Raw genomic sequence first — 72,089 nt, 5'->3', positions numbered from 1 at the left:
GCAGACGCTAAGGTTTCTTAAAGAATTTACAAAAAAGAATTGAAATTTTAATTATATATTCCCACAGACATGTCAAAATTCATTTTAATAACGATAACTTCTATACCACATTTATATATTTATAACTAATTGCCAACATTAAAACAATGTTTAACAACAAATTAAATAAAACTATTTGCTCGTTTGTTCATTAAACAAAAATAGGAACAAAAAAGCAAAACACTTTCCTACGAATAAATCTTGAAATTCAAATATTCAAGTTATTTGTTTATGATTTAACACAACAAACAAAACACAAATGTGTGTAGTTGAGACAGATACGTCAACTTGACTTAATAGTAATAACAATAATAACAAGATGAATGTGAAAAAACTTGTGCAATGTCATCAAAAAAAAAATACAAGTTTCGAGATCTTTAGCCGTCAAGCTAAATCCAGTACTAAAAAAATGGGATTTTTTGTCATCAGAGCGAATTATTTGAAAAGTGTTTGGAAAGACCATTTCTTAGATTTATTCAAGATGAACAGAATTTTATTTATGTTGTATATTGTGCTATTACTTTAGGTCTACCCTGGTTGCCATGACGGTTTTGGCAAAATATAAAGAGCTGTATTACTTTTATGCAAATTCAACATCAATAAAAATAGAAATCAATTTTAATTATTATAATGCAAAGCAAGTCGGCTCTGTTTTTGCATGAAAGTCCTAAGTTTTATTGCTAAAAGTCATTTATTCAAATGTTGATTTATAGAATCTTTTTAAAATTTATTTTCCCATTAATACTAATTTTGCAAAGTCATATGGGCATTTCCACAGAATGGTCCACCGTTACCGAAAATAACAATGGCCCTAAACAAATGATTTTTTCGATATTCCGAACTTAACAAAAAAAGAAAAAAAAATAGGATAATAAGAGAAAAACTAAAATTTATTATTTTGCATATTTATGAGGAATATTGAATTATTTCTTCTACAAATTATACTAGAAATTTATTTTGAGGTATTGAAAATGGACAACAATATAAGGGTTCAATATGACTTGTTTATTCGAATAGGAAGATCAAATATATTTTATACTTAACGCTATAAATTGGAAGATATAAAAGTGACCTTGATTCAGATACCTCTTGTTCGTTCTTATCATGATATTTATTACGGCTCAAATATATTATTACAAACATTGAATTGGCGATATTTCGATTGCTTGTTTGCTGAATTGTTTTAGTCATTAATTTTATCACTTCAATGACCTAATAATGTCGCTTTCGGGATCGTGGAAATACCCATACACACTTTCAAGAATATTGCGTGCCTTTTTGAAAACTAAACCCTGACATTCCCAGCTAGACATGGTAATGCCATGATATTACATACATATTTACCAATGAAAACTATATAGGTGTTATGTATTTCATATCATCATATCTGGAACTTTTTGAACTTTACAAGCCTAACATTAGTTTTAGTTTGGTGCATGTATGGTTAAGAACTTTGTAAATAGAATCCCACTTTCCGGCCAAAAATTTTGGGTTGAACCATCAACAACTTCTACACCTTTCATCCCCTGTTTTATTCGTTCCAGGTTTTATTCTCAATCGTTAGGTACTAATGGAATTTTGTCACCGCTTTGGAAACATGGATACATGTATATGGCGCCATGCCCACATGTGAATATGGATTTTAAAGTCTTCATACTTTAGCAGAAGAAGATCTCTCGAGATAATACTAACTTAATAGAGAATCAAACAAAATGCTGCCAGAGTAAAGCAAAACGTAGCTAGAGTTAAGAAACATGTAGCTAGAGTTTTGCAATATGTTGCAGGAGTTACATGTTGCTAGAGTTAAGCAACATGTTGCTATAGTCAAGCAACATGTTGCTATAGTCAAGCAACATGTTGCTATAGTCAAGCAACATGTTGCTAGAGTTAAACAACATGTTGATAGAGTCAAGCAACATGTTGCTAGAGTTAAACAACATGTAGCTAGAGTTAAGCAACATGTAGATAGAGTTGAGCAACATGTTGCTAGAGTTAAGCAACATGTTGCTAGAGTTAAACAACATGTTGCTAGAGTTAAGCAACATGTTGCTAGAGTTAAGCAACATGTTGCTATAGTTAAGCAACATGTTGCTATAGTTAAGCAACATGTTTCTAGAGTTAAGCAACATGTTGCTAGAGTTAAGCAACATGTTGCTAGAGTTAAACAACATGTAGCTAGAGTTAAGCAACATGTTGATAGAGTTAAGCAACATGTTGATAGAGTTAAGCAACATGTTGATAGAGTTAAGCAACATGTTGATAGAGTTAAACAACATGTAGTTAGTGTTAAGCAACATGTAGATAGAGTTGAGCAACATATAGATAGAGTTAAGCAACATGCTTCAGGAGTTAAGCAACATGTTTCAGAAGTTAACATGTTGCTAGAGTTAAGCAACATGTTGCTAGAGTTAAGCAACATGTTGCTAGAGTTAAGCAACATGTTGCTAGAGTTAAGCAACAAGTTGCTAGAGTTAAGCAACATGTTGCTAGAGTTAAGCAACATCTTGCTGGAGTTAAGCAACATGTTGCTAGAATGAAGCAACATCTTGCTGGAGTTAAGCAACATGTTGCTATAGTCAAGCAACATGTTGCTAGAGTTAAATAACATGTAACTAGAGTTAAGCAACATGTAGCTAGAGTCAAGCAACATGTTGCTAGAGTTAAGTAACATGTTGCTAAAGTTAAGCAACATGTTGCTGGAGTTAAGCAACATGTTGCTAGAGTTAAGCAACATGTAGCTAGAGTTGAGCAACATGTTGCTAGAGTTAAGCAACATGTTGCTAGAGTTAAGCAACATGTTGCTAGAGTTAAGCAACATGTAGCAAGTGTTGAGCAATATGTTGCTAGAGTTAAGCAACATGTTGCTAGAGTTAAGCAACATGTTGCTAGAGTTAAGCAACATGTTGCTAGAGTTAATCAACATGTTGCTAGAGTATATCATCACGTTGATTGAGCAAAGCAGCATGTTGCTAGAGTTGCTAGAGTTCAACTTATTGCTGGAGATAACCAACATGTTGATAGAATTTAGAAAGATGTTGCCAAATATAAGCAACATGCTGGTAGAGTTAGGCAACATGTTGCTAGATTAAAAAGATTGTGTATAGAATTAAAATACCTCTCGAATTCTGTTCTGTAAATGGAATCCACATGATTTACTCGTTTTACTCTCGAGTAAATCGTGCGATTTGCAAAACATAAAATTCTCAATCGTTTTTTAAAATCCGTCGTTATTGAAATTACTCAATTTACAGAACGGGGGGATAATTTAAAAGTATGAAAACCGTTACTAGAGAATTGTGTTATATTTTGAAATATAGAACAATTATATATACTAATATATAAACTAAACTAATTTAAAAACTCGAAGAGTATTAAATCTGCCCTATTTCTCAATCCAAATCGAAACGGTTAAAACACAGATTTTAATTTTTTTTATTTCGGTAACGGTTGTTAACGTTATTTGTTGTAACAGTATTTTAACGATAAGTCTAATTTCGAACTGAGTTAATTTATGAAAAAAATTAAGAAAAGTAGTTGACAAAGATTTTATTATATTACATTTTAATGTTCTGTAGATTTCAATAAACTCAATTTCGGAAAACAAAAATGTGTGTTTTTACAGTTTAGTATCTTATATCCCAACTTTAGTTTGACCAAGAAAAATTGTGTGCTACCATTTTTATGAACGTCAGATCTAATAACTAGTCCCAAAGTAAATATGCTTTATGGACCAATATTTCAATATCTTACAAATGTAATAATGAAAATAATATGCTACACAAACATTTAATGGCTTTACAAATATAGCTAAATATTATATAAAATAAGTATTGCCCCATTTTAAAAGACAACAAAAAGGACGGCAACTAAAATAGACCTCACAGCTAACATTAAAAGCGTTTTTAGTATTTTTTTTTAGAAATTCGATGTATTTTTTTGTATTTTATTATTTTAACTTTTATACAAAAAAGAAAAAAAATTATAAAAAAAGCCAAAGAACAACAAATAACGACATTATTTATTAATTTGTTTTAAAGTGCACTTGTTTGACCACATCATCTGATGATATACGATTAATGGTGACAAACAGCATCATCAGACAACAACTCCGAATACATCAGACGAAACTACACATGCAAAAACGATAATAATAAAATACAAATTCAAACAGGCAGTCGAACAGAAAGACTAAACGACCGACAAAACTGAACGATCGCTATAAACGACATACTATACTGCTTAAGATCAAAAATAATATTTAACAACAAAAAATATCTGCAATACGAGTAAAGAAGAAGAAGAAGAATAAACAACGATCGCATGTACAATATAAACAGACTGTTTCTAATTTAACAAGATTTCTGACATTTGCTAGTAAATTAAATGTTTTAAGTTTCAGACAAAACGCAAATAGACAATCACACTACAGCCATTTGCACTCCTTGGTTAATGAAAATGACCGAGCTCTAGCATTTATTCGGATGATAAATTTGGAAAAACGCATAGGAATCAGCTTGTGGCATCTGCCTCAGTGAGAGATAGCAAGGAGAATTTAACGGAGTGAGAGAGAGAGAATCATACATAGTTTGGTAGTAAAATATTTATAAAAAAAGTTTAAAATAAAAAGACAAAAAACGTGGTTTTGATGTGCTACTGACGGTCACAATGACTCTTGAACTTTACAAAATGATTACAATGGCCGCGACTTGTGTACCAGTTTGAATCTTGACCACATTTATAAACAAATTATAGCTGGTGGTGATGCTCGATGTGGTTGCTGTTTTTTTATTTATTTTATTTTACTATTTTTTTTTATTTGTATAATTTGTAACTGAAATTTAAAACAAGTTTCTTTATTTAAATTTATGGTGAATTTTAAAATTTCAAAAATTTTAATTTACAATTTTATATCTGTTGCAAATGAAGAAGAAACATTTAAAAAAGATAATATTCATTTGTTGTTTAAAATTTTTTAGGAACAAAAGTGTTTAAAGTTAATTTAAGTTATAATTATAAAATAATATTTAATTGATGAGTCAAATTTTGAAAATTGCTGCCTTTATTAATTGCAAAAAGTTAACGACTTTTTTTTATTTTTAAGCGGTGTATGTCTGTTGTCAAAACTTTGTTGTTTGGAAACATTCTCAAATGACTGCCAGATCATTTAACTATTTTGTAAACAATTGCCAAAAAAAAAACAAACTCCATGAATAATTTTGTTTATTACATACATATGTATATGTATTTTTTTGTTTTGTAATTAACACCTCTTTTAATATTTTTTTTTATTATTATTATTTTTGCTAAATTAATGATTGATTATACAATGACGAAATGTTTAATGCATTCAATTTTGCGGGGATGGATGACGTTAATGCAGGTTTACAACATTCTTAAATACAAGTATTGCAAATTTACTATTGCATATTTACATATATATACATTTATTATTATTTATGTAATTAATTTATATTTAAATATTAATTTAAACATTTACAATAAAATTTATTTATTTTGATAAATTTTTTATTCATTGTAATGTAAATTTCTTTTTTTTATGTTTAACAAAATTAATTTCCGCTGAATTCATTCTTTTAATAGCTGATTTTTGTTAAATTAAATATATACATAATATAAAGATTTAAAACGGTAACTATTGGTTACAAATGCGTGTTTTTTTTCAAAATTTTAGCTTTTATTTTGAAAAATTTGTACAATATAAATTTATTCAAAGTATTGGCCATTGTTAGCAATTACCTTTTAACATTTTTCTGGCAACATATCGCACTGGTTCCTCTAAAGAGCGACAACTCAATATTGTTCAATTTTCACTGTAATGTATTAAAAACAAGTAAAAGAGGTATATTCGGCTGTGCCGAATCTTATATACCCTTCACCAAATTATACTTCAAAATACAAATCTTAAATATTTTTTGGTAAACAAAATTAATTTTTAATTAATTTTATTCAAAAGCAGTTTTTTAATTTTTTGGAAACATAATTTTTTCAAATTTAAATTTTAATTTTTTTTTAAATTTAAAAAAAAATCGGGTTAAAAAATCATTTTTCCGATTTTGACCCATTGTAGGTACAACTTACTATGGGCTTAAATACGTCGTTGCAAAGGTCTTTGAAATATCTATCATTAGTTATCCATATTGTCTATATTAATGACTTAATAATCCAGATATAGGTTAAAAATCGAGGTTGTCCTGGTTTTTCCTCATATCTCAGCCATTTGTGGGTCGATTTTGCTGATTTTAAATAGGAAACTTCTCGAAAGCATGTCTGGATCCCGAAGATATCCGAGGTCTTCAGAAAATTGATTTCAACAGACAGATAGACCGACAGACAGACGGACATGGCTTAATCGACTCCGCTATCTATAAGGATCCAGAATATGTATACAGTGGGACCTCGATTATCCGTATTGGTCGGGACCGGAAGCATTCTGGATAATAAATTTTCCCGGTACCAATTTTGAGTAGTTCTTTAAAGAATTGTATATACATGTTTAAATAATATAAGGATTTTATTAAATTTCGAACATATGCCCACAGCATTTCATTTTCTGGGCAGAGTAAGTTATTCTACGCATTTTTCAAAACTGCAGAAGTAACAGCGTTCCAAGCATCATTAATTGACAACAATGCTTTCTTGATGTTAAACGCTTTCTTAAATTCGTATCTAGATTGACGTGAATAGTTTTTGCACTATAGTTTTTCGATAATGACATTTAAATTTCCATATTGCATCCTGATCCATCGGTTGGATCAAAGACGTCACATTTGGTTTGGAAAATTGTATAAATCGTTCATTGCTGAGTTTTTCTATTCTATTGATATGAATTGTGGTAGCTATATAATCAGCTGAAGATTTTTGTTCTAAGTTTGTGAATTCCATGTCGCTTTTTTGTTTAATTTTGAGTGGAATATTTTAGCCTTTTCATTCACTATTAATCCAGAACTTTTGGTTCTTCAGCAGTCTTTAAATATTTTCAGTTTCGAATGGGGAATTCCTCTTTTTCGTTTTATTCACATTGTGTGTGTTTTGTTGTTCAAAAATAATCGAAAAAAATGTTGCTTATAATCCCCGATAATTACGGTTAATCGATGCAAAAAAGTTGCAATCAATCCAAAATTTGTTTCTTTTTCTTGCGCGGATAATTGATGTTGCCGGATAATCGAGGCCTCACTATACTTTATAGGACGGAAAATTATATTGTGGAAATTACAAACGGAATGACAAACTTATATATACCATTCTCATGAAGGTGAAGGGTATAAAAACAGTTTTTTGCTTCTACTGAACATTTTTAAATTTTGAGTTGACTCTCTTCAGAAGGACCAGTGCGATAAGGATTCCGAGCCAAAAGAACTGCTCATCTTTTGAGGCCAAGGTCGAATCAAACCAATATCGGATACTAAGATGAAGCGTATCTAAAAGAGAGCGTTCTGCATCGATCGAAAGTAATAGTATTCGGTCGTGGCACGGTCTGGACTAAAAAGCGGGTGAGGCAAAACTTCCTAACCACTTCATTCTAAAAAAATGTCTGGCCGCATATTCTGGGCGTTTTTCGGCCAATGCTGGGTTCAAACGAATCAGTTGCGTTTGGTACAGGTTCCCTGCGATGGTTTGGCAAGATTTCAGCAGCTCATAATAGATAGGACCCCTTTGGTCACACCAAATACAGAGAATTACCTTAGCCCCATGGCTTTGGTGTAGATTCGACAATAAGCTTTGGTGAGCAATCGGTGTACTTCAGCGGCACTTTTTTCAAATTAAAGAAGTAAAGCAAAACTTCCCGGATATGACGCTTTGATGGCTCAAAATTCTAAATTTACCAAGCAAAAAAAACTTTGATGGTTACAGTAATTGAGAATAAATGACAGTACATCCTTCAAAATAACATATAAGTTATTAAAAACCGAAACCGCGTTCAAAAAATACGCCATCCATTGTAAATTCCGCATTTTTAAGTCATTCGCCCAATGCAAAAATAGTTTTAAATATCGAGATAGTCGTGGTTTTTTGCTTATATCTCCAGCACTTGTGGCCCGATTTTCCCGAATATAAATATCAACCGAACAAGGACTTTATCTGATACATTGGTTTATCAATCATGTTTGTAAGTTATTTGGAGGCTTCGTAAAGTTGAATTCAACATAAATATCCAGAATATATATTTAAATGGGGTCGCAAATGGAAAATGTGGAAATTATTAACGAAATGACACTCATGGTGAAGGGTTTAAAAATCGGGTTATAGTCACACTCTTTAATTATATTCTGTTTCACAAAATTCATGCAATGATATTTTTTTTATTGGATTCTTAACCAAAGATTAATCACTTCAAAACTTTTTTCCTAAACACTTAAATTAATAACAGGTACAGAAAGAAATTAAATAGAACAAAAAGCAGTTAATTTTAAAAAATTTTGTGACAAGCTTGCAAATCACTTTCAAAAAGTAAGCAGCCGTTAAGTGATAATAAATCGTTATATTTTAAAAAATTTTAAAGACTTTTTCTTTCAGTTATCAGACTTATAATAAACTTTTTAATATACAAAAAACCAGAATTATGAAATTGTTTTGAAAATCGAAATTTAATAAAAACAAAAGTAATTTTATGTTTAAAATGTGCATGGAATTTTTTAACATTTTAATAGAACTTTATTTTGTTGGGGTTTTTGTTTTATAATTTTATAGTTGAAATATATACAATATTTTTTGGTTTAAACTAAAATGTTTAGAGATGCCTTTGTTTCTTTTTGTGTTTCAACGTATAACCTATTACTAGAAACATGTCTTGCATTATAATATAATAACTATGCTTAATAATGATGATGATGATGATGTTGATGATGACGTACGTCTTTGGGTCTGACATCTTTATATTGCATAAAAAAACGAAATACAAAAAAAAAAAAAAAAAAAAAAAAAATAGCATGTGAATTGTATGCAAATATGTATGTAAATGCGATGTGTGTTTATTATTTCCCATACAAAATATAAAATTAACATGACTTACAAGAAGAAGAGTTAGTTCATTTTATTTTGTAGTATTTATTATAAAAATAAGGTAACGAAAATGTAAAAAAATATAAATAAATAAAACAAGAAATAAAAATAAAAAATGACACAAGAATCATTAACAAACATTTTATAGACACTTAAAGGGTTTCGAATGCAACACTATGTATTTATTGTTGTAAAATAATATAAACATACTTACATACATACATATGTACACCCAGTACATAGAGTAGTATTTACTACCGACTGCACTTAGTAATAATAAAATGTTTGTTGCTTCAGGTCTTGACAAATAAAGTAAAAAAAAAATAGCAACAGAAACTAAAATTTACACCCATCACTCTCATAACTGCTATAATTAGGTTATTCTATTTTTAGACATAAAACGTTTTTATTATTGTATCTTGTAATTTCAAAACTGTTTTAAAATTTCTTTTACATTTGCAGTTAAATCCCTATAATACTCAGAACTATTTAGAGTGTGCTGGTGACCCACAGAACTAGTTCCATATTATTTCTCAATTTACTTTTTGTTTAACAACTTGAGAAAAATTAAAACATTTTATATGATTTTTCCAACTACACCATTTCCAATTGTTTTTCAGAATTTGTAACGTGGATAAGTATCTACCTACTTCCCCGTACATAATATAAAATAATAAATTTAATAATAAAACCATTTAAATCATAATATTTAAATTACCACCTAGTAATTCTCATTTAGTTTATAATAATTTGTATACAAGTAACGAAAGTTTACACACTGAAGGCGCGGTTTATCAAAGTAGACTGGCATAAATCGGTCAACCCATTTTTTCCTTTTCGGGACACGAACATAGTTCGAGTACCGATAATACATTTTACCAGCGACTTCTGTCGACTGTTCAATACAGGGGCTTCGGCCCACTGTTCAATACAGTGACTTCGGTCAACTGTTCAATACAGGGGCTTCGGCCGACTGTTCAAAACAGAGGCTTCGGCCAACTGTTCAATACAGAGACTTCGGTCGACTGTTCCATACAGAGGCTTCAGCCAACTGTTCAATACAGGGGCTTCGGTCGACTGTTCAATACAGAGACTTCGGTCGACTGTTCCATACAGAGGCTTCGGTCAACTGTTCAATAAAGAGACTTCGGTCGACTGTTCCATACAGAGGCTTCGGTCAACTGTTCCATACAGAGGCTTCAGCCAATTGTTCAATACAGAGACTTCGGTCGACTGTTCATACAGGGGCTTCGGTCGACTGTTCAAAACAGAGGCTTCGGCCAACTGTTCAATACAGAGACTTCGGTCGACTGTTCCATACAGAGGCTTCAGCCAACTGTTCAATACAGAGACTTCGGTCGACTGTTCAATACAGGGGCTTCGGTTGACTGTTCAAATCAGAGGCTTCGGCCAACTGTTCAATACAGAGACTTCGGTCGACTGTTCCATACAGAGGCTTCGGCCGACTGTTCAATACAGAGACTTCGGTCGACTGTTCAATACAGGGGCTTCAGCCTACTGTTCAAAACAGAGCCTTCGGCCAACTGTTCAATACAGAGACTTTGGTCGACTGTTCAATACTGGAGCTTTGGCTAACTGTCCCCCCTAGTTAAGTGCATTTACGTGTATTATAGACTAAGTATCTAAAATATTATAGTTTCAGTTATCACCCGATCCTGTACCAACGAAATCATCACCAGAACCGTCTACATCCGAACGTAGAATCATCACCAGAAACCCGTAGTTACCGCTTGTGACAAATTGCCCAGTTAGTGAGTCGTATCAATACATCGTACCGCCGATGATTATTGAAATCCCGAAGAATCCGAAATACACATCACCAGAACCGTCTACATCCGAACGTAGAATCTTCACCAGAAATCCGACAACAACCGAATGTATCATCGAAGCTGTTCATAATTCATTATATATAAACATTTATTATATATTAACTGTATTAAATATTAAACAATAAAGAAAGATATCGACCCCAGAAAAGGTAAATCAATTGTGTTATCACTTAATGTTTGTGGATCCGTAAGTCTACCCTGGACTCGACTGAAATTTTCCAAATGTATTTCAGAATTGTCTAATTGTATTTCAGAATTTTCTAATTAAATTTCAGAATATTGCAATTAAATTTCAGAATTTTCCAATTGTATTTTAGAAATTTTCATTTGTATTTCAAAAAATCTGAAATACAATTGGAAAATTAAAAAAAAATGTATTTTTTAAACAGTCATCATGACTTGGAGATTATTTTAACGGCTTTAAAAAATGTTCGAACATAATTTCGAATTTTCGATCTTAAATTCAAATGTTCGAACATTAGAGATTAAACTGTTTTTAAAAATTTTCGAACATAACTTCGAATTTGATTTAGAATTTTCGAACATAATATTATGTTCGAACATTTTTAAAAACTGTTAAAATTTCCAAATGTATTTCAGATTTTTTGAAATACAAATGAAAATTTCTAAAATACAATTGGAAAATTCTGAAATTTAATTGCAATATTCTGAAATTTAATTAGAAAATTCTGAAATACAATTAGACAATTCTGAAATACATTTGGAAAATTCTAAAAAAAACAATTGGAAATGGTTAGAAAATTCTAAATCAAATTCGAAGTTATGTTCGAACATTTTTAAAAACTGTTAAAATAATCTCTAATGTTCGAAAATTTGAATTTAAAATCGAAAATTCAAATTTAAAATCGAAAATTCGAAATTATATTCAAACATTTTTTAAAGCCGTTAAAATAATCTCCAAGTCATGATGACTGTTTAAAAAATACTTTCAGTTCTTTTTGAGGCCAATTTCTTAAATTTTTACATTTCGAACTTAAAAACTTTTAAAAAAATGTTCATGAATTTTAAAGCATTTTCAATATAGAATATTAGAATATAAGCTTTTAAATGTGATAGAAGAAAATAAAATAATAATAAAAAAATTATTTAAAAAAGCTTTTATTTTTAAGTCCTTAAAAAAGAGGAGAATAAATTTTCATTTAAATGAAACTATTTATAAATAAATAAATAGAATTGTCTATAACTTTCGTTAGTTCCTTAAATTAAAAGTTTTATTTTTAAAGGAAAATAAATCTTAAAAGGCCTTTTTAAATTTGTAATAAAAACAAGTGAGAGAGATATATTAGGATGTGCCACATTTTATATACCCTTCACCAAATTTAATTTAAAATAAATTTGTTTAAATATTTTTAGGTAAACAAAATTAATTTTTTTATTTCAAAATAGTTTTTCAAAATTTTTTTTTAATTTTTTTAAAAAATGTGTTTTCCAAACTTTTTTTCTTTTTCTTTTTATTTTTTTTTTGAAAAAGAATTTATTTATGACAAAAAAATTTTTGGATTAGGATTAGGGAAAATTTTCATTTTAAAAAAAACAAGCAAAATGATCATAAGTTGACACCACATAACTACGTGCCAATTAAGCTTTAACTTAAGTTAAGAATGACAAACGACTTTTCCATCAAAATGATGTTATTTGACATCCTTATCTGTAGATGTAATTAAAACATTAGCTACGAGTTGTCAACTTAGCATTAACGATCTATAGTCTCTCTAAAAGCATTTGGAAAGATAGTAAAAATATTAGCATTTAATGAATTTATTTGTGATAAACATAACTAAAGTTAGAATGCTTAATTGATTAAAGAAAATTATGTGGAGGGGTGTTTTGTATTCTTCTGATGATATTTGTATATAAAATTATAATGTATAATGTATAATATACATATATATTTTATTAGTATGATTTGAAAAAAAAAAATGTTTAAATAAATTATTGTATATTATAGAAAATTGAATATTCATTTTATGACAATTTAATGTTAAAAATTAACAAAATTAAAATACAACTAATAAATATTAATATATGCAGTTTTAATATTGATAGTTTGTTTGTTGTTGCTACTGCTTCTTTAAATTATGGTTATTTTAATTATTGTATTTTTGGTTTTGTGTGTTTTCAAATAATACTTGAGAATATTCTATGAAATTAAAAAACAAAAAGATATTAAAAAACTATTTTTATTAACGAAATAATTATTTGTTTAGTTTTAATACAATGTTTTAAAAAAGTTTCAAATGTTTTTCATAAATTTCATACTTGAATATTAAGAATTTAAAGAAATAAGAAATATTGATCTTAAACTAAGATCATGCTAATGATATAAACAATTATATTGTAAAACCTATACAAACACAACAATTTTTAAAACTCACCAACACTTTTAAATTGTGTGAATGTATGAAGGTATGTGTCTGTGTATTTATTCATACATTTAATACAAATAAACAAAAACAATATTAAACTAAAGAAGATGATATTATAGTGGGTTTTTTTTTGTTCAACAACCATCTTCAATAAAAAATAAAAAAAAACAAACTGAAATGTATTAACGAAAAAATAAAATACAAAAACAGAAACAGAAAAACACTAACAACAACATTATCAGCAACATCATGTGCATGCTCTTAACTTGTTTTAGACATGTTTAGACATGTATGTGTGTTAAGTTTTTCTGCTTAAGTATGGGTAACAATATAAGTGGCTATAAAATACTTTGCGCCTCGCAATTGATTTTTGTTTTCGTTCGCCAGTTTCAGCGTTTGGTTGTTACTACCAAACCCGGTCATTTACAAATAAATAGCAAAAAATCCGACTAATTTTAACCAGAGTGTGTTTAAGTGTAATAAAGCCCAAGGTAAGAAGCTAAAGGAGCTAATAACCCCCTTCACAAAACGATAAAGGATAACAACCAGTTGTATTTTTGCTAAACAAAAATATATATTAAAAAAAAAGAGTGGATATCAAAATCAAAACAACTTTAATGGATTATTATGGATTACCTTGATTTTAACAAAACAAAAAAAAACTGAAAACAGCAATAAAAACAATTTATTTACAAAGAAAAACATTTTTTTTTAAAGAACTGTTGTATTAAACCAGAAACAAAAAGTGTTGTAATTTCCCCACCAAAAAAAAGTGTTTCAAAAAAACTTTTATTTATTAACACAAAAACAACAAACTAAAAAAAAGAAAAAAATCTCACAGAATGAAATGAAAATTTATTTTTTATTAATGTGACAAACTAGTTTGTTGCTCAACTCTTTTGTTTTTTCCTTGCATTTTACTTGTGTGTGGTTGTGTGTCTGTGTGTTTATTTCTTTGGTTTCATATTTTTCATCATAATTTACAATTTCTGTTTAGAAAATGACAAATAAAATACGATTCTTACAAAAATATGTGTCAATCATGCAGCAATAACGTCAACCAACCAACTATTTATTGTGCAACATTAATAATTTTATGCTAAATAACAGATGAATGATGACATAATAATGAATGATGACAAACATAAATTGAAAATTCACATTAAAATATTTTATTTAGTGAGCTTCGATGATGGATGTTTCATTAACGTAATAATTATTTTGTGTGCCAAAAAACAATAGAGCATGAAAACTAAGATTTTTTTTTTATGGAATTTAAAGAAAAACCAAAAGCTACAAACAAATTTGATCACATTTTATAAAAGAAGAAATACCGTTCAATATGTTTGGAATTTTTTCAAAAATTCTTTACACAGAAAATATAAATTTATAATTGGAATGGATTTTTTAATAAATTGAACTTGACTTTTTTTTCCAAAAATTTTTTTAGAACATGTTCATAAATATTAAAAAATTGTACATGAAAGAAATTTTGGCATTTAAATTTGAACTCTTCACCATTCTATTAAAGTATATAATTAGTACTGAATTTATATAATTTTCTTAATTATTTAAATTTAAATCTACTACAAAATAGCTTAATAGAATTGATCGAATTTTTCAATACATTTTTAAAATGAGTAAAAACTAAACCAAAAAAAAGTTGCATTCAAATGAAATTCTTTCATTCAATTTGGATTAGATTTGAATTTTAACATTAAAAGGTTTGAATGACTGAATTCTATTGAAATAAGCTTTTCTTTTGGAATAAATTTATGGATTGAATTGCATAAATTTCTTAATTCTGTACTAAGATTTTAGTGAATTAAGCTTAAATGGAATTAATTAATTCGAAGTTCTGACCAAATGTCATCAAATTTATTTAAAATTTAAAAGTTTCCATTTAATCCAACCATTTTAGGATTATTAGCTTGTTTCGCAATATCGAAAGAAAGATTTCGTTCGCATTCTAAGCGAAAGAAAACTGATTTTGGTTTCCCTAACTACATATGAACGAACGAAATCATTCATTCGATATTGTGAAACAGGCAAAATTTTTATTTGGCTCAAGAGTTCATAAAAATTTAGAATTTTTAGTAATATTGAAACTTATCAGATGTATTAAAAACTAATTGTCAGTAAGTTGAAAGTTCAAAAGAAATAATTCTTAATTCCATTTTCGAAATCAAAATAAATTTTATCTTTTTACCGTTAATTAATTTTAAATTAATGAATTAATTCATAGACTTAATTCCTTTGTACTTGAAATGTATTTAATTCATATAATACAACTATTGATTGACTATAATTCAAGATTTAAATTACACTGCTTTCACTTGAATTCCAGTAAAAATGCTTATTTGAATTCGAAGAATTGGAACAAGGGTTTTGAAATTTTATAGTTCATAAAAAATAACATTTTTATTTCTTTCAAAAATTCTTTTTTGAATTACTATTATTTAGTACTAAAAATAATTAAATAGTAAATGCTAAAATGTATTTTTGTTAAAAACATTTTTTTGGACAAAAATATGTTTTAGTACTGAACTGATTTTAGTACCAATATTTTTTTAATTACAAAAACAAATGTTTAGTATTGAACAAAATATATTTTAAAGCTTTTTTGGACAAAAAATTACTTTTAGTATAAAATATTTGTTTAGGCTAAAAAAATATAATACTAAAAATTACTTTTGGTACAAAAACAAGCTTTTAGTACTAAAATATACTTTTGGTCCAAAAAAACAAACTTTTAGTACTAAAAAATAATTTTGTAATTAAAAAAACACGTATAGTAAAAAACACTTTTAGTATTAAACAACAAATTTAGTGCTAAACAACAATTTTAGTACTAAAAAATTATTTTTGTACTAGAAAATACTAAAACCACTTTTTGTACTAAAAAAATGTTAGTATTAAAAAACTTTTAGTACAAAAAATTTAGTACTAAAACAATTTTAATATTAAATACAATTTTAGTACTAAAATCAATTTAAGTACTAAAAACATGTTTAGTACTTAATAATATTTTAGTACTAAAAACCCTTTTGGTACTAAAAAACCCTTTTGGTACTGAAAACTAGTTTTGTACTTAAAACAAATTTAGTACTAAATAAAAGCTCAGTAAGCTGTTCAATATTTTTATATATTTAAGTACTAAACTAAATTTTTGTACTAAAACTATGTTTAATATAACAAAATATATTATGTACTAAAAATTATTTTAGTTCTAAATACGTTTTTAGTACTAAAAAGTTTATTTAGTGCCAAACATATTGTCAGTACAATTAATATTTTGTAATTTTCAATCCTAAGTTTTTAAAATTTTCGAAAAATTCTTAAAGACTCATTAGAATTGTCTATGAATTATCTTCTAGTAATTCTATTAAATTAGCTTTTAAAATATTTTTCAAATTGCTAAAAGTTTACATAGAAATCGAAAGTGCTAAGGAATTTCAAAAATTGTATATTCAAAAAACGTCCACTGGTCTGACAATATGTATATCACATTATAAAATGTTAAAAATTTGGTAATTAATAATCAATTTAGTTTTATATTATAATACAACATTTATGGAAATTCATTTCACGTTTTGAATTTAAATTTAAAAAGACTTTTTTCCAAAGTTTTAAAGCTAATTTGGCATATTTTTTCAACAAGTAATAAACTGACTGGCTCCTCTATGTCGAATGAAAATTGAGTCGAAATTTTCATGGAAAAAAATCACTCAAAACTTTGTTTACAACTGATCAATAACAAAATTTCCAACCTGGAATAAATATTTTCTTTAAATTTCAAAATCGAAACTTCTTATAAGGATTTTAGTTAACTTCAACGACTTTCAATCTAATGTTATTAGACATCTCAAGTTGTAATCAAAAGGTTCTAACCTCTTAAAAATACTCCATGTCAAAACCTCTTACTTACACTTTTCTAAACAAGAATTTATCCAACAAATACATATTTTTTTGGTTCCTTTAGAAAAGAAAAATCACTTAATAAGCTTAATACATAATATTTAGACTGTATTTTCATTCAAAACAAATAATGGGCCAAACGCCCGAATTTAAAATTTAAACAAAATAATGCTTTATGTCAAAAAATCTAGAACATTTCAAAACCTTGACCATTTCAAATTTGACCATATTCATTCATACCTTAAATTAAATGCTATAAATTATTGAAATCCCCATCAAACATCATGCCAATGAACACATCACAATGTCACTGTCAATTCGCATAAACGTTGAATAATAATTGAAAAACATATAAATATAAATACATACATATAAATAAATAAATGAATTTTGAGATATACATATGTTTTTTTTTATAGTGACCATTCAAAAGTGATTAACACAATTAAACCCCAACCAACACAAGCACATAAGTACAAAAAAGCCTACACCACAAACAAATATTTAAACAAACAAAGCCAAAATTAAAAAAAAATATATATTGAAAACAATTTACAATAATGAAATAATAAAAGTAATTAATGAAGCTAAAAAATTTATGGAATTTAGACACAAAAAATGTGTTAAAAACTTATAGAGGGACATAAAGACCGATTGACTGAGTGATAGACAGACAGGTTTCTCCCCTAATTTGTCAATTGTTTTGTTTGCATTTAAAAACATAAATTTTTTCAAATTTAATAATGAAATAGCAGTAGAGTAGTAGTAGTTTGCAGTAAATTTATGCTTTATTAGTAAACATTCAAATTTTGTCAGTCGGTTGTTATAAACTACATTTTGTGAATTTATAATTTGTTATAATTTATTATGATGATTGTTTCAACATGTGTATTAAATTATAATGATGCTGATAATAAATTAGGAGATTTGTTTTCTTGTGTCTCGTTTTTATATTGTATTTTCTTGTTTTTTGTTAAATAAATTAGTAGACATTTTTCATTAACGATTTATTAAATTACGTTTTTCTTCTCGTGTATGTAAAGATGCTAATTTTAGTAACCTTTAAGAGTCGTATTTATATATTGGTTAAATATTTAAACAGAAATAATGTTGTTTTCGAAAACAATATTAATAAAATAATTTCGATTTGGTTTTCAAAATAATCTTTAGCAACGTTGTTATTAGTATTGCAAACGAGTTCAACAACCTTTAGTTGCATTTTGATTTGAACTTGAATTTGTGTAATTAGAAAGAAAGAAATTAGATTTTTTAGTACTAAAATTTGTTTTTTGTACTAAAATTTAGCCTAAATAATTTATTAATATAATTGGTTTAGTAGTAAAAAAGTTTTTCACACCAAAACCACATATTTGAAGTAAAAATTCTTGTACTAAAAACTTTTTTTGTACTAAAAGTGGTTTTAGTACTAAATAGTTTTTAGTAGGTTTTTGTACCAAAATTTGTTTTTAGTACGAAGAATTGGTTTTAGTACTAAAATGTTTTTTTTAATGTTTAGCTATAAAAATAAATTTTTTTGTATTTTTTGTACTAAAAAAAATTGTACTACAAAATTTGTTTATTTTTGCTAAAAATTGATTTTTGTACGAAAATCGTTTTTTCTACCAAAATGTTTTTGTACTAAATTTGGTTTGTACTAAAAATTGTAGTTTTTTTGTACTAAAAATAGTTTTTCATACCAAAAATAGCTTTTTGTAATGAAAATTGTTTTTAGTAATAAAAATAGGTTTTTGTACTAAAATACGTTTTTTATACCAAAAAGTTTTTAGTAGAAACCAAATTTTGTTTGTACTAAATTTTTTTTTTGTTCCAAAAATGGTTTTTCATACCAAAAATTGCAGAACCAAAAATTTTGTTTGTATAAAAATATTTTTTAGAACCAAAAAAAGATTTTTGTACTAAAAATATATTTTTTTCTTCTAATAATAGTTGTTTGTACTAAAAATAGTTTTTAGAACCAAAAATATATATTTGCATTAAAAAATTATTTTTTTTACTGATAATTATGTTGCTTAAAATGTTTTGTTAAAAAAATCTTGACCTAATTTTTAGAATTTGGTCACCTTTCAAAAGGACCCACAATGTTATAACAAAACTACTCAGAAAACATTAAGTTTTTGCAATATTAATTTGATTAATGGGTGGATGAATGAATGAATGGTGGTTCAAACAAAAGATTTAAACAATAAACTTTTATTTGAAAACATTTTGCTGTTTATTTCTTTAAACTATTTGTTGCTATTTTTTTATTGTATTATTTAAAACAGGCATGATTTTTTAAGAAATTTACATTTAAATTGAAGCCAACAAAACAACCTTATAAAATGCAAATTAAGTTATTTTTTTATGACAGCTGAAGATTTACAAGCCCACTTAATGAAACTGTTTTGCTGGCTGGAATTATGCGTCCGGTCGTTCGGTTGATCGGCCGGTCATCTGTCACTCAAGCGACTCTTTTTTTAAAAATGTTATAATGAATTGTTTATACACAAAAGGGTGTTAATAAAAAGGCAACAACTTCAGCAGCATGAGTATTTAAACAATGATTAACAACTTATTGTTGCTGTTTTTAAGTCATAAAGGTTGTTGCCAGTTTAAATATGACGATAATGACGTCTATAAATGATAATTATAATGCTGCTGATGAAGATGGGAATCTGATAAGCAGCTCTTTTACACACTTGACTAGCAAACAATCAAAAGTAAAATAATAAAATAAAATATCATGCATACTTATTAAAAATGCAATATGCGTGATAATGGCGTGGATACGCATTGGAATCGCTTTTAAAAACATACATTTGTATGGATGGTTTGGCATGCTATGGTTTGGCATGTAGTATATTTCCATTTACAAAATACAACAAACAAAAAAAGAAGAAAAAAATCAACAAACTCAAAATAGCTTTTGTAGTGGTTTTTATGTCAAGGATGCTTTTTTTTCAATATAAAAACGTACAACCAACCAAACATATAACCGGTTAAATTGTATTTACAATAATATATTGCTAATACAGCCACACAAACTAAAACTATGTATTACAGCTACTACACGCTTAGGGTGCTAATAATACATGAGAAGAAGAAGCTCCGGCGCTTGTTTGATTATTGTAGCATTTTACACGCTTACAGAGGTTTCTATATTCTGATACAAACCATTAAATTTAAACATTAAAAGACGTAATCATTTGTTAAAGTAATGGTGGTAGTAATGAAATTTACATGCTCCTCTTTATATATACATACATATAGATATGTATTGTAATTATCTATGTATATAATTATGTGTGTGTATGTGTGCTGATCACCTTTTGCTATAAATTAAACACATAAATTCATACATATGTGTGTTTGTATGTTAACTGAGAAGAATTTTAATTTTACATGGCAGACAAATTGATAGACAATGACACCTCAATGACCTTTAAAACAATTTTAAACTTAAATATTGAAATTGAAGACTGTGTTTGTTGTTGTGGTTTTTCCAATAATTGGAGGGCATTGATGTGAATTTAATTGAAATTTTAAGGGGTACATACTTTTACTTTTTTTTGTTTTTAGTACGTACAAAATATTGTAATATGAAAAATGTACTGATGAAATTTAATTAAAGAGCAGTATATGCAATTAATGAAGGAATTTTATACTAGGAGGATATACATACAATTGGACATAATATTACCTTTTAAATATATCTTTAGTACCAAAATTTTACTCACAAAATAGAGTAATAAAAATATTTTTAGTACTTGAAATATTTTTAGAACTCAAAAATATTTTTGTGTTAAATAGTCTAAACATATTTTTGATATTAATATTTTTAGTACCAAAAATTATCAAAAATTATTTGTTGTATATTTTTAGTACCAAGCTAAATTTTTAATAGTGAAGAATATTTTTACTAATAAAAAATGCATTTATACGAAAAAACGTTTTTAGTACTAAAAACATATTTTTGGCACTAAAAACTGTTTTTGGTACTAAATAATAGTTTTAGTACTAAAAAATATTTTTTGGTTCTAAATAACATTTTTGGTACAAAATAAAAAATTATGAGTTTGTTTAGTACTAAATATAGTTTTTAGTATATTTTTATTTTAAAAAATTTTTAGTACTAAAAACAATTTTTGGTACTAAAAACTAATTTTGGTACTAACAAAGATATTTGGTATTAAAAATCATTTTTGGTATTTAAAAAAATTATGGGTTTGTTCAGTACTAAAAACATTTTTATGTAGTACTAAAATCTATTTTTGGTACTAAAAAATATTTTTGGTATTAAATAAAATTGTTGGTCCAAAAAAAATTATGGGTTTGTTTTTTACTAATAAGGTATTTAGTATATTTTTAGTAGTAAAAATGCTTCTATACTAAAATCTGTTTTTGGTACTAAAAAATTTGTTTGGTATTAAATAAAATTCTTAGTAATAAACACATATTTTGGGGATTTGAAGATTAAATGCCAAATAATAATCAGATTAGTTAATCGAAAAGTAAATATTAGGGTATTCGAATTATTCGATTTTTCTATTGTTCGAATAAAACGAATAATTCGAATAAGAGATTTTAACTTGTTCGAATAATTCGATCACACGTTTAAAATTAATCGAATTATTCGAATAATTTAAATTTTTTTTAAAAAGTAACGAATGAAGTTTTGATGTAGGTTTTTAGGCCCTAATTTTGTAAATCACGTCACAAAGTGATATTTATATGGAAAGCAAAAACAAAATTTCAAAAATTTTAAAAATTTGTTTTTGTTTTATATACAAATTCTTAACAGAACAAACGCACCAAAATTCAAGCGTTGAAAATTTGAATAATTTGAAAATTTTTTATATAAATGAAAAACAAATTTTTAAAATTTCTGAAATTTTGTTTTTGCTTTCCATATAAATATCACTTTGGTGAAGTGATTTACAAAATTAGGGCCTTAATATTTTATTGTTAAAGAAAAACAAAAATAACGTTAAGTTAACAATTCAAGTACTGATAATGTTAAAAAACATTCGAAAACAAAGTCCATTATTAAATTTTCAACAGAAATATTCTGATCAGATTAACTCCCGAACCATCTACAAAACAATTGACTAGCAAACCCTTTAGTTTACGTTTTAGAGCAATGCTTTAAAAATTTTTAGCTAGTTGGACATGATCCTGAATTCAAACACAATATAAACGTATTAAGAACTTTTTTATGTCGTTCATTAATTCGGGTTTTAAATTGAGTAACCAATTCTTTAGTAAATTAAATATTCACTATTTCTAAATTATTTATAACAAATTGTATTATACATCAAGTTCTATCTATCAACGTGTCCGAATCGTTGCTTAATAAAGTGGTCTTGGAGAATTACACAATAAAGGGAATCTATCCAAAGTTTGATATTATTGTCAGTGAACGTGGCTAATTTGAAGTCAGACAGTGAATGATTGACGCATTTACAAATACGCAAAAAGTTTATTACCATGTTAGACAAAGATCTTCAACGATGTTCAAAATCATTTATAAGACGAACTCCACAAAACGTTAGTTTGCAATATTTGTGTTTATCATTCGATTTATTAAATATTTTGCAACACTTACGTACGCGGTTAATAACATCACTTATATACATATATTTTAAGATCATGGCCTTCATCTATTTCAATGTAATCATTATAAATGTCATCCTCAATATCACTTTCGACGACCGTTTCAAAATCACATTCTCCATCACATTCAACTCCACTTTAATCTAACTTAAAATTTTGATTATTAATTGCGATTCATCTAATATTTCGCCAGCTAAATAACAAATATTTTATTCCGTACCTTTTATTTTCATTGGTTCAAGTCCTAAGTTAAAAATTTTGAAAGATTTGTTTTTAGAATTGTAACTTCTTTCTAAAAGGAGCTATCGGAACACTTATCTACAATGATCGAAAGTCCCTTTGTCTTTAGTTATTTGTTAAATTTCAGAAACAATACAATTTTTGTGAGTCATTATTACTTATTTAAATTTGAAATTATGAAAAATTTTAAGCAATTTAATAAATTTAAATATATATGAACATTTATTCGTTTTATTCGATTATTCTACATAAAATTGTTCGAATTATTCGTTATTCGAAAATGGCCATTTTTAAATTGTTCGAATAATTATTCGATTAATCGAACGATCATTAGTCGAATGAATACCCTAGTAAATATCTTACGTTATGTTTTTAGATTCTAGTTTAAACTTAGGTCAATATTGACCGCTTAAACAAGCAAATAAAACGAAATAATTGAGAACTCAAAAACCACATTCTAAGATTAATTTAAACTTAATCGCTGATCTTCAAATAAAAAAACCGCAATAAGCGAAATTTTGTAACTGAAGAATGATTTCTATATGAAAATTTAATCAGACAAATTTAAACGAAAAACTATAGAAAAAAAAGAGAAAGGTTAGGTAAAATTGAGTATAAGGCCTATAATCTTAAAATCTTTATATAAAAATGTTCACTGTGAAATGATATTGGAAGCTAGATATTCCAATATCATTTCACAGTGAACATTTTTATGGACAAATTAGCCCAAACAACAATATTCAAATTTCTTACACACTTTTTGCTCAGATTATTTCTTCCAAACAAATCAAATACCTATAAAATCTACAAAAAAAATGTATACCAAATAAAACATTTGCATCAATTCGAAAGATTTAATTCTTAATCATATTTAATTTTATATCTAAACGATTCTATTAAAGGTATTATTAATTCATAGGCTTAATTCCTTAGTGATTCAAGTTGTCTTTAATTCAAATCCAGAATAAATTTTTGTCAAATAAAAGCTTTTGAATGTAGTTTAATAATTGGTTATATTAAGAATGGTTTTATGAAATGAATTTCTGAATTTTTTAATATTGAATTTATTTTTCAGCTTTAATTTAATTAACTAACTCAAAGTTCTGCCATTTTGGCACTGAAAAATATTGTTATTAATAAAATTACGAATCGTAATCCATATTAATCCATTTAAACACAAACTTAATTAAAAATATTTTATTTAACTCCCACTTTTACTAATTTAACTATAACTTAAATACAAAATGTACTAATTCTTAATTTATTTTTATTTTTAATTCCAGATGAAAGTCACCTTGGTTTTAGCTGCATTCTGTGTGGCAGTAACATATGCTGAACCTGCCATTAGTCAAGCCAGAACTACTACCACCACCTCCACTAAACCTGGCAGATTTTTGTCACTGCCCGTACCCGCCAAATGTGCCAGCCGTAAGTATTTTTTTTTTAATTTAATTTATTTCTTTTCATGCTTTCCAGCAGTCAAAGAATAAATACGTGTAATTATTTCAATTTTCCTTAAATGGAAAACGTTTTTGACCAACTATGACTCTTGGTTGGTTGTTTGGCATTTGTAATTTCTATCGGAAATAGTAGTCAGTTTTAGTTTTTTGTTTTTTTTTTTAAATTGGATTTCACATGAACATGAGCTTAACATGTTCATGTACATGTCATCATCATCATCACACACTGACTGCAGTGCACTCACTGTGTGAAATGAAATAGAAAATTGCAAAATTCATGACCAACAACGAAAGAAAAGTGAAATTAAATACATACAAGTAAATAAATAATAAAACAATAAATGGAAAAAGCTATAACTAGCAAATTGAAAGCGAAAATTCAATTAAAAATGAAATATGTAAATGAAATGTTAAGAAATTTTAGGCTGGGTTTTGTAAAGTTTTGTTTTTTTTAAACACACCTTTATTACAATAGAAAAAAGGGTTTCACAAGGTCGTTTTGTGTTGAACTTTTTCAACTTTTAGCATATTTCTTGAGCTAAAGTTAAAGCTGTCAGCTATGAGTATCTAACTATTATTATTATCATTATTACACAATGTCTTGCAATAACGAAGATTCAAACAGAGTTTTTTTTATGGTTTTTTTATTGTTATTAATGCAATTGTTTCCAATGGAAAAATACCATTGGAACTATTATTAGTTCGTTTGTTTTCAAACTGCAAAATAGCTGTAGAAATAAAGTGCATTTGGTATGTTTTTTTGTGCAACGTTATTACAATTTCCTTTTTTTTTCTTTATAAGACACCAACGAAATTATTTGCAAGATTTTGCAGAAAATATTCGTGTATTGTGAAAAATGTTGCTACTACAACATACAATTTTGTAATGGCTTAAGTTTTATTCGAAAATCTTTTAGAAATGTCATGGAAAGCTTAAGCTATCTCTGTGGGAGCTTTCGCATAAGCTTTTCTAGGTAGCTTCCAATTCTAAGTTTTCACTTGTCTAGCTAACCTTTAGAAATCTATGCTTCACTTAAACTTTACTATAGAAATCTCTAGTTAACTTAAGCATTCCTATAGAAATCTCTTTTTCGCATAAGCAAAACATCTAAGCTTCCAAGTCTAAGCTTTCATTAGTTTAGCTTTTCTTTAGAACTCTTTTTTTTTTTTTGCTGAGTTAAGTTTTATTTTAATTTTTAAAGCTTTTCTATAGAAATGTTATGGACAATTTAAGCTGTTCCTATAGAAACTTTCGCATAAGCTTTTCTATGGAAACTTATAAGTCTAAACTTTGTATAGTTTAGCTTTCCTTTCGAACTCACTCTTTTGCTTAAGCTTTGCTAGAGAAATCTCTTTTTATCATAAGCTTTTATATGGAAATTTAAGCTTCTAACTATGCTTTCACTAGTTAACCTTTCCTTTCGAAATATATTTTATGCTTAAGCTTTTCTATAGAAATCTCTAGTTAACTAAAGATTTTCTATAGAAATCTTTCTCTCTTATCTTAAGAAATCCCACGTTAGCTATAGATTTCTAGTAAAACTCTCTCGTTAATTTAGCAACTAAAACAGTAATTCGTTATATTTATAAATAAATATAAATTAATGCTAGAATGAATTCCATAAGTTCAATTACATGAATTCATCTCCAAATACCCAAGACTACACTGTGATAGCGTGTACATCCGCCATTGCAATTAAAAATATTAACAAATGTTATTAACTTTATTTGAGTTTTGCATTAGAAGATGCAGTTTTTTTATATTTAATTAGTTTTTAACAAAAAAAAACACACACCAAAAGTATTAATTATTTTTATTTTTTTTTAAAAAAAAACATGTTTGAACAAATAAACTTCTCATCTCATTGCACGTTGACGTGGGCACATTTCTAAACACGTTTTCAAATCATTTGGGAATATTCAATTTTAAAATGAAATTGAACGGAATAAATTTTCGTGCACAAAAATGTCAATTATTTAGTGTAATTTATTTCTATTGAAATGCAAGTTATTTTAACAGAAAGAAGATCAAATTTTATTATTATTTTCAGCAATTAATTAGAAATTTAATTGACGATAAATAAATGTAACTTGTAACAATACTACCAGATTTAGGGCATCAATTAAATTAAATGAAATTAATGTTTTTGTTTTTAGCCGTAATAAAAAAGTATCTTTATAGTAAATTGTTATAAATTAAGTTGTTTTCGTTTTTTTTTCCTATTTTTTTTTTATAAATCTTAACGTTGCGTAAAAAAGTTTCAATAGATAAAAACTGTTTAAACAAAATAATAAAACTGTAGTTTTTTTTTTTAGTTAAATTTGTTTAACTAACTACCGTTATTAACTGGTTTTTATTAAACAAGATTTTTTGTTTGTATTTTATTTTGTGTGTTCTGTTTTTTTTTTGGTTTTGATACCATTTAAAGTCATTTTGAATTAATTTAAATTGTAACGTTTTTTTTTTTGTATTTTGGTTGTGGTTTTAAATGCGGAATAATATAATAACTAGAAACAAGAATAAGTTATTTTGTGTAGATTTTAAAGTTATATATTTGATTTGTTTTGAAAGAAAGGCCTGAGCAAAGACACTGTAAGAGATTTGAATAGATTTTGTTGGGGCTATTGACCTATGACTTAATTGTCTTTAAAAATTCATAGGTATTTTCTATAGAAAATTTTCGCTATCACAGAATTTAAGCATTTCTATATAATGCTCCCCCTAGATTCAACATTCTTATAGGTTGATTCAGTTGGGTTGTCAATTTCCAAAATGGTATTACCGATGGCAACTGCCAGCTATAATTTTTAGTTGCCAAATTGGCAACCAGGAATTTGTGGTTGGCTTCTGACAACGCATTTGAAGTTCGGTATCCATCTATAATCAACCCATTCTATAAAGCTTTTAAGCTTTCCTTTAGAAATGTAATTTTTCTTAAGTTTTTTCAAAGAAATTTGTCTTTCGTTCAAATTTTTCTAAAGAATTATTGCGTTTTCATAAAATTTTCTTTCAAATGTATCTTATTCGTTTAAGTATTCCCCTTGAAAGCTTTCCTAATAGCAAGTTTTCGTAATGTTGTTGTTGTAGCAGCACTGGTTGCTGAGTTGACAGCCCTTGGCTGAGTGAATTCGGGTCATTCCGGCTGTCGTGGGAATCGAAATTTTCGTTATCATAAGCTTTGCTGTAAATATATCTCACTAGCTTAAGCCTTTCTATGGAAATATATAGCTAGTTTAAGCTTAATAGAAATCTCTCGCTAGCTTGAACTTTCCTATAGAAATCTATCGCTAGCTTAAGCTTTCCTATAGAAATCTATGGCTAGCTTAAGCTTACCTATAGAAATCTATCGCTAGCTTAAGCTTACCTATAGAAATCTATCGCTAGCTTAAGCTTTCCTATAGAAATCTATCGCTAGCTTAAGCTTTCCTATAGAAATCTATCGCTAGCTTAAGCTTTCCTATAGAAATCTATAGCTAGCTTAAGCTTTCCTATAGAAATCTCTCGCTGGCTTAAACTTCCCTACAGAAATCTCGTGATAGCTTAAGCTTCTCTATAGAAATATATCGCTAGCCTAAGCTGTTCTATAAAAATCAATACTAGTCAAGCTTTCTCTGGAAATGTCTCCTAGCATAAGCGTTTCTGTAGAAATCTCTCGATAACTTAAGCTTTCGTATTGAAATCTTGTGATTCCTTAAGCTTAAGATTCTACAAAAATCACTCTTAGTCATAGTTTTAATAGAAATCTTTCATAGATTAAGCTTTTGTATAGAAATCTCTCGCTAAAATAAGATAATCTATAGAAATCTCTCACTAGCTTAAACTTCCATATAGAAATCTCTCGCTAACTTAAGATTTCCTATAGAAATTTCTTTTTCATTTAAGAAAATATTTTTTGCTACAGGAATCTATTTGTTGCCTATAGAAATCAATTATCAATTAAGTTTTGCTAATATTTTGGAACTTGTTTAAATGTTTAATAAATTCTAGAATGATTGCATAAATTTAATTTGTTTATGTCTTTAGAATGTCTAATTCTAAACCAATTATATGAATTTAAAATTTTTATACAAAATGTATGCAAATTTCTTTCATTAATTTCTGCTAATTTTAGTTAGACAAATAAATTTTATATCACAACTTTAAAACTTGAAATACTTTTGTTAAAATAACAATAAATAATTCAGAATCTATAATTAAGCAACAATGTTCTGCAATCAAAGTCGTAACTTATAAAATTTTAATTAAACCTAAAATTTCTTTAATTTAATAGGTATATTTTTGTAAACATTTAAATATTAGTTACTTTTTTATCTTTTGTTTAAAAAAAAAAGAATTAAGCACGATTATCATCAGTTTCCAAGTCATAAATCTATGATTTCAAAATCTTAATAATAAATCTTACTTTGTAATAACTTTTTATTTTGTTTGTTTGCTTGAAATTCTAAAACCTTTTATTGTTGAACTTTGCCGGTAAGCTAAGCGTAGTAAAGTTACGAAAATCCAAAAAAAAAAAAAATATTCTCACCATGTTTGGGTCTTTAAACTTGTGTTGCATTTTATGGTCTCTAACAAATTCGATGAATTCATCTTTAAGGCAATTAAAGTTGCTTAATGTTTGTTAATAGCTTCGCAAAAGCCACACAACAAACAAACCAACAAACAAAACCAACAAATGAGCAAGCATCTGTATTCTATGCATTTAACCTCCTTAGTTTTTTTTTATATAATTTTTGTTGAATTTTGTGAATTTTTTTATTTTTTTTTTTCAAAAAGTACTATGTACCACCAAATGCATACATATGCACTTGCCTTGACCCAAATTAAGCACAAGATCATGCTAATGAATTTAAGAGAAAAAGATTATAATGAATATTTTTATTAAGAAAAAAACGAAAATAATAATAGTTGTATATTTAAAGTTGAAAATATATACATATTTAAAATAAAAAAGGGGTTAACAAAGTGCAATGGCTTTGCAACTTTAAGGTAATTCCATAAAAATAATAAAAATGCAAACAAAAACATTAGCTAAATTTAGCTAATTAAATTGAAATTATGTTTATTTTTTGTTTTTTGTTAAACAAAGAAAATAATTAATAATTTCCTATTAAAGCCTTAGCTAGTTTTTTGTTTCAAATTTTAAAATCAGGTTAATAGGTAACTAAGCTAGCTATTTGCTTTAAACATTATACAATATATCTGTCTCTATCTCAACAAATTTATAATTATGTTATGAGTTTACCTCAGTCATTATGAATGAAATATGTTTTTTTTTTTTAAACTGGCTTATATTAAAACAAATATATATATAAATAAAAACCAACAAATAGATGAATGGCTAGATTGTTAACATTATTGACAGATTAGCTAGCTAGTCTGGCGGGCAAATAGTCAAACAAACAAACGAACGTACATTCCATCAGCTTAAAACGCGTGCTATTTGCACATTTTTATGAGAAAACCTATAAAAAAAACATGTTCAGGGGATTTACAATTGTTGCGACAGGCCACAAAATACTTAGACAATGAGTTAGTTGTTGTGATGTAGGAATTATTAATGACAAATGGGTGAAAATTAATGATGGATGTTATTTTAAATCATTAATTATCTTAAATGAAATTTAAACAGTTTTTTGGAAAATAGATAAATTTCATAAAACAACCAAATCTTTAATGGAAATCGCTTGATTAAGCTTTTTTATATTAATCTCTCACTGACTTTGTAAGGAAATCTATTGCTAGCTTAAACTTTCCTATAAAAATCTATCGCCAGCTAAAGCTTTCCTATGCAAATATTTTTCCAGCTTAGGCTTTTCTATAGAAATCTCTCACTAGCTTAAGCTTACTTATAAAATTCTTTCTCTAGCTTTTCTATAGAACTATATAGCGAGCTAAAGCTTTTCTAGCTTAAGCTTACCTACAGAAATCTTTATCCAGCTTAAGCTTTTCTATATAGATATACCACAATAGCATAAGCTTTCTTATAGAAATATCTCTATATAAATCTACTTGTATAGAAATCTCCCGCAAGCTAAAGCTTCCTATATAAATATGTCATTAGCTAAAGCTTTTCTAAATAAATCTTTTGCCAACTTAGGCTTTTCTATATTTAAATCTTCTTGTATAGAAATCTCCCGCAAGCTAAAGTTTCCATTAGAAATCTCTCATTAGCTTAAGTTTTGCTATATTTTTTTTTGGAAAAACAAACGCAAACTGCGAATCGTTTTGCTTGTCTGCAGATACACTCAGAGTCTCTGATGGAAATCGATCCCGCAACCTTCAGATTAATAGTCCAGCACTTTATCGACTGGTCTATCGGGGCACTCTTTTGCCAACTTAATCATTTTTTATGGACGTCTTTTGATAGCTTAAGCTTTTTTATAGAAATCTTTCGCCAGCATAACCGTTCCTATAGAAATCTCTCAATAGAAGTTTTTTATAGCAATCTCACGCTATAGAAATCTTTAGCTAGATAAAGCTTTCCCATACGAAACTCTCACAAGCTAAAGCTTTCCTATATAAATCTCTTGCTAACTTAAGCTCTCCTATACAAATCTCTCGCTAGCTAAGCTTTTCTATAAAAATGCTTTTGACATTTGACTGTAGTTTTCTTTTCTTAAATACCTGCTAAACAAATTACACTTGAGGCCATTTCTAACAAGCAGGCACAACCACTGCTTAAGAAAATCGTTAGTTTAAGCTTTTGTATAGCAATCTCTCACTGACTTAAGCTTTTTTAAAGTAATCTCTTGATAGCTTAAGCTTTTCTATTAAGATTTTCTATAGAAATCTCTCGTCATCTATAGCTTTCATTTAAAAATCTGTCGCCAGCTAAAACTTTCCTTTAGAAATCTCTCGCCAGTCAAAGCTCTCCTATACAGATCTCTCGTTAGCTTAAGATCGCCTTTAACAAATTGTTTTGACATTTGACAGTAACTATGTAGTTAGTTGTCTTTCCTTAAATACCTGTTAAACAAATTACACTTGAGGCCATTTCTAAGAAGTACATTTGGAATTTACCAAACAACATCCATAACTATTACACATTTTTTTGCAGTTTAACGTTAACATTGCAATTTTCTCGGAATTGTTTTCCGTTCGCCACTCAGCCACAACAACAGATCATTTAAAAAAAGCAAAAAATTATACGCCAAAGGGGGTGATGTTTGTAATAGCAAACTCATTTATGTATCTAGCAATGTCTATAGGTTGAGGTTGCTTATTACATTTGCAACATATTGTTGTTGATGTTGGTTGTTTTGATGCAATTGCACATAAGAAAAATGCAATGAAGAAGAAAACAAAACGAAAAAAAAACCAAATGTATTTGTACATTTTGTATCACATGAAAAGTATTACCTGTTGATGGTTGGTTATTGCATCCCATGATTTAATGAAATGGAAGCTGCTAACCAACTGTAAAAACGAGTTTGTGGCAGTGTATTTTAATACACAAACTCAAAAAAATAATTATTACATAGTACATTTACATAGATATGTATGTATGTACGTATGTACACATGAAGAAAAAAAAACAAATGTTTATTTTTTAGCAAACTGTGTAAATTTAAACGGAAAAGTTTGTGGTGTTTATATTAAAGGCCTGAAAAGGCAAAAAAAATTATAGTGGAAGTGCAAAAATCAACAACAATTAAAGCTACTTCGTTCAATACAAATAAAAAACGAACTTTGAAAGCCCTACAGTTAAAAAATGATTACTTTAGTAGGGAACGTAAAACAAACAAAGCTATCATTATGTATGTTGTGTGGCTCTGTTGAAAGATATTAGAAATCATGATGTGGTTGATAATGATGTTGCGCAAGTTGTCTTCAATAATGATGATAGTTTTTTTTAAAAGCTATTTCCTAAGATATTTAAACAACAAACAATCTCGTCTTAAGGCTAAATGAAATTGTCAAGTCATGAATGAAAACGAAATTGGCAAATAACTATTGACATACAAAACAAACAAAAACTAATAATAATGTTTCTCTCTTTCGCTACTTCTAGGTCCCAAGGAATTCTCTTATCGTGGCAAGAACATGTTCTTGAGTTCTCATGTACCCGCTTTGGCCAACAAGAAAGTCGATTGGTTAGATGGTCGTAACTTGTGCCGTGAATACTGTATGGACTTGGTTGCCTTGGAGACCCAAGAAAAAAATAATCTAATCTTCCGTGTTATCCAACAAAACGATGTTCCCTATATCTGGACTGCCGGTCGTATCTGCGATTTCAACGGCTGTGAAAATCGTCCCGATTTGGAACCCAAGAATGTTTATGGTTGGTTCTGGTCTGCAACTCGCGAGAAGATCCAAGCCACCAACCGCATTCCTCAAGGCTGGGGCTACAATCCTTGGTCTCAAACCGGCCACAAGAAGCGTCCTCAACCCGACAACGCCGAATACGACATCAACCAGACCAAGGAACAATGTTTGTCTGTCTTGAACAATGTCTACAATGACGGTATCGCATGGCACGATGTGGCCTGTTATCACGAGAAACCCTTCATCTGCGAGGATAACGATGAGTTGTTACGTTATGTTGCCGCTACCAATCCTGGTATTCGTCTTTAAATTTATTACCTACTGCAAGGAGGAGAAGTTTATTTTTATTTTATTTTTTGTTTTTATTTTTTATTTTATAAAGAAAACAAAATAGACTTTAGAATTTATAAAACAAAAAACAAAGAAAACCACAAAACATTTTTTACTATTTTTTTTAAAAAAAAACAACCAAACATATTCTCTCACTATTTTTTCTATTCGTTTTGCGAAATTCCACAATATTTCTTTTCAATTAACTGCCACTTTATAGAAAAAATATGAGTTTAAACGATTATTGTATTATATGCAAAACATTTTTTTATTTGTTGTAAAATATTTATTAGTTCAATACTGTATAGAGGAAACAAAACAAAACGATAAATACTGTATTTCTTTCATTCAGATTTAGCTATTTTTCTCCAAACAACAAAAAAATTGTCTTTATTTTACTAATTTGTAACTGTTTGAAATTGAAAAAAAAAATATTAAAAAAACTACAAAAAAATCAATAAAATTATTAAAAACAAAACTATGATGTGTTTTAATTCAAATATAATTTTAGGTGGGAAACAAATTTAAAAAAAAATTAAGGCAACCGTGGTTTTATGATTATATCTCAGCCATGTGTGGGCCGATTTCCCCTAATTTAAATAGCAACCGGGACTAAAACGGATATATTAATGTGTCAATAATGTATGTAAGTTATTTGTGGTTGTCCTGGTTTATTTCCTTATATCTCGGCCAGACGATTTTCTCGATAGCTGATTTATTGATGAATCATCTACGAAAGTTATATCGAATCCGATTATCGTTTCAACAACAATCTCTTCCGCACTTCCAACGTTAGTTCCTTGACTTGTCTTGCAAGTAGGGTATTTAAAAATCGAAACCGCAAACAGTTTTTTTCTGTTTTAAAACATGTTAAAATCGGTTTTCGAATAATTCGACAGCCAGTTTATTATTGATTAACTGGTTAAGAAATGTTTCTTAATTTTTGGTGAAAAAATTCTAACTTGTTGTTCTTTGGTAGCTTGTTATACTTTTTTGTTTGAGTTTTTTTTCCTTTTCGCACTGTGTATTTCTCTTCAGAATTTTTAATAATTATTGAGTACAAAAATGGATTGACATATTTTTTATTTACTGATAGCTCTACCAACAGCATATCTACATATATTCTTAGGTAATACTTGGTTCATCAAGAGCAATGTTGACACCATACAGCTGCTCGATTCATTTACAAACACGGTAAATACCACAAACCATAGAGAATAGACATAGAGCGGAAACTCTCCTGTCAAAGACCTAACTCAGTTGTCAAAAACCTAAGTGGTGAGAATGAATTAGTAGAAAAAACAATGTGAAAACAAAATTATTTTGAGTATTTCTTTTGTTTGATATTTTTTCTAGTTTCCGCTCTATGTTCTCTATGCCACAAACCGGAGAGTTTGATAAAAAAGATAAAAATAATAATTTACTTTTAACAGCTCGCTGTTTTTCTTTTATGAATTCAAATTTTAATTCTCCCTGATAAATTTTTTTTAGGATTTTATAATCTACATGTGTAAAATGTAATAAACCATTCTTACCTTGCAATTTTTGCTTATTTATATTTCTTAGATTTTGCTTTATATGTTTCAGTGGGAGATTTTGAATGCCGCCGATGTTTATGTCTCGAACTTGGACTGTTATCTCTTGTTTTCTTGTGAGATCTATGATTTTCTGTTGAAGTAGTTTTATTTTTATGATGGGAAGAATAAGGACTATTTGATTTGGATTTTCTTGATGTTTCATCGTGACTAGAATTTGATGTGGATCTTTTGGCATATTTGTTATAGCGAGAATTTGGACTTTTAGATCTTGTTCGTCTGTGTGAAGATTTACGTGATTTTGAGCTGGTTGAGTATTTATGTTTTTCTTTGCTGTTATCTTTTAATTTTGTTGGTATATTTGCAGATTTCAATTCAATTTCTGGAGTTTCAGACCAACGCCAATTGCGGGATTCCATGCTTTGATTTTTACGGGAATCAGTAGTTTCCATGCTACAAATTAAAATGCAATTAAGTGTTACAATTATTTTAAATTAATTTTAAATTCCTACCTCATCATTTGTGGTGTCTGACTTAATGATTTAACACTTTTATCTGGATATCTATCCGGATTATCTATGTGCCTGTTGTATTTATTGCTCTTATTTTTCATTAAATGGAAAAAGTTACATTTCGTACCCTTGGGACATTTGCGACCTAACGATAAGCCTTTAGGAAAATCACGAAATAAAAGTTAAGGAAATAGTAATAAAACGATTAAAATTTAACAGTTGATGGTTGTTAAAAAAAACATAACTGAATCTTGATGAATAAATAAAATTAAAAATAGAGATTGTTTAAAAAGGATACGAAGCTCATACCACAAACTCCTGAACGCCATAGACGTATATTGGAGAATTCAACACTCATTCGTTTCGAAGCATAATAACGATTTTGAAGATTTATAAAAGCTTTCAAGGCGGATCTACAAATATTTATATTATTTCTTTTCAGTTATTTTTATTACTTTAGGACTATACACGAATAACTTACCTTTTGTCTTCATACTCTACAAAAACATGTCCCCTCAAATGAGCACGAACATTGCGATTTGTACGAAAGTTGATAATAGTACCAAACTCTTCCAAAACCGGCCATACATCTTCACAGAATTCATCATACGCATCACGTAAATCGCGTTCACTTAACTCTAATTCACTATCAGACCTGGAGTACTCTTCATGTTCTTGTTGCTCCAGCAGAGGATGTAGAAAGAAGTGCTTAATTAGTATAATTTTGGACAAATAAGGACGTTTGTGATTAAACGAACAGTTGGGGCCGTAACCACAACAATTAGTTTTATCAAAGAATTCACACGATATCCCCCCAGGTCTGGATTCCATAATACGTTCTAATATGTCAGGGGTTTTCATGGTACAGTCATCCAAATATTCCTGCATATTTCTCATGATATCATCTAATGCTTTGGTCTCTTTTTCAGCCTGTAATTTTAGCTCATCACGTTTTTTCTGACGTTGTTCCTGCAGCTTTTTTAAATCCTCGAACTGTTTTAGTCTTTCAGCTTCTAATTTGGCCTCTTCAGCTTTCCTTTTTAATTCATCTTTTCTGAATTGATCTTGGGCCAACAGTTCCCTGCGCAGCCATTGCTCTTCCTGAAGTTGGCGTTCATTTTCTTCGGCCAACAATTGTTGTCTTTCGACTTCCGCTTTATATTCCAACCAAGACTCATATAAGGGATCTTTGTGTTCTTCCAATTCAGCTTAAAGGGGAAATTAAAAATTGTGAGTATTATACTGAATATTAGTAAGATTCTTAAGCTCACCTTCTTCCAATTCTTTGTCTCTTTGACGAGCCATTTTTTGTCTTCTGTTTTTCCTTTGCAACTTTTTGACAAGTTTGCGCCAGGGTCTAATAAAATAAAGGGAGTCGTAATAAAGGTTGGAAAATATAATTGATCATGTTTACCTTTTACTGTTTTTTTGGTCCATACATTTAAACAAATTCAGAAGATTTACCGAATAAAAACAAAAAAAACTATGACCGATTGCTCCCAGACAGACTACAGGTTTTTTTATTTAAATCACAACAAAAAAGCGGTGTGTACAACAATTTATTTTTTCCACCAGCTGATTTGTTAAGGCGTTGCCAAATGCAATAAATGAAGAAACTGCCTTATCACATGCACTCATTTATCACCTGAGTACTGCTTTATCTTTGGGAGCTGCTTTTACCGGTATTTTTAAATATGGTTACAGGGGCGTGTTGCAACACATAATAAAGGTATATTTATTTTATTTATTTAAGTCTTTTTTTTACATATACAACAACATCATATATTATTAATTATAAGATGATGGATGAATGAATGAATGAATGCGACTATTTTACCAAGCAAAACAAATAAATAGCTTTAATTTTTCTGGGCGTAGCTACACCGAAAATAATAACCGCAAGGTTAGACCGTGGTAAGGCGGTTCAAAAATAAAGATAATACAGTGCAGTACAGTAAATTTTACTACTTTTTTTACGCTGGCAACAACTTCATTCATTCAGCCCAGTGTTGCTACACTAAAAAAATAAAAATAAAAAATAAACGAACGAAATTTTAAAAAAATTCACAAATTCTTTTTTTTTAAAGTTCGATAATACCACGAACCTGGTTTTTCTTGCAAGCAAAAAAATCTCCAAAGCCAGCCAGCCGCAAGCAGCTGATGTTCCAAAAATCAAAAGCCTAGAATTTCCTTCACCTTTTTTTTTCTTGTATGGTTAGAAATCGCATTCTTATTATTATGATTTTCATATAAATAATTGATTTATTTACCCTTCACCTTCGTGAGAAGGGTATATATAAGTTTGTAATTTCTAAATTTTTCATTTCCGACCCTATAAAGTATATATATTATGGATCCTTATAGATAGCGGAGTCTATTAAGCCATGTCCATCTGTCTGTCTGTTGAAGACCCCAGATATCTTCGGGATCCAAATCTTTATGTCAGACATGCTTACGAGAAGATTGCTATTTAAAATAAGCAAAATCGGTCCACAAATGGCTGAGATATGAGGAAAAAACCAGGACCCTCGATTTTTGACCTATATCTGGATTACTAAGTCATTAATATAGACAATATGGATAGATATTTCAAAGACATTTGCAATGACGTATATAAAACCATGTAAGGTGGACCAACAATGGGTCAAAATCGAAAAAAAATATTTTTTAACCCGATTTTTTTTAATTAAAAAAAATTAAAAAAACCAAAAAAAAAAATTTTAAATCTCAAAAATTTAAAAAAAAACTATTCGAATTTTTTTTTTCAAAAAAATTAAAAAACTGCAAAAAAATAAATTTTGTTTACCTAAAAAGCAGAATCTTAAAATAAATAAAAAAAAATATTCGATTTTGTCGAATAATTCGAGACAAAAAAACCGGTTTGTCGAATAACTCGAAAACCGTCCTTTTTTAAAAACCGGTTTAAAAAACCGGAAAATTGGAAAATAACCGGTTTTTCGAATAATTCGAAAACCGGTTTGACCACTCTATCCTCGTTCGAATAACACTTGTACGACCCCTTTCACACTAGGCAATTTAGTTGCGCAAGTCTCTTGCCCAACAACAAACCGTGTGAAAGGGGTCTACTTAAGTTTTCATAAAGCGCTCATTTCCGAAAAACTCTTTAAAACGAATAAATATAAATCTCTTTAAAATTTTAATAATGACAAACATTTAGTTTTAGTTAGCTATTATCCTATTACTTTTCATTTAACAAAAAGGCACATTTATTACACTTTCATATTGATTTAACAATTTTTGGCACACTTTACAATAAAAAACATATTTGATGAAAACACAAAATTTACGATACACAATTTGTATTGTTTTGATTGGCATCCAAGTGATGGGTGGTTCGAAATTGAACCAATATGATTAGATAACAAGTAGCAGCACCAGTAATCTGTAATATACAGAATTAAGTCAACCAAAAACTAATCACAAACAATTATAGAAAATTATGCTCTCTTAAACTTACCGTAAATATCAAAGTACGATCCAAATTAAATAGTTCTGCTGCCGTAAATCGTACACGACGATGCTGTAACTGCAAGGACAAGCGCAACAAACGATCTCGTATTTCCGGATCATCAGTTATGTTCAGAGTCTTGTGAACAATGGCAGCACATTTAGCACTTTCTTTGATGGTTTTACTGCTGCCCTCTACAATTACAATTATTATAATGACATACCACAACATTTGGGCAAAGAAGAAGGCGAAAAACTCATCGGCCTCGAAAACTTCCACACAATTTGGATTCAACATTACTTCAAGTATATAGAAATCATCGAATAATATGAAAAGAAAGGATATGGCTATTATGGCCAGCAGTGGATATGTAAAGTATTCCTCTATGGTATTGCAAATATCACAAAGCAGATTGTGTATGTTGGTAACTTGTTTAAGGGAAAATTCCGGATTTTGCCTAATAATTGAAGTCACGCTATAGCGTTTACTGGCCGTTACAGAGATATTAGCCGGCCGTCTACGGGGTACACTGCGATTAATGCGTACTATCGAATGTAGGGGCGAAAGTTCCATGGCATTACTCTCTTCGATGTGAGAGTCTAAAATGTCCTGAAGAATCTGAAATAAAGAGGTGTTAAATAAAGGTCATTCTGTGGTATCTGTGTTAACAAAGGAATGACCAAAAGTTTTATAAATAATTTGAAATATCCTATTGATATCTGGCTTTCGGTTCTTATTTGCACTTCTTCTAATGGTCCTCGATTACATTGGTTGGCATTCATAGCCACAAGGGACCGAGCTCAATATATTATTCAGATGTATACAACATAAATGTGAAAAACGGAATCTGGAAATTTGATTTATACAACACTAGAATACCGACCAACCATTACAATATAAACTTAGACTACGTTATCCATTCGGTTAAAATCCGATTTCTTTACAAATTTGAAAGCTAATCGTCACTAGGTTATTGATCTGAAGAATAGGGTTACAAAGGAATTCGTAGTTGTTGAAAAGTTAAATTTTCACTTCGTCAAAACGAGAATATGATTTTTTATGGGCTGGCTAAGTTTTATTGATTTCTTTATCCAATCAATCCAAATATTATGCATATTGTTAGCCAGTTATCGTTAACCAATTAGTTAATAAATATTCCTATTCTATTCCGAACGTTAAGATATTGAGATATTGAGCATTCCACACTTGTAGCCATTCTGAAATATGTCCATTGAATTTCAGTTTATAATAATGTAGAGATTTCAATAAATAAATTAAATAAATTATACAATACAATTATTTTTTTCAAGTGCGAACACTTCCACTTTGCAGACGCATGCATCACTTGTTTGTTAATATCCAAAACATATAAAAAGAAAACAGTTTGTCAATATCTTTAAGAAGACAGAAATCTTATAGACTTTGTCTTTAGATAATCCAACATAGATTTGGTTCGAACAGTTTTCATTCGGTACTAACGGTTTGGGCAAAGTGGGTCAAACTTCATAAGTCTTTTTGTGTTACCAACAGGAAAAGAGATGTAAGTTGTCAGTGTGATACAGAATAATAATAAAGTCCTGCAACATAGATTAAGTTCGAACAGGTTGCTTTCACTGCTAATGGTTCGGCCTTTCAACATTATAAGTCTGTTTGAGTTACCAATATGAAAAGAGAAGTAAGATTCGAATAAGATACAAGAAGCAGATTACGTCTTATGGGAAAAATAACTACATTCTAAAGTACATTACTTACTTAAAGTTACTACGCTATAGACTACTTAGACACTCGAGTGACAATTGACTTCATGCTAAATTATCTAGGATATACTTATAAGAACACATTTGACAAACCAATTGACGAACAATCCAAAAATAGGGATTGATTTCTTTAGTTGTCAATGCAGCTTGATGTAAAGACAAATTAATTGAGGAGCCGCAGAACAAAAGGTACTTTTTCGCTCATTTAAATTTTTTGGGAAATTGAGTTTTATTTATTTCGCCCCATTAAAAAAACTGCATGAACCTGGAAATGTTAATAAGCTTCTTACTTATCAATAGATACATCTAACTGCCATAAGTCACCACATTAAATGTTAAGGATGTTTTACTTAAAACCATTTTAATATCGGAAAAAGAACTTTTTGTTAAAAAATAAAGAAAAAAGTACGTTTTGTTAAAAACAAAATTAAAAAGTTATTATGCGTTTTTTTTAACGATTATATTTTAAATGAATGTTTTAATCCTGATCTAATATTCATATAAACAAATTACACATTGAAATTATACTAGTTATTCGTTTATACTAGTGTTGTACGTTTTGTTGAGCACACTTACTTAGTAAAAAAATAAAAAAAAATTGCTAACTTGATTATTTCTAAAAGATTTCAACCCAAATATTATAAAAATACCAAAAAATATATTTTTGCAAAAATACGAAAAAGTACCTTTTGTTCTGCGGCTCCTTAATTGTTGGCTGCGAAATCAATCGCGAATTCTATTACTCAACAATTGAGGTTTAAATAGATGAGATTTACAACACATCATAAACATAAAGATAGTTCATGAATCTTGTGGCGGGGCAGTCTAAATTACTTTTTCAATGTCAGATTTTGTTAACAAAATGTGACGACACTTTTCTAGATAAATAATAAAACATTATACTAAATAGTTGTGGCCTTAGTATGTGATGTCCTGCAATAACTTTTATTGTTGGATTTCATTATTTTCATAAAGAAAATATATTAATTATAACCTTGCAGTTGGTAAGATCCACACCTATTTCAAAGTTACTCTTCCTTAACACACTTTTTGGTCATTCCTAATTCATACCATCACTTTCCATCAGTCTTACCTCGTTCATCATATGAAATCGACTTTTCGCCAAATGAGTGGTACACAAAAACTTAAATACCATGATACTGATGTTGATGTGCGGCAGCGCAAATGTTGTAAACACCACAAACGAAGGCGTTATCTGGGCCGATCTCAGCAGCATATAACTGACACACAAATAAATAACGTTGAACAGCAGCATACCAAAGGATATTACAAATGAATAACACAAAATTTTGCGATAATTCAATTTCATGCCCAACCGCACAAAAATCTCATCAACGACCAAATTATTCTGTATAATATTTATCAATTTATCCCGTTTCACAATGGCAAAACCGAATATCGTCAACATGGCTATAATACCCGTAAGCGAAAGTGTAGCATCGCCCAGTTTGGTGATGTTCGTTTGAAAGAAATAACCAATAATGGAGCCACCTTCACGACGCGACAGAAAAAAACACAACAAAAAGAACAGGAAATGGGCAATGCCGGCGACAAAAGACAAGGCCGAAGTACGAACTTCCTTTTGGGATTTCAAATGGAAGGGGGCCAAACCAATTATGGAAATGTAGGTTAGTGGTCTCAACGATTGAAATATATTGTCGGCTTGTGAGAAACGTTCCCAGATTTTAAAACCCATTGCTTGCTTAATTAGTGATTTATTGGCGAAATTGTAAAACAAAAAAAATTAACACTTTTGTTTGCACCGGAAATTAATTATTAATAATATTTCACTTCACGTCCGTTTTAGAAGGCCACTTGTTGATAACTGAATCCTTGCAATGTGTGTAACTCTATCAAATGTCGCTTTAGTTAAAATGTATACTTTGTTAAGTATATCATTGTGTTTGTTGTAATTTATAGCTATTAATTGTCATTATGCACATAGATACTAAGTATATACTACATATAGATAGATACATATGTATTCTACAACAAGTAGGTAACTGAGCCACGGTGGCTTTTTTATTGTTTTTTTTGTTTTTTTTTAGCAACAACTTAGAGCAGAAATGAATGAAACTTAATTGTATTTGTAATAAGGACCTCATGGTATAAAGTACCTACGTTGATGTAAAGGGTGTCGATTAAACATGACACCCCTTTACTATTTATGTAGAGTAAATAAATTGTTTGTCGTAGACAACTAGATAAATATTGTCTTGACTATATATTTTGAGCAAGCGGTGTGACACAAAGCGCAGGCGTTATTGTGTCCCTATTATGGTTTTGTTTTTTGTTTATGTTTACAACCAATTATCTTCAACAATTCCAACAATTATTTAATTGCAAACCAACTAAATGAACAAACTTACACTTGGAAAATTAATGCTTTAGTATAGCAGGATTAGAAAGCAATTAGTTATTGAAATCGTGTTTAAAGGTTCATAATTCATTTTGTTTTATTGGCTCGGTTACAGTAAGTGCTGGTTTACACACGTCAAGTTTACTTGAGCAAGTTTTGAGTTTATTGAAGAGAGAGGAGATTGAAAAGATTTTCCTCTTTTTATTCCTCTCTCTTCAATAAACTCAAGACTAGCTCAAGTAAACTTGACGTGTGTGAACCAGCACTAACTATTTATTTTAAAATATTGATCACATCAGAAATTTAAAAATCAACCTTATGAATGAATATGTTATGATAAATTTAATAAGTCTTATAATAAGTCCAACATTTCCAAAATTTGTAAAACTCGTTTACTCTTGTATTAACTGTGTTATGTTTCCCTATAGTTCTCTGTGTATTACTTACTTAATTGATTCCTTTCCTTTATAGCCAAAATATATTTATGTACAATAATATTGCATTAACAATATACGCATTTTAATTGTTTCAGCCGTATTAAATTTCCATTGTTGTTTCTTGTTTATATATTTCTGTGCCGAATTTACTACAGTATTTTGTTTCTATTGTTATACACTTAGAGAAATTATAGTTTCAAATGAGGAAAATTCAATTGATACAAATTGAACAAAACATTTAGGTTAATTAGACGCAGATATTCTTATTATTGGGTATATGACTTAAAAAATGCGGGATTTACAATTGAACGCGGTTTTTGTTTTTAATAAGTTATATGCAGGGAAACCGGAAATATGCTCTAAAAAAGTATTTTAAGCGCTTTAAATATGCAGTGAAAACTTTACAATATGCTCTTAAAATTTAAAAAATATGCTCTTAAAAAAACAAACGTTTACATAATTTTTAACTAAAAATTTCTAAAAAGGTAAAGTAACATAAAATAAACAAAAATAACATGAACTAAAACAAGTATAGCGAAGAAATAAGTACAACATATAAACAATAGGAACTTAAGCTATGAAAAGGCCTCCAGAGGTATTTTTTTATGATATTTTATATAAATATAAAGTCACTTCTTCAATTAAGGATATTATTGCAATAAATTACAAAATGTTGACTTAAATTTTCAAATAAAAATCGTTGTCAATTGGATGTTTTCAGATCCAAAAGAAAATGTGCTTTCGACATCAACTGATGTTATAGGAGCAAATTTAAAATACAATATTTTTTTAACACTTAGAACGGTTAAGTTTGAATTAGAACTAAAATTTGATATCTAGATGGCGCTATTATTAAAATAGTGTTTATTTTATATTAAAAAAGCCATATATTTTTCAATTTTGAATTTTAAACAAAGGAAGAAAAAACCTGTAACACAGCAGCGAAAAATAAGTAAGACAAAACTTGTTGTTGATAAAGTCATATGTGCAAATATGCTATTAAACAGTAAAATATGCTCTAAAAACGCAAAAATATGACATTAATATGCTGTTAAAACAAATATATGCAAAAATATGCTTAAGGGTAAAATATGCAAAAATATGCACTAACAAATCGATGCCAAAATTCTTAAATAGTTCTGAAACGTGTAAATATCTTATCCATGTGCTCATTAGACTCACCAGAAAAAACATGCATTTGCATATTTTGGTTTCCCTGGTTATATGTATGTCATTTTGAAGGGCATATATCTGACATTTATTCTCTCTTCATAGTGTAAACAGCAAGTTTTTTTTTGCTTCGAAAATTTTGAATTTTGTGCCAACAAAGCGTCATATGCGGGAAGTTTCAATTTACTTCTTTAATTTACACACCGATTGCTCATCAAAGCTTATGGTGAAAGTGTCCCACCGGTTTCAAAGTGCGAGTGATGGTTCAGAAGTAGTGATTTTGACACGGAAGAAAAAGATCGCACAGGACAGTCAAACAAATTTGAAGACCAAGAATTGGAGATTGTAAAGTCATTAGGAGCTAGTCTAGCACCAATTTCTAAATGTTTACGAGCAGCAGTATTCATCCAAAAGCAGGGAAACTGACTAAAGACAATTTTGCAACTGACTAAAGACAATTTTGCAATGATGCTTGAACGCTATAAAAGAAAATCAGTTTTGCACCGCCTCATTACTTGCGATGAAAAATGGAACCATTACGATAACCCGAAGCGTAAGATATCGTACGTGAAGCCCGGTCAACCAGCCGAATCGATACCAAAACCAAATATCCATGGCGCTAAGGCAATTCTCTGTATTTGCTGGGACCAAAAGGGTACTATATATTATGAGCTGCTGAAATCTGGCTAGACCATCACAGGGAACCTGTACCGAATACAACTCATTCGTTAGAAGCGAGCATTGGCCAGACATGAAACCGTAATATTCCATCATGACAGCACTCGGCCACATAATGCAATATCTGTTTAAAACTAAGTATTTAGAATGAAGTGGTTGGGAAGTTTTGCCTCACCCACTTAATAGACCAGAACGTACCGCGTCCGACTGCTATTTGTTTCGATCGTTGCAGAACGCTCTCTCTAGGATACGCTTCGCTTTAGAACATAGTATCCGAAATTGGCTTGTTTCGTTCTTGGTCTTAAAAGATAAGCAGTTCTTTTGGCTCGGAATCCATATGTTGGCAGTAAGATGGAAAAAGGTCATAGCTAACAATGACCACTACTTTGAATAAATTTATATTGTACAAATGTTTCGAAATAAAGCTAAAAATTTTGAAAAATTCCAGCTCCATATTAACTTAAAAAAGAGATATTCTTCGGCGATATTGTCAATAATAAAACTCGGTTCGCACCTCTAATTGAATTTCAGATTTTCTATGTGGAATTTAAGTTTTTGTGAAAGGGCAAAATTTTTTTTCTTAAAATGTTTAAGTGCTCACATCTAGAATTGTTCCTTTTAGTGTAAAAATACGATTGTAAATGTTTTAGCTCAATCGGACTTTGCCTCGCTAACAGCTTCTGCCTGACTGATACCTGCGCTATTACCTAAAGCGGAGATTCCCAGTAGTTGTTCATCATCTCCTTTGCTTACCAACATTGCAACAACAAACTTTAAATTAACATTTCTCTGTAAGTACCTTTACAAGCGACAAGTCAAAACCAAAATTGAGATTCCCAGATTTTTACTTTCTGCTGTAATACATGATTAGTAATGAAAAATGAAGTAGTAAATGCCAGATGTTGCAAAATTGCGTAAAGTTCAAGAGATGTCAGAATAGTTGAGAAAATAAGTGAGGTCAAAATGAGAAAAAGTAGTAGTCATTTTAAAACTTCGGGGCACGGGACGGCAGAGTCCGTATTTTTATACTAAATGGCACAATTCTAGACGTGAGTATCTATAAAAATCGGAAATCGATTTTATAAAACCACCCTAATGTACCCGAAACCTTTCACTGCTAAATTGACATGGATCAATTCAACAAAATCTATATATTCGAGGTCAAATCTCTAAAAGTTGTTTTTATTTAAGATCATTTTGGGGTACCATTAACAATTTTCGAGTTATAGGACATTAATTTAACAATACAATGTGGGTACTTCTATAACCACAATATAAAGTTTATATGATTTTTTGTCTTATATTTCGATTCTTCATTTTATCATCGTTTATCATCTTTAAAATATACGTAACACTATTTTATTAATTGATAAGGAAAATTTTAATTATTTCAAAGAAAATTTATTAATCTTAATGAACTTTGACTTTTGTGACATTTGACGTCCACTCGCGCAGCAGAGTTTTATTTTTTTTTCAGATTTCAGATTTTATTTCAGATTTCTTTACATATTTAATATCAAATAAGTAAACTTATGTTTTTGTATATTAATTGTAGACAATAACAGTATTTTTTTCTAATAAGTTGTTGTGTGCATATTTAATAATTCAATTTCAATTAATTATAAAAACCACATATTGCATTATTGCGAGTTACATACTCATATATCTACATATGAATATGTTCCCTGCAGTTCATGGAACTAGTTTTATATTGACACATACATTTATCACTAAGAATCACCATTAGCTACTTAACATCTTGCAACGCCTTTAACGTGGATGTTATTGTGAATGGAACTATTAACTCATCTTTAGTGATCCTATAAATAATAATACAAATATGTATGAGAATTTTGTTGGCGATATTTAATGGGCACAGTTACTAATTGACACCACCTGTAATGCTTTGGTTTAGAAAATTATTAAGTAATAACTATCATAGTATATTGACACCACTTTAAAGTATACCAGTAAACTCAATGGTAACTAGTTGTAAAAAAATCCTTAGCAATTGCTAGTTTTAATACTGCTACTTACTCCAGTTAATTTAATAATGTGGCCAGTTTAATATTAAAATGTTTTTAAAGCATTTTTATAATTTATTGATTTATCCATCCACCCAGTTAAATATATGTATGTCTCCCTACCTTAAATAGTGTATAATTTAACATTTTTAAAATTATTTAAATTATTAAACTAAATGACGTAAGAAAAATTCAATTAAATATTTTTATTACTGGCAAACTATAAGTATGAATGTATAATACGTTTGGTTCTAGATTAAACAATATAAAATACTTCATATCCACTCAATATAACGTATGTCAAATAACTGTTTACGGTTATTACCACTGTCAGTGTCATCAACACTTTTACACTAAAGACAACAAATTAAAAGAATGTTTATTATGAGTGTATGTCATTCCTATAAGTTCATGATTACTCAAGGGAAAGTTAAGCTGATAAGAGGCCTTTCAGAAGGCCTTATATACCAGACACGTGTGATGACACTGCATACCATTATTGTTATTTTAGCATAACTGTAAGATGGTGTATAATAACAAGCCTGTTAGAATGCCTACAAAGAAATCTCTTTCAGAAATACATAATTTTTTATAAAAATTTGTTATATTTTATTTTTACAAAAAGTAAGGCCTTGCATTAGGCCTTTGCTAAATACTTATGTAAGTAAGTATGTGCGAAATTAAATTTATTTGCAGTGTGTTTTATTATTGACATTTACCCGTGTTTATCTAAACGAAAGTTAAGTTATATTTTATTGATACTTGACATTTGCTATTTAGTTGCTATGATGAGTAATAAATCAATTTAATAATAATTTTTTTTTTTATAATTTCTACAAATTCTTGGAAATTATGATTTCAAACAACTAAAAGTAGGGTTAATATTAAATTTATTAAAGCAATTGCTACCTTTGCACTAAAATAATGTGTTATGGTATTTGTTTAGTACCAAACATGTTAGAGCATGTTTAAAATATTAAATATTTGAATTCTAAATCCTTTGGTCATTCCTCAAAATAATTTTTTAATAACATTTGCAATTTGTTTAAAATATAGTATTTGTTTTTTTATTTATAAAATCTTTAAGTTTTTATTTTATTTTTTACATTTGATCTTATGCTAATGAAAAATTCTTTAAATCAAATTAAACTTTTAACATAATATTTTGAAACTGTTTTGATTATTTTTAAAGTACTTTGATTGATATAACTGAATATTATGCAAATAATAAAAATACTTTGATTTATTAAGAAAAATTAAGACAAATTTAACCGTGCTTAATATTAAAAATTTTAAAATGAAAATTTTACTATTCCACAGTTTTAATAAATCAATTTTAGAATAGTAGTACCCAGCAAATTTATATTTTAATCTAAATATTAATATTAAATATTATTAAAGTGATTTAATCGAATACTATACAAATATAGAAAAGTGCTAAAATTAAAAATAAAAAATATGATAGTAAATATTTTAGTTTTTCGTAGTTTGATAAATCAATTTTAGTATATTAAAGAAATTTTATATTTTCATCGAATATTTGTGTCAAAAATTATTTATTCTATTTGTCAAGTAGTGTCTCCTATGCCCTGGGGAATTATAAAAATAAAAACTGGAATACTTTTGTAACAGATTTCTGTTAGAAAATAGAAAATGTCCAAAGATTTTTTTTTTGGAAAATTTGTTTTCGGCTTTTTGAAGAAAAATCAAGTTTGAGAGTAAAAACCGTTTTTTCCTAAAAATCTTCCTGATTTTAGGAGAAAAATTTTTTTTTTATACCCTTCACCATGAGTGGCAAGGGTATATATAAGTTTGTTATTCCGTTTGTAATTTCCACATTTTTCATTTGCGACCCGCCTGTGTGTTGAAATCAACTTTCCGAAGCCCCCAAATAACTTACATACACGATTCATACATCAATATCTCCGAAATTCTTCCGGCTCGGCCGCTATTTAAAATCGAGAAAATCGGTTCACAAATGGCTGAGATATAAGGAAAAAACTAGGACAACCTCGATTTTTGACCTATTTTTGACCTATATCTGGATTACTAAGTCATTAATATAGACAATATGGATATCTAATGATAGATATTTCAAAGACCTTTGCAACGACGTATATAAGTTGGACATACAATGGATCAAAATCGGAAAAAAATATTTTTTAACCCGAATTTTTTTTTCATCAAACATTTTTTTTTGTCATAAATTCTTTTTCCAAAAAAATTAATTAAAGAAATTTAAAAAAAAAAATTTTGAAAAAGCTTTTTTTAAAAAAAAATTAAAAAACAATTTGGAAAAAAAAAATTTTTAAATTTTAAAACATTAAAAAAAATTAGATTTTGTTTAAATAAAAATATTTAAAAAAAAATATTTCTAAGTATAATTTGGTGAAGGGTATATAAGATTCGGCACAGCCGAATATAGCTCTCTTACTTGTTTTTTTTAAATTCAGTTTTTGAGTCAAAACTGGTATTTTTCAGGGACCGAAAATTTCAACTCAAAAACTCTCCAAGTTAGAGTCAACGGAGACCTATACTGTCAAATAACAATATTTTCATATTGAAGTGCTTTATCAGAATCTATGGTGATCAACTCCACAGTTAACAGTTATTTTTCAACGAAAAAATAAAAGTTCGGTTGAAACTCTTAAAAATAGAGTTTTAATTAGCCGTCATAAAATAAAACTCATTTGAGGAGTTTTATTTTTCCGTCATAAAATAAAACACATTTGAGGCGCTTTATTTTGCCTTCATAAAATAAAACTCATTTGAGGAGTCTATCCGATATAATGTGTGTAGTAATTTATATGTTTAAGAAAAAACAACAATTTAATAATAGGAATCAAACAATAACAAATTCAAATCCTACTTGTTTTTATTTTAATGAAAATTTCTTCAATTGCAATGCGCCAAGCTTTAGATGCCAATTTACATAAAATGAGTTTTATTTTCTGACGGAAAAAATAAAACTCCTTAAAAGAGTTTATGACGGGAAAATAAAACTCCTCGAAAGAGTTTTATTTTATGATAGCAAGTTTCACGCGAACTCACCCACTGATTTCAATCATATTCTAAAAAGAGTTTCTCGCAGATTTGTGACTATAGAATTCGATTTAGCAAAACAAAAAGTTTTGAAAAGTAAAATTTATTTACTTTTTTTATATTAAAACATTTCTGTTATGGGGGGGGGGGGGTAATTTCCTTCCCCCTTCAGAATATTTACTTTTTGTTGCATATCAGTTATGTTTCCCTTGATCTGCAAAATACATCATTAAATATTAGTTATTTATTTAAAACATCAAGATATAGGTCTATGCGCAATAAAATTATATTAACAGCACAATTTTATCGTTTTTCATTGCAAATATTCATGTTGTACCAATAGGACTCAAACAACTATGAATATTTATCTTAAATATTTCTTGTAATCCAAGTTGTTTATTGCAACAACAGCTGTTTCTGCGATTTAAAGGATACGCCAAAGCAACTTCACGATTAAATTATTTAAACCAGTAATTAAAATATTGAAATTGATTTTCAAAAAATTCGTGCCGCCTTATTATATTTAAATAAGCAATTAATACAAAAGAATTTACACTTTAAAATAATAAAATATAAGTATTTTAGGTTTGCGTATGATTTGCTGTGACATTAAGTGCTGGTTCGCAACCATTTTGTGTGACCGCTGGTGGTGAATTAGAGGTGAATTGTAACAAAATTATTAAATAAGTAGTTAAAGCGCCGCTTATCTGTAAACAAATTAAAAATAACATTGCAAATATTTTGTTCACACGTTTATTTATTTTAACAACATTTAAAAAACACTTACCGTAAAATATAAAGTGCGATCAATATTAAATAAACCAGCTGCTGTAAAATTAATTTTCAAATGCATTAATTGCATGGAAAATTGCTGAAGTTTCTCCTTAACATCGGCACTTTTGGCTTTATTCAATAAGGCATGAACAATGCCACCAGTTTTTTCGCTCTAAAAATATAAAATAAAAATTATAAAATAAATTTTAATTTCTATTTAATGAAGATACCTTCTTAATAGCTCTATTACTGCCCTCCACAATTGATATTATCGCTATCAAATACAATATCATCTGACACGAAAAGAATGTCACAAATTCCACGGTCTTAAATTTACTTTCCCTTTTGGATTTTCCCAACAGTGTCTCCAGCACGTAGTAGGCATCAAATACAATGATTAAGAAGGCAATCGAAATGATTGTTAGCAATTGATAGGTGAAATATTTATTGGCTGTGGAGGCTGCCTCACATATCAGCTGATGTATTTCCATGGATTCTTGTATAATTTCAGCGGGATTTTTTGAAACGATGGTGTACATGGAAAATGAGTCCAGGCATTGGAGTGAACGTTGTTTGTGTGTAATTGTTTTGATGCTGCGTGTATCCCATTGATGGCAAAGGTTTTTGAGGACCTAAACGAAGAATAGAGAATTTGTAATTACATGCATACATGGACTATAAAGTTTATGGCGTATGAGTAATATTTAATAATATTTTGTATTTGATATTAATCATACGTAGTATAGTAAGACAAGTTGGATTTTCTGTGAAACAATGTTTTACATTCGAATAATATTGTACTATTTTAACAATATATAAGCTTAAACTTGGAGATTAATATTCGAATAATATTGTATTATTTTTGAAATATGTAAACTTCTGCAAAAAAAAATATAACGATTACTTTTTATCAGTTTAAACAACTGGACTAATTTAAAACAAATAAGATATTTCTTTATACATTCGCCTTTTAAAAAATACATTTATTATGAATCAAATTAGAAGGCTGTACCTTCACCTTGGAATATTTTCAAATAATAATTTATAATGATATTCATACTTCATAAGGTCGCAAATGACATTTTAGAAATTGCAAACAAACCTTGGCAAGAGTGTAATATTTTTTTTTTTTTTAAATTTTTAGCTTTTTAAAAAGAATTGTATTATGAAAAAAGCTTTGTTGTTAAGTCTTTTTCAAAAAGTTAATTTTTATGAAAAAAGATTATTTGTTAAAACTAATTTAAAAAGCTTTTTTATAAAAGTTTTTTAATGAAACATATTTTTAAAAAACAATGCGAAATTTAGAGTATAAACTTTTAAAACTATTTGAAGTAGCTTATTAGAATTTTTTTTAAAAAGCTAGCCTTTGTGTCTAGGTTTTTCTATGAGAAATAAAATGTTTTCAGATAAATGTTTTTTTTTATTGGATTTTTGTTGTTTTTTTAAGGCTTTTTTTCATTACACAATTATTTAAATAAAAAAAAATATTTTTTTTTGAGGAGCCCTTTTTACTAAAAAAGGTTTTATAAAAAGAAATTTTTTTAAAGAAATTTATGAAGCATTTTAGGAATTATTTTGTATTAAAAAAGCTTTTTTGTGATTAAAAAATAAGTTTTTCCTTTGCAAAAATAAGTTCTTTTGATGAAAAAGCTATAAAAATATTTTCTTTATGTATAAAGCTTTTTGTTTTGGAAACATATTTTATTGTAAAAAAATAGTGAGCTTTTAAAAAGCTGATAAATTTAGCTTTTTGTGATAAATTTACTGAAAAAGAAAAGATTGTTTTTGTTGTTTTTTAACTGAGTTTCAATAGGAGCTTTTTCCTTATTATTTATTTTGAAACATTTGTACAAAATAAATTCATTCAAAGTATTGGCCATTGTTAGCAATGACGTTTTCCCATCTTTCTGGCAACATATGTATGTTTACAAATCGGGTTATTGTAATGGATCCCATTTTCATCGCAAGTAATGATTCGGTGCAAAAATGATTTTCTTTTATAGCGCTCAAACATCATTTCGGACATGTAAAATTGCCTTTCAAGTTCTACAGGCTTCAATTCGTATGGTACCCAATTTCCCAGCTTTTTGATGAATTTTCATTCGGTACAGATTCTCTATGATGGTCTGACCAGATTTCAGCAGCTAATGCCTACAATTCTTGGTATTCAAACTTTTTTGGCTGTCCTGGGCGATCTTTGTCTTCCGTGTCAAAATTACCACTTCTGATCCGAACAAACCATCATTCGCACGTTGAAAACGGTGTAACACATTTATCATAAGCTTTGGTGAGCAATCGGTGTTCTTCAGCGGCACTTTTTTCCAAATTAAAGAAGTAAAGTAAACCTTCCGCATATGACGTTCAACATTTTCGAAGCAAAAAAATACTTTGTTGTTTACTATATTATGTTCAATAACTAAGTGAGAATAAATGACAGATATGTAACCTTTTAAAATAACATATAAGTTATTAAAAACAAAAACCGCGTTTAAAAAATACGTCATCGATTGTAAATCCCGCATTTTCAAGTCATACACACAATAAAAAAAATATTTTTGTTTTCTGAAAATCTTTTTTTTTACTGTAACAGTTTTATTAAAAGTTAAGCTTTTTGGGAAAAATTTACTGAATGAACTTTTGTTTTAAATTTAAGAAGGAATTAAGAAATTTAAGAAAGCTTTTTTTTTGTTTAAAAATAAACTTTTTCGATGAAAAAATAAGTGAAGTGAAATATGGAAACATATTTTTTTGTTATTATGAAAAATGTATTTATTTGTTAAAAAGGTTTTAATAGTAGTCGATCTTTAGTAAATTCCATATTATATGGATGTTGAATTATTAGCTGACCAAAACATGAGATGTATCCAGGAGACCACTGTTTGGAGTATTGTTCAACAGTGTTGCGCTACACATGTCAACTTATAATGTGAAGAACTATATGAAACACAAGCATCCCTGCAGTTCATTCGTTGGCCACTAAGAACTACTACTAGTGAATTTTCAACCCACTCGCAACGTTATTGACTGGTGAATTTAACACGGGGATGTCATTGCAAGTGGCCGATTGGCACACTCTGCATAACACTTCACTATTAAATTCAGTATTGAAAATACTCCAGCATTTGAGAAAAAAAGGAAAAATAAATTTTTCTGAGAGCGGGTTGAACACATAACCTCTCGATTTCTAGTCAAATGCTCTAACCACTTAACCACACAGCTCTTATTTGTACTGCTCTCTAATTGTTATTAAGAATAACATGTGAGTCTACTCTCTATTTTTGCATTTTCTACATCATCACTGAGAATGAAAACACAAACGGCCACATTCAGCATTACATGTGGCCATCGAAGTGGTATATTCTAGAAGATTTTATTTTTCTTGAATTTATTTTCAAAAACTAAAGACAAATATCTGACTATTGTTTATTACTGAATATGCTGGTGGAATGTAGTGCAAATGATAACCATTTAACTACCACTTTAGCAGCCACATCGAACTAGTTAGTTGTACAAGTAGTAATATAGCAAGGTTTCCAATTGGCACTTTTCAAACTGCTGGGATATTATGACATGAATTTTATCTGATTCATAATTCTTAGAATTATCCAAAATCATTTTACAATAAATATAATTTTAATAAAATTTAAACATGTTACTTCACTAAAATAAGGCATGTTAATATCATACAATAAAAGTATAAAAAACAAATATAGAAAATGTAAAACCACTTAAATAACTTAAATTTTTTATACAAACACAAATACACATGGCGTATGAGCAATTTTAATAGCAAACAATTAATCAATATCACTCATACGTCGAAATTGTTTTAAACACGAAAACCTGAATATGACAGCATCGAAACAAGCATTATAACAATGCACTTTCATTAATACAATTTAAACTAAATAAAATTAAATATTTATTAAACACATATGTATAATGCACATATTAAAAAATATATATTTCCATAATTACCTCATTGACAGCCTTAAAATAATGTGTAATTTTAAACAGAGACGTAAAAAATATCACCACCACACCACTGATTATAATGTGAGGAGAATAAAATGACGACAATGCAATCCAGGACACATAAATTCCATTATGACGAAAAACCAAAAAATGTCCATAGATAATAAAAGAAAAATTGGCCAAGAACATTAGCAATAATGAAACATTTATTTGCCAAGCACATTTCTTTTGACGGAATTGTACACCAATACGCGAAAAATGCAATTCCAAGAATTCATATTGTTGCATTAAACTTATCAGAGAATTGCGTTGTAATAAACTGAATATTAAAACTATGAGTATGGCAATCATGCCATTGAATTTTTGCAAGGAATCGGTAAAATTCGAAACATTCGTGTGATAAAAATGAGCCAATAAAGATTGCTCATTATTCATGCTGCGAAAAAACACAAAACTATAGAAAACGATGCGCGCCAAAACGTTTAAATAACCAAACACGGAATTCTTCAAATGCCTGTTAGGCTGGGATGAGAATTGAAAAGGTATTATGCCGGTGCAGAAAGCCACAATGTAAAATACACGATAACAGGCATAAACATCTTTTGGTTTATGTAAATCGTGTAAAAATATCCGTATACTTAAGGGTATAATCGAGGTAATACACATCACTTTGCTAGACAGCTTAATGAAAACTAAACAAAATTGTTTATTAAATGATATTAAATTAGAGCACACATACAGCGGTCTGCTAGTAGTTATTGTATGTAAATACTCAATGTAGACAATTAGAAAGTCAAATGTTTTATTTTCTTTCTCTATTTTATCCGTAAATTTTGTTTATGGTCGGTGTTGTTGTTGTTAAATATGTTCATATGAATGTCGTGATGTTATCAAAGTAATTAATTGAATTAAAGTTTGAAAATGAAAATATACAAATGTTTGAATGATACGACTGCTATACCCCCAGGAATAGATTCTAATTTTTACAGTTGCTGTATGAGACCATAAAAACGTGACCAATTTGTTTATTTTGTTTTTATTTTCGTTTTCTTTGTCAAGGCAAAGGGGTTGTATTTTAAGGTTGAAGGAAATTTACTTGAAGCTACTATTTTAAATAAGTAATTACAAAATGTATAATGACTATAATATAGATTATGTAGACAATAAATCGAAAAGAGAGAAAACTAAAATTTTTTTTGTCTCAAAAAGAAAAATTTTGCAGCTACATTTTCTAAAATTAATTGCTGAGTCTTATGAGTCCATACTCCCTATATTTTCATAGGGAGTAAGAACTCACTGTGAGAAGAAGAAAAAGAGAGAGAAAAAAAATAAATATAGGGTACATATTTCTCTGTAAAAGGGTTTTGCTGCATAATAAAAGAGAACTATTTTACTTTGGATATTTTCATTTTTTTAATTCGGTTTGTAAAGAAAACTGATTATATTGGGGATTTCAGTCAAGTGAATCAATTTTTAAAATCGATGTCTTCCGATCGGGATGGAATTTGCACCAAGGTTAGACCTATTTGATAGTAATTTAGATACAATTTTTCAACAAGATCAGTTAAGAACTCCCTGAGTTATAATTTGACATTTTGGCCAAATATGTTTTTTTTTCTCATCCATGTAACTTATTACCTATTGTTCTTAGCAATATGTGTCCCAAATAGTTTAGATAGCTATTTCTTCAATCTTTCGAAAAAAAATATTTAAAAAAAGATAAAAAAATTGTAATATTTTTTCCGAAATCAATTAATTTTGCCCAAAGCTATGCACTGTTTTTTATGGGCCCCCAAAGATTTGGGGCCTCGTTGTCATTTTTGTAAAAAAGTGAAGTTGCAAAGTTGTAGCCCTTGTCATAAAGAACAAAAATTGTGAATATATAAAATCAAAAAAACTTCAAGATCAAAATCGGAAAAAACTTTAAAAAATTTAGAAATAAATTTGTTAGTTTATAATAATTTAATATTTTATGGCCCAAAACACTTAATTCCTTTAGGTTTTTTCTTACTAACTTATATTGATCCAACTAAATGGTGTTAAGAATCTTTCCTAGGAAGTTCATATGTTCTAGAAAGTTGTTTATTGAGATCTTAGGTAAATTTTGTTATTTGCGATAGACCTTGAAGGGCCCTTAATTAGATTTTTAAAGAATTGTTTTGTTGGTGGAAAAGAAAATATTAATGAAAACCAAATTGGTTTTTTCTACTAATGAATTGAAGCAATTTTTGTTGAAAAAATTTTTTAAAAAATAATTGTAAAAGAAAATAATTTGTGAATTTTTCTTCCAAAATTGGTCCATTATGGATCCGAATTTTTAAGATTTGATATATGTATATCGCCGGCTAGTACTTCATTTCATATGCATTTTGTCTATGCACCAAGTTTGGCTAAGCTACCGTTACCTCTAAAATACCCTTTCAGCTCAACAACCGTTACCGCTAAGCTAACGATTCCGAAATAACGGCAATTACCGTTATTGATATTTTGTTTGCCAATTTTTTTTTTCTAAAAAACTAACGTAGTTGTTGACATTTGAAATTAAATAAAAGTCATAAAATATCAAATTCAGGGTCAGAACATAAAAAAAACAGTAATAATGTCAATATGTGACGTTTCGAAAAATCATTAAAAATCCAAAAATTTACATTTTCAAAATAAGTTTTAAAGATTTCGGTAGCACGTTCAATTGCCTCTAATTACTTTTAGAAAAAATTTAATTATAATTTCAAAATGAGTAAGATTTGACTGGAAGACCTTATGAAGGTTAAATTAAAAAAAACTCTGATTTGAAATAGAAACCGAACCTGAACTATTCCTGATACAAATTTTGATGTATAAATCATGTTTGTAAATTATCTGAGGGCTTCCGAAAGTTGATTTCAACAGACGGACATCGCTATATTGACTTCGCAATAAATGTAAAATGTATAAATTATTGTACAAACAGTAAAGGGTATAAAGAAATTTTTTGTTGGTGAAAAAAAATGTCAGTGAATAATTTTAGTTGGTAAAAATTTGTTGTTCATAAAAAACAAATTCGTTAAAAAAAATTTTTTATGAAATTTTTTGTTGATTATAAAATTGTGGTTAAAATTAAAGAAAAATCTAAGGAAATATTTTTTATGGAGACAACTAATGTTAAGCTCAGACATTTGCTCATGATTCTTTGAGATAAATTCGATAACAGTAGATAATTTCAAATTTCAAGTTTGAATCATTTTAAATAAGCCTTTTTGCAGGCTAGACGCGAATATGTATTTGCCGAAATCTAAAAAATATTTCTTATTTACTGGTCATATTTTACGCTATAAAATAGTAATATAAGACTAAAATTTAATTAACTGATCATTTTATTAGACATTACATTATTTAGTAAATAATATTAATTTGAATATGATAACCAAAAGTTCGAATGTATTAATTCTTAATTCAATTATTAAAATCAAAAAAAATTAAATTTCATAAACAATTCATTAAAGAATTTATTACACATAAATTCATTGGCTTAATTTCTTTAATTACTGCAAACGTATTGAATTAATTTCTTTGGGAATTCTTTCATTATAGAATTAATTGATTACACTATGCAACAAATGAAGACTTTTAGAGTGACTAGACACGTTCAGAATGCATTGATATGTTCTCAAGAGTTGTTCAACTTTACCATAGCTACAACTTTGCTAAATATTGTTAGTGAAAAATTAGGAGACCCTGGAAGTTATTCTAAAAAAAGTAAAAAAAAAAATTTGTTTCCTATATTTTTTCAACAAAAGTGCACGAAAAAGCTATTTTTTGGAAAAAAAATTGTAACAAAATTTATTTGGCGGAATCTTAGCTATATTATTGCTATATAAAGTTAAGCCGTATCACAAAGTCTGAATTAGCTGTTAACCAAAAACTGATGACACCTTTTTTAGAGGCCCAACTGATTTTCAGAAACTTTGAGGGCCCATAAAAAAAAATCGGTCACCAAAATGGACAGTAGAGTCGAACCTATATAGTCATGATCGTGTGTTTTTTTTTCACTGTTGTACTGTGTTATTGATACATTCAGGATTCCCTTAATTCAAATCCATTAATCAAATTTATTAAAATAAAATGAAATTGTATACCATTCCATTAAATAATTCAATAAAGTATTTAAAATTGTATTGAATGACAAATTTTTCTTTCCGGTAGCATTTACTAATGTTAGTTCTTCAAGTTTCTCCAACCCACATACACCTGCCAGTTCTTATTTATTTGCAAATAAAATATCTTAATTTGTACTGCATAATTTAGGGAGCTTTTTTATTACAGATGAGTGGACTCAAAAAAAAATTTCGGAGTTTTACCCGGAATTTTTGAATTTTTTTTTCTTTACAAACCATCTCCAGAAAATTTCGAATCGAATAGAAAAAAATCAGCCAAATCGCTCCAGCCGTTCTCACGTGATGCCATGGACCATTTAATTTTTATGTACATATATATAGGAAGGCTTTAGACGATTTTTTCTATTTATGCAACAAACTGACAGGAGAAAATATTTTCATTAAATTCGGATTAGATTTGAATTAACAAAAATTCAATGAATTTTATTATGAATGAATTCAACAATGAATAAATTTTATTAAAACAAAAGCTAATGAATTTTAATGGTTGTATGAAATGAATTGCTGACATGTTTTAATTCCAAATTAATATTTGCTAAATTGAATTAATTAATTCGTAGCTCTGATAATAACAGTCCTATCATAACCAGAGGTTCGAATGAATTAATACTTATTTAAATTTTCAAAATCAAAATAAATATATTCTATTAAAGCACTCACGAATTAATACATTGTCATTAGTACTCCAAACGTATTGAATTGAATTCATTCTTTATAAAATTAATTTTACTTCACTCACTCACCTTATTCAACAAATCGAAATGTTGCCAAAAGCGCATAACAAACGAAACATTCAAAACCACCACACACATCAAGAAGATATGCGGTACAAAAAACGCAACAACCGCTTGAAACGATGGCCATATTTGATTATGAAACAACATCCACAGACTACTGGACAAATAGGCCGAACAAACTATCGTCACCATCACCAATTTCGAATGACGAAATTTCATAATGTAACAATAATTGAACTCCACGCCTAAATTTAAAAATCTGGCATCTATAACAGCCACCGTATGATACATATTGATCATGTCACGACTTTTACGCAAACTCACGCCAAATAATATAAGCATTCCGCTAAGACCGATAAACTTTTGTAAAATATCACCGATTTTCGAAATTTCCGTTTTGAAAAAGAAACCCACTATAGATTCATCCACTAGAAACGAATGCAAAAAGCAATAGACAAAAAATATGCCCTGCATTATAGTGATGCCGTAGCCCAAATGGGATATGGACATTCTGCGTTTGCCATGGGCTCCTACAACGCGCAGCGGTGTGAGACCCAATACGAAGGTGATGGCCAGTAGAGTTTTTTCGGCGGCATAAGAATCTTTGGGTTTGAAAAATTCGTGACAAATCGTTTTCATTTTTTATGTTTGTTAGTTAATAAAGAGAGCTAAAGGATATACTAAAATGTTTCCTAAATATTTCCGGGTTTTTATACTGTTTCGTCTTCAATTGGCGGTGGAAGTTATTTGTGTTGCTTGTTGTGATTGTCAGTCAGCTTATTAATGACAGTTCATGCATTTTTAAAGAGTTATATATAAAAGAGGGTTGCGTGTGTTTTGAAACAAAAAAAAACAATTTTGATTCCAAGTTAGAAATAAAACCAAATAATCTTTAAGTACTAAAAAGAAGAGCTACAAGTTTAAATCTAAATTCTGTTTTTCTGTATATTACTTGTATGTTTAAGAAAAATGTATACAAACATTTGCTAATAACAATTAGAAAATCGCAGAAGAAATAATTTTTTCAGGAAGATGGACGTTTCTTTTAAAAAAATAATCATAAGTCCCGGTCCACATTGTGAAACATTTGTTGCAAAACATTTTTAAGTTCTCTTTTGAAACTGCATTCGTGTCCACACAGTGAAGTTTTTGCTTTTCAGTTTTTGACATTTCTGTACAGAACGATAGTAATGAACGAATAAATGAGGAGGCCACACTCAACAAAAATTCCATGTACATGAAACAGAGTAGCCTTCCTCTTCCCCCTTTCGTCAACAAACTCAAATGTTTTGCAGCAAATGTTTCACAGTATGGATGGGGACTAATAAAATCTATATATTCCTTTCACAAAATAAATCAGACACATGCCGTTAGACTTTCAATGTTGTTATCCACCAAGTCATCATCTCTGCGAAGACCGATTTTTGTAGCTGTGTCCTTCTGGGATATCACCGGAGGAGTCATCCAAACTTCGAAATCACACAGTTGGAGTCTTTTCTGAGGCTTGACAGGTAGGACCTAAGTATATTCGAGGAAAGCATGCAGAGCAGGATCTATTGGATCGCAGCTCGTATTAGGCAGCTTTAAATTACATTCTTAAAACAAGAGTCGTTTTGGAACCACTCTGTGGAATGATCAAAAAACATTGCATCAAATGGCGGTTACAAAATTCATTGTTGGCCATATTATTCTTGATAATCCACCCTCGTAATATAATATTTTAAAAATACGATTTTTAAATTACATTTTGACAGTTTCTACTTTTTAAGTGCAGTTAATATATGAAACTGTTTAATATTAAGGATAAAACAATACAATTATTAAATATAAAAGTAAAAAAAAACAAATGTTGAAATAATTGAATGACACTCGGTAATATTTATGATGTTTTACGTTTTATTTAGTCAAACACAATCAAATCAAACGCCCTATAATTAACAATAAATAGTATTTACTAAAAAACTAATAAATAAAATGACCAGACATTAGTAAATAATGTTTATAATTTTTTTTTGTGTAATAACTCATTATAAGTTCGTGTGTAAACGAATTAACACAGTAATGTAAATATTAAGGGACATAACTATTTACCAGACTAGTGTATTAGCCTTTAATCTAAAACAATCAAATAAATCTCAGTTAGTTAGTTAATTAATCTTAAATATTTGTGTTATTCTTGTTTTAATATACATTTAGTTTTAGTTAGAGTCATTTTAGCATTGATATAACATCTAAATGTCCTAAATTCTATTATGTGCTGATACTTCATTCACACAACCTAAAAATTCAGTGTGTTTATGTAAATAAAAAAAGTGAAATTCGTTAGAAAATGTAGGCAAATTCATTGGGTCTATCCATTCCATATAACTTTAATTTCACGAATCAATTTCTTTAACATTTCCCTAATTTGGGTTAATTCGGTGACCCAATTTGCAGTTTTGTCGGCAGCGGTAAAAAGTACTTTCGTTATAATATTAAATATTAGCTAAATTCTTAAAAATTATCTGTTTTATTTAAACAAGGCCTAATTTGCCATTATAACTGGAAAGTTTGAAATTAAAATTTGTGTTAATTGTCCACAAATTGTATCGTATGTAAAGCATGTAAACTTTTCCTTTTATTTTTTGGAAATAAAATATAATAAAAGAAGGGTTGGACATTTGCACACCATACATTTTTACACCATTTCAAGTTGAAATTAAGAAGCAATTAATATTGAGAAACAATATATAGAAATTAAGAAATTCAAATTAATATTGAGAAAAAAAACTCAATTGAAAGTCAGAAATTTAAATTAATATTCAGAAAATGAAAACTGAACACGAGAAAAAACAACATGTGATGTATTTTCTCAATATTAATTTATAATTCATAATTTAAACTTGTTTTTTCTCAATATTACTCTCACAAATAAATTACATTTCTCTTATTTAATTTGTATTTTCTCAATATGAATTTGGATTTCCCAATTTTAATAAAATTTATCTCAATATAAATTGAGATTTTCTCTATTTCAACTTGAAATGGTGTAGAGCCTCATAAAACCTTTTTAAAATAAAGCATTAAACAAATGGTAAACATAATTAAAGTATCAAATTCCATTACATGGAATTTGAATTACTGTACTTACATTTATTGGTTAAAAATCAAAAACAATATTATCAGAGTTTCGAACTAAATAAATTCAATTTATGTTCAATTCACTGAAATATAAATTCAGAATTAAACAGGTAATAATTGTATATTCGATTGTACATATATATACAGTATCTTATATAACCTTCACCATAATATATTTTAAAATAAATAACGAAAAAATATTTTTTGAAAAAAAATTATGGGTGGAAAAAATTCGAGTTAAAAAAAAAATTTTTGTTTGTCCGAATTTCTATGGTGTTATAAACGTCTTTGGAAGGTCTTTGAAATGGCTTTCATTTGATACCCATATTGTCAATATACATGACCTAAGTAAAACAAATCGAGGTAGTTGTGTTTTATTTCTTATAGCAATTCAGCAATTTGTGGTCCAATTTTATCGATATATTGATCTATTAATCATGTTTGTAAATAATTTGAGGGCTTCGGAAAGTTGATTCAATAGACAGACGGACATGACTTTATGGACTCCTCTATATATAACGATCCAGTATTATTTTCAATATTTTCTCTACACATGAATATCTTTAAAGTTTTAATGTTCAGCATTTTAGAAATTCATTTAAGAACTTAACATTTAAATTTTTACTAAGTTGATTTACAAGAAATTTATTGCTAATAAAAAGATACAGTATCGTCTCCTAACATGCAATATAACGTAACATCACTTTTCACAAGTTTATAGGAGAAGCAAAAAACGATATAAAATTAAACTTTAACTTATGACGTGAAATTTTTTAACGTATATGAAGATGTGGTATAAATTTTACACCAGATTTATTTTACATATAACTTCGAATGGGTATGTATTATAATAATTGTATTCTTATATGATTGCTTCAAAAATAATTATTAACAAAAACAAGGAAACAATTTCAAATTTATTAAAAAAAATACTTTATTTCAAAAGCCTCTTTTACAAAAACAAAAAAATAGGTATGTATATCATTTACTTGTTCATTAAGAAAATAAAGGTTAAACTAAAAAATTAAATGGGATTTTTCAACAGCCTAAGTTATATACTTATTATAATAAAAAGGAACATTTGAATATATATTATATATATATATATATATAAAAATATAACAATCAGTCTTTTGAGATAAAATTATCATTCGTCAAATTCAGACTTAGTACAATTAATACATAGCCGATTGCTATAGCCAATACACATTGGTTTATTACACTCTTAGCATGTATGTTTAGTTTCAAAAGAGTTAAAAACTTTCCTGAAACTCAAAACTAAAATACAAGAATACGCTTACGGAGACGTGTAGTAATTTTTTTTATATGGATTTCTAACGCTAGCTTAGACGTGTAGTAAAATATTTACTATAAGAAAATCACACAAACCACTACGTGGTAGTAAAATATTATCTGTTAAATACTTCCACATACGACGACGTGTAGTAAATTTAACACCTACACATATAAATCTCAGCGTTACTGTAAGATTCTAAAAACAAAACGATTCTGTCAATAAAAGTATGGTATAATATGAGGGTACTTGCAATATCAGCTTAAGAGAATGAAACAAAGAGAAGTTAATAGAAAAATAAAAAAAGTGTAAAATTTACTACAAACATCATAAGTTAAAGGTTATATATGCAATTGCAACAAATTTATTTAAAAAAATTAAGAATCTACCTAAAGGAAGGTAAAAAACTATTAATTACTCAAAACATATACATTTTGTTTAAGAAAATCAGTAAATGTAGTAAAAGATTAAAATGTAAAAAATCAATTTCGAATTTTTTGATGATACGTTAAAAATTTTTGAGAAGTCATTAAATTTGCTGCACCAAAATTAGTTTTAAAATGAAAAGAAATATAAAATTTGTTACTGAACAACCCAGAACAGGTGTTTTATTGAGATAGCTCCTTAAGGTTTATAAAATAAATTTTGTATGGAATTTTTTTTTAAGAAAAGCTTAAGTTTTTCAAAAATTTTAGTTTAGTGAATAGTTTGTCTTACATCGATGCAGCATTGGATCTAAGTATTGTAATATAATTCAATTGAACTGATTTCTTTTTTCTAGAAGTTTTCATCAAACTTACCCTGTGCATCATATTGTAACGCATTTCAATCATTTTCGTAAAACACGAATACATGGCCAACGCCGACAGTACCACTGTATGTTGCAGCACGAACGTAATATGCAACGATGCTGAAGGCGTCTCATTGGCCGATTTCAACAGTTGAAAACTGAAAATCGTATAACCCAAATTTGCCGACACCATGCACAAAATATAAATGTAACTAAAGCGCAACACTTTACTGTACATTATCTTTATGCCAACACTCTGCAATTGATTGTCCATGGTCTGCATAATTTCCAAACTCCTTTGCACATAATGTTTGGGAATAATGGCCGTTAGATAAATCACAGTCACACCAATAAAACCACTAACAATTTGCAAAAAATCACCGAAATGTGTAATGCGCGAACGAAAGAAATACCCGGCCACGGTTTCGCAATCATTTACCAAGGTTAGAATATAACAAATGCTATAGATCACGATATGGACACCGACATTTATGTAACCCCAAATGGAGTGTTTTAAATATTTCACACCTTTGTCGTTACTTTTTATATAGAATGGAGTTAGACCGTGCCAATAGGTGAGAAAGAGCAGCGGTTGCAGACATTCGTACAGACGTTTAGCGGAAAAAAACCTTCGAATGCGGCTACGCACGGTATTGTCTAGTTGAGGTGTTTCCGGAGTTTCTTCGTCCATTCTAATGGAAGTCAAAGCGTTAACTGAATTATTTTTCAAAATACAATTTGCATGTTACGAGTACGAATACACGAGTATGAAGCAAATGTTGTTTATTTTTGTTGTTGGGGTTTTGTTTTTAAACATTATCGTCCTGTGTCGAATGTCCTTTTTGTTTTTTTTCTGTGTTTACCATCGTCATAAACCTGTTGCAATACATTGTGGCCACAATGCGTGGTTGTTGATGTTTTAATAACACCCTTGATGGAATATTTTGAGCCATCAAACAATTTTCTGAAATATAAACTCATGTATTTCACTCCAGACAATATTGACAATTGAGATGTAAATATGTAAGTTTTCGTTAAATGAAAAAATGCAAAAATGAAATAAACGAGTCTCCTACTCGTGTCAGGTTAATTGTTGTTTGCCATTGTGCTAATAGAATTTATTAAAAGTATAATTAAGAGGAGTTGTAATTAAAATAAATACTCCCTCGTCAGAATGATGAATTAGATTCAAACATACATATTTGCTGTTATTTTTTGGGGATAATACTTTGAATACTAAGTATTTACAAAATATTCGTCTCTTAAGACACTTGCAAGACAAATAAAATATTGATATAACCTCAATATAAAGTAGTTGTATTAAATCTATAAATTAAAATCTCATTTTAATTTATTAGTTAATGTACATTTAATAATAATAATACTAGTTATACTAATAATAATATTTGGCCAAAAATAACAACTTCCCCTTTGGTTAAATTGAATTGATGACAATATCTATTTAATAGAAACAAGAATATGAAATACATAAACATTTATATGGGCTAATGGCTTTGGCTTCATGAATAAATAAATTGAGTATTCATTTTTACCTTCTAAATTTGTTTTTTTCGGCTATTTTTTTAACACCCAAAAAGCATTTAAATTTAATTTTGTTTTGATATAGTAGCAAGCATAGAGAAATATACATAGAATGTTATATAAATAATAAAATTATGTGCAAATAAAAACAACACTCGTATGTGTAACATTTTTGAGTTTTTTTTTCTAGTTTCCGTTCTATGTATATTTTCTCTATGGTAGCAAGATTTAAAACCCTATACAATTTCTAAACAATTTACTACTCATGTATGAACCATATTCCAAAACATATTTTTTCCTTTTTAAAAACAATATTTCAAATTATCATAGTGAATACTTAGAACTGTCCTGTTTATTGTTTTTGAGCATGATCTTACGATTGTCTGATTTTGCAAATTTTGTTAAAACTGTGAACCTCTATCGCAATGAAAACTAAACACAGCTCCGGAGCATGAAGATTAATCGGATTTTTACACAAAAAAAAACTGTCATTACACTGTGCATGAAATTGACACTTTTTTGTTCTGTCAAGAGGGGCACCCAGCGGCTTAAACTAATTCGGGTACGCTGAATTCAGTGGTGCCAACCGTTTTTTAGGTTAGCTCGTATATTCGAGATATACCGTTATTTCGAAAATGGAGGAGGTTGCATAACATATTGTTACGTTTTAACCTTTTCAAAACGCTGGTTTATTTCCTTTAAATAAACCGGATACTTTTGATTGCAAATAAAAGCCGTTTAGTAGTTTGAAAATTGTAACAACTCTTTATTTCTTTAAAATGTACAACAACAGAATTAAATAGTCACTCAATGTTTTTTATACACGTTTATAAATTCTCAGAATCACAGACACAATTTATAATGTACACGAATTTACTTGAAAAACACAACACACTTTAAGGCACTTAGATGATGTTTATTCGAAAAGCGTCTCTGATAAACTCACTAACGATTGAAACCTCTGCTACTATTTATAACACTGCCATCTGCACTCTAGATTTCTCTTAACTGTCTAGAGGTTTCTAATACATACGCCATCTGTGGTGTACTTTCTACAATGTTCATTAACTGAATATTCGAAATCGAATACAGCGTTGCCAACTTACGATCAAATCAACTGAAAGCTTTTATTTAATAATACCCACAGATATGTTACAGTTTTACAGCACTGTTATTTGAAAACATTATGCTACTTTTAAATCAGCCGTTAAAATCGTTATATTTGAATTAAAGTACAATTTCGTAACAATATATTCGCGTAACTCAAAAACGGTTTAGTTTATTGAGTAAACTGAAAACACGAAATTCCGTAATAAAATTACCTTTAATTCAGGCTTAACATGGTTTTAGTCTTCGCAATCGTTTTAGAAATTCCATTTTCCAATTTTTTATGGCGTTTTAAAAACAAAAAATTTGAAATTTTCCTAAAAAATAATTTTTGTTTGCCAAAAAAAACGCGAATATATATTGTGCAACCTCCTCCATTTTCGAAATAACGATATATCTCGAAAATACGAGCTAACCTAAAAAAACGACTGGCACCACTGAATTAGGGTTGACAGCTTTTTCCATTAGCACAGTGTTATCATTTTAATTTCAAAATCAATACATTCTGATTTAAAACATTTCGTTAGCTTAGATTTACCATAGATGGCGTATATTTTGAACGAGGTTTTTGTTTTTAATAACTTATAAGTTGTTTTGAAGGGTACTTATCCAACAAAGTATCTTATGCGGGAAGTTTTACTTTACTTCTTTAATTTGAAAAATGTGTTCCGTCGATTTCAACGTGCGAGATATGGTTTGTGCGGTTCAGATTTTTACACGGAAGGCAAAGATCGCCCTGGCCAGCCAAAAAATATTTGAAGACCAAGAATTGGAGGCATTACATCATGAAGATTGTTGCCAAACTCAACAAGAGCTTGCTAAATCATTGGTAGCTACTTAATCAGCAGATATCATCAATAAGCAGGGAAATTGGCTACCATACGAATTGAAGCCGATACGGTTTTGCATGTCCAAAATTATGCTTGAACGCTATAAAAGAAACTCATTTTTGCACCGAATCATTACATGCGATGAAAAATTGATCCACTACAATAATCCGAAGCGTAAGATATCGTATGTGAAGCCTGTTTGGCCTCATGAAATAAGCTGTTATTTTGACTTGGAATCCATATGTTGGCAGAAATATGAGAAAAGGTCATAGCTAACAATGACCAATACTTTGAATAAATTTATGTTGTACAAATGCTCCAAAATAAATCTAAAAGTTTTAAAAAAATCTGCATTTTTAAGTTTATGACTAGAAGCTATCCTATGACTTTGCATTGAATGAGGAAATTTAACGTTGAAGCAACGAGATTAAACCTCATTTATTCCAAATTTTGATTGGAAATTTCGACTAAATTGTGTCGTGGAGGCCATTTCCCAGATTTGCTATTTCATTCATATCTATCCTATCCTTTGTACTTTATGGTTCAATAAAAAAATCTTACGTAAATTTTGAATTGTCATATTTACTGTTGTACTTTTAATATCATAACACAAATGTTTTTAAATAGGACATGTATGGCAATTTATTTATAATACTTTGACATGTTTTATTAAATAAAAGTTCCGCATTTTATTAACATATTTTCAAACTACATTTATATATGTATTTGAAATATGATATACGATTTATTAGCTCATGTTTAAAGGTTAATAAAGTTTAAAAATTTAGGGTTTCTTAATTTTATTACACAATAGGGAATCACCCACCAAACAAATTAACACGCAATACTGGCAACAATGTAAACACCAACTCAAATACATTGTAACTACTTACATTTTTTTCAATAAGTTCTAAAATCCATTAACACCAAGCAACACTCTTACCTTATTAAGGATCACCAAACGTCGCTCGAAGCTGCGTGCCATAAAACAAAATAAACATATGGCAATTGACAGCACCGAATGTTGCAAAAAGAATGTAACACAAACACTGAATGATGGTGTGACTTTCATGGATTTTAGCAAACGGAAAACACCCGCAAAATAAACACCAATCACAATTGTTTGAAAAACAATCATCACTATAGAATAACGATATATTCGCGAATATTTCACTTTTATGCCAATATTGGCGAAATTTGCATCCAAACTATATAAAATACGGCACACTCTTAACAGTTTTCGTCTCTGGGTAACTGCCGATATATATATCACAGCGCCCGTTATAAGGCCGTTACAAATCTGCATCGTATCGCCGACATTTGAAATTTTTGTGCGAAAAAAATAACCCACCATGGTTTCATCCTGCAGCAAAGACATAATATAACAGCAGCCATACAGCAGTATATAAACGGCGATATTAACAAAACCGAAAAATGACATTTGCACATTACTTTCACCATCTTTATTTTTAATAACACGAAATGGCGTCAAACCGTACAGAAACGTTAGGAAAAACAACGGCTGTAGAGCCTCAAACACTTGATTCGAAATGAAACTTTTGCGAAATCTGTCGATTTTATCCGATACTAGTTGTGAAAACATTTTAGTTATTTAAATTTATATTTTGTTTTATTTTTATGATTAAAAATTTTAAATTGTTTAATTGTCAAGTGTATGGAGATGATCCTTAGCAAGAGAGTTCTTAAATTGTACTAAAATAAAAATGTTGCAAAACAGTTTGTAAATATTGCTGGCGATATAGATATGTAGGTATTTTGCCATATCCTCTTACATGTGATAAATACATACATAAGTGGCTGTTCCACAACAGAACTTTAAATAATAAAAATCTTATTAGAAGAAATTAAAGTATATATACAATAGAAAACTAGTCTTAGCTGGAAGTTATATGAAGATCTAATGTTAAACAGTTTTTGTTTGCTTAAATAAGTTGAAATCGTTATTGAGTACAAAAATTTCAAAATTATCTTCTCTTTTAGGAATTTATTACTTTATAGTTCTGTTTTCATAGAGACAATATCAACAGGATATTAAAAAAATTACTTATACATACCATGTAGTATTTGTATGTCTGCATATGTATGTAGATAAGAAAGAGTACCTTTTTATTGTTTTATGTTGACAATGTCACTCAAAAATACATATATACATATATGTAGTAATACATCATAATCATCAATTTTATCAAAGTTATCGCAGTGTTGTTGACGGTCCTCATATTGAGTTTTGCCGGTATTTGGACAGTCCGAAATTTGCATACAAACATTCACATATTTCAGTGTCAATGTTTTCGTAGCAACAATATTGTCCAAAAACTCGTGTGGATTTGTGTACATTAGTATGGCCCCAAAAAATGTTGTCGATGTTCTCTATATCCCTCTAGGTATTTTTTAAAAATGGGAGATTCATAAAGTGAATTAATAGAAAATGGTGAAAATCAGATATTAGATACTAGGGTATTCATTCGACTAATGATCGTTCGATTACTCGAATAATTTCTTACGAATAATTATTCGAACAATTTAAAAATGGCCATTTTAGAATAACGAATAATTCAAACAATTTTATGTAGAATAATCGAATAAAACGAATAAATGTTCATATATATTTAAATTAATTAAATTTCTTAACCTTTTTCATAATTTCAAATAAGTAATAATGACTCACAAAAATTATATTGTTTCTGAAGTTCGACAAATAACTAAAGACAAAGGGACTTTCGATCACTGTAGATGAGTGTAACGATAGCTCCTTCTATAAATATATAAATATTACTGCAATAAGTTACAATTCTAAAAACAAATCTTTCAAAATTTATATCTTAACCAATGAAAATAAAAGGTACGGAATAAAATATTTGTTATTTAGCTGGCGAAATATTAGAAGAATCGCAATTAATAATCAAAATATTAACTTAGATTAAAGTGGAGTTGAATGTGACGGAGAATGTAATTTTAAAACGGTCGTCGAAAGTGATATTGAGGATGACATTTATAATGATTACAAATAGATGAAGCCCATGATCTTAAAATATATGTATATAAGTGATGTTATTAATAAATCGAATGATAAACATAAATATTGCAACAAACTAATGTTTTGTTCGTCTTATACATGATTTTGAACATCGTTGAACATCTTTGTCTAACATGGTAATAATCTTTTTGCGTATTTTTAAATCGTCAATCATGCACTGCCTTCAAATTAGCCACGTTCACTGACAATGATATCAATCTTTGAACAGATTCCATTTATTGTGTAATTCCCCAAATATTTAATAATTCTATATTTCTGATTTAAATTTGAAAGCGTTTTTTTTAAAAAAAAATAAATACAAAAGGGAAGCTTTTGGTACAGAAATTGATTAAAAATTCTAGAAAAACAAATAACTACAAAGAAATATCAATTCCACTTTGAAAACTGAAATTCGGACTGGACAAGGTCTGTACTATAAGGCGGATGAGGCAATACTTCCCAACCACTTCTTTCTAAATGGTTTTTAACAGGTAAAATGCTAAATGTGATGGAATATTACGGTTTCATGTCTGGCCGCATATTCTGTTTGTTTTTCGTCAATTTTCGCTTCAAACGAATCAGTTGCGTTCGGTAAATATTC

General features: G+C 28.5%; 5 protein-coding genes across 6 annotated transcripts; 2 read left to right on the top strand and 3 right to left on the bottom strand.

The window, feature by feature from the left end:
* The first annotated feature begins 2,572 nt into the window (after positions 1–2,572).
* On the top strand, positions 2,573–2,992 carry LOC135949823 (uncharacterized). Its single transcript, XM_065499260.1, has 2 exons — positions 2,573–2,635; positions 2,726–2,992. The coding sequence occupies exons 1-2, from the start codon at positions 2,573–2,575 to the stop codon at positions 2,990–2,992; spliced, it is 330 nt and encodes a 109-aa protein (XP_065355332.1).
* Positions 2,993–13,650: 10,658 nt separating this feature from the next.
* On the top strand, positions 13,651–33,602 carry slf (C-type lectin domain-containing protein slf). The gene is made up of 3 exons (XM_065501036.1): positions 13,651–13,788; positions 24,352–24,496; positions 32,541–33,602. The coding sequence occupies exons 2-3, from the start codon at positions 24,352–24,354 to the stop codon at positions 33,101–33,103; spliced, it is 708 nt and encodes a 235-aa protein (XP_065357108.1). The 5' UTR covers positions 13,651–13,788; the 3' UTR covers positions 33,104–33,602.
* A 1,550-nt stretch (positions 33,603–35,152) lies between these two features.
* LOC135951289 (U2 small nuclear ribonucleoprotein auxiliary factor 35 kDa subunit-related protein 2) lies at positions 35,153–36,686 on the bottom strand. 2 transcript variants are annotated; one of them, XM_065500908.1, is made up of 5 exons: positions 36,586–36,686; positions 36,443–36,528; positions 35,653–36,379; positions 35,481–35,584; positions 35,153–35,328 (listed from the first exon to the last, which is right to left on the bottom strand). In XM_065500908.1, exons 1-5 carry the CDS (start codon positions 36,606–36,608, stop codon positions 35,168–35,170), a joined length of 1,101 nt encoding a protein of 366 aa, XP_065356980.1. In that variant the 5' UTR covers positions 36,609–36,686; the 3' UTR covers positions 35,153–35,167. The 2 variants fall into 2 exon arrangements, with proteins under 2 accessions (XP_065356980.1, XP_065356981.1); XM_065500909.1 differs by having other exon boundaries at positions 35,178–35,328; positions 35,470–35,584.
* Positions 36,687–38,475: 1,789 nt separating this feature from the next.
* Gr28a (Gustatory receptor 28a) lies at positions 38,476–42,114 on the bottom strand. The gene is made up of 3 exons (XM_065501966.1): positions 41,491–42,114; positions 38,650–39,258; positions 38,476–38,574 (listed from the first exon to the last, which is right to left on the bottom strand). The coding sequence occupies exons 1-3, from the start codon at positions 42,112–42,114 to the stop codon at positions 38,476–38,478; spliced, it is 1,332 nt and encodes a 443-aa protein (XP_065358038.1).
* Positions 42,115–50,709: 8,595 nt separating this feature from the next.
* On the bottom strand, positions 50,710–60,407 carry Gr28b (Gustatory receptor 28b). Its single transcript, XM_065499259.1, has 4 exons — positions 59,775–60,407; positions 51,133–51,534; positions 50,916–51,074; positions 50,710–50,835 (listed from the first exon to the last, which is right to left on the bottom strand). Exons 1-4 carry the CDS (start codon positions 60,405–60,407, stop codon positions 50,710–50,712), a joined length of 1,320 nt encoding a protein of 439 aa, XP_065355331.1.
* Positions 60,408–72,089: the final 11,682 nt, after the last annotated feature.

This window comes from Calliphora vicina, chromosome 2 (assembly GCF_958450345.1).
Source record: "Calliphora vicina chromosome 2, idCalVici1.1, whole genome shotgun sequence".
Lineage (NCBI taxonomy): Eukaryota > Metazoa > Arthropoda > Insecta > Diptera > Calliphoridae > Calliphora > Calliphora vicina.
The sequence above is the reverse complement of the archived record's forward strand: the minus strand, read 5'-3'. Positions and strand labels throughout refer to the sequence as shown.

Coding starts and splice junctions, on each gene's coding strand:
- LOC135949823 (XM_065499260.1), top strand. CDS start 2,573: ATGAAGCAACATCTTGCTGGAGTTAAGCAACATGTTGCTATAGTCAAG. Junction 2,636..2,725: donor TCAAGCAACATGTTGCTAGA/GTTAAATAACAT, acceptor GCTAAAGTTAAG/CAACATGTTGCTGGAGTTAA.
- slf (XM_065501036.1), top strand. CDS start 24,352: ATGAAAGTCACCTTGGTTTTAGCTGCATTCTGTGTGGCAGTAACATAT. Junction 24,497..32,540: donor ACCCGCCAAATGTGCCAGCC/GTAAGTATTTTT, acceptor CGCTACTTCTAG/GTCCCAAGGAATTCTCTTAT.
- LOC135951289 (XM_065500908.1), bottom strand. CDS start 36,608: ATGGACCAAAAAAACAGTAAAAG. Junction 36,529..36,585: donor GACCAAAAAAACAGTAAAAG/GTAAACATGATC, acceptor TTATTTTATTAG/ACCCTGGCGCAAACTTGTCA. Junction 36,380..36,442: donor AGACAAAGAATTGGAAGAAG/GTGAGCTTAAGA, acceptor TTCCCCTTTAAG/CTGAATTGGAAGAACACAAA.
- Gr28a (XM_065501966.1), bottom strand. CDS start 42,114: ATGGGTTTTAAAATCTGGGAACGTTTCTCACAAGCCGACAATATATTT. Junction 39,259..41,490: donor GATTTCATATGATGAACGAG/GTAAGACTGATG, acceptor TCTTTATTTCAG/ATTCTTCAGGACATTTTAGA. Junction 38,575..38,649: donor ATCGTACTTTGATATTTACG/GTAAGTTTAAGA, acceptor TGTATATTACAG/ATTACTGGTGCTGCTACTTG.
- Gr28b (XM_065499259.1), bottom strand. CDS start 60,407: ATGAAAACGATTTGTCACGAATTTTTCAAACCCAAAGATTCTTATGCC. Junction 51,075..51,132: donor GTAATAGAGCTATTAAGAAG/GTATCTTCATTA, acceptor TTATATTTTTAG/AGCGAAAAAACTGGTGGCAT. Junction 50,836..50,915: donor ATCGCACTTTATATTTTACG/GTAAGTGTTTTT, acceptor ATTTGTTTACAG/ATAAGCGGCGCTTTAACTAC.